The sequence below is a fragment of the Cydia amplana genome, chromosome 8 (assembly GCF_948474715.1).
Source record: "Cydia amplana chromosome 8, ilCydAmpl1.1, whole genome shotgun sequence".
NCBI classification, from domain to species: Eukaryota; Metazoa; Arthropoda; class Insecta; order Lepidoptera; family Tortricidae; genus Cydia; species Cydia amplana.
Window position 1 is genome coordinate 16488247 of NC_086076.1, and position 72089 is coordinate 16560335.

General features: G+C 38.9%; 3 protein-coding genes across 3 annotated transcripts; all 3 read right to left on the reverse strand.

The window, feature by feature from the left end:
- Nucleotides 1-9833: 9833 nt before the first annotated feature.
- LOC134650595 (probable tubulin polyglutamylase TTLL2) lies at nt 9834-22599 on the reverse strand. The gene is made up of 12 exons (XM_063505548.1): nt 22480-22599; nt 20232-20357; nt 18659-18762; nt 16470-16608; nt 15231-15393; nt 14424-14537; nt 13657-13862; nt 12821-12972; nt 12271-12412; nt 11892-11981; nt 10319-10504; nt 9834-10028 (listed from the first exon to the last, which is right to left on the reverse strand). Exons 1-12 carry the CDS (start codon nt 22597-22599, stop codon nt 9834-9836), a joined length of 1737 nt encoding a protein of 578 aa, XP_063361618.1.
- Nucleotides 22600-36217: 13618 nt separating this feature from the next.
- LOC134650342 (cytochrome P450 4c3-like) lies at nt 36218-51482 on the reverse strand. Its single transcript, XM_063505303.1, has 10 exons — nt 51309-51482; nt 44448-44537; nt 43866-43976; nt 42703-42888; nt 41775-41971; nt 41399-41459; nt 41096-41297; nt 40202-40353; nt 39537-39722; nt 36218-36425 (listed from the first exon to the last, which is right to left on the reverse strand). Exons 1-10 carry the CDS (start codon nt 51466-51468, stop codon nt 36232-36234), a joined length of 1539 nt encoding a protein of 512 aa, XP_063361373.1. The 5' UTR covers nt 51469-51482; the 3' UTR covers nt 36218-36231.
- Nucleotides 51483-60717: 9235 nt separating this feature from the next.
- LOC134650204 (cytochrome P450 4c3-like) lies at nt 60718-71857 on the reverse strand. The gene is made up of 10 exons (XM_063505143.1): nt 71599-71857; nt 68753-68842; nt 67475-67585; nt 66833-67018; nt 66169-66365; nt 64461-64521; nt 64151-64352; nt 62953-63104; nt 62515-62700; nt 60718-60925 (listed from the first exon to the last, which is right to left on the reverse strand). The coding sequence occupies exons 1-10, from the start codon at nt 71756-71758 to the stop codon at nt 60732-60734; spliced, it is 1539 nt and encodes a 512-aa protein (XP_063361213.1). The 5' UTR covers nt 71759-71857; the 3' UTR covers nt 60718-60731.
- Between the last annotated feature and the right edge of the window lie 232 nt (nt 71858-72089).

Genomic DNA, 72089 nt, shown 5'->3' on the forward strand with positions numbered 1-72089 from the left:
GAAGTTCAAACACTGGCTTAAAAAAACGTGTGGTCGGCGTCGCGAAAAAACCTCACTGAACGTAAACTGTGTGAAGTTAGCCGCAGATTGTTCGAAGAATGTTGACACCCGTAAAAAATACTTTGTATCTAGTAGTTTTATGTAAGGCTTACATTAGAAACATTTTGTTAATGGCAACTTTTGTCAAAGTAGGCGAAAATAGGGAGCCCAGGCAAAGATACGAAACTCTACGGTAATCTTTTTGTGACACTCTTTTAATGCTGACTACTACTCATTTGCATGTCGATCAAGTAATTCTCGAATCCTTTCTAATTAGCTTATGTGTTAGTGTTTTTCCATGGAGGAGTTCCTGTTTACCTTTCGATTGCATCCATTTTAGCATATTATTGCATTGTCATCGAAATTACGGAAGTAGGTACCTACTCCAAATTTCAACTGAGTCAGACACCGTGAAGCGGTTCTGATCTAAGTTTACAAGATTTGAAGCAAACATATACAAATGTATACAAATATCGCAGTGAATCTAAGTAAAAGTGTGTAATAAAAGGAGTAAACTCATAAACTTGATTTTAGTGAAGGGCTATGATAAAGCTCTGAGGATGCCGCCGGGAGACCACGGACCGTGGGAGTTCACATGTAGGACAGGGTTTACATGACGCTATATAATTATATTGACTTTTGGGTCCTTGTATCAAGAGAGGTTGCCAGATAAAACTTATTGCTGGGAAGACCGTCATATGGCAAGAACTCACGTATTTGTATACGTACGTCGCTCAGACCAGACACAGTCAGAAAGGAATACACCACCCTAATGGAGAAAGTGTTGCGTACGGCGGCTCATATAATTTGCCTGACAATATTCTCAATGGCACAATTAAATGGTAATTATCCTGACCAATTAATATTTCTGGCTTAGTAACAACATTTTTAAGTTCGCTCTGTATTGCATTTAAATACTGATATTTACTACAATCAACTGGCGCTAAGTCTTGCTCAGGTAAACATAAGTCATTAACACTTCGTGCCCTAATAGAATGAACGTTATTGTCTTTATCATAAAGCTCTAACTTCACCACCGTGCTATCACATGTTACGTCACTTTGTTTCCACGGACCGCACACGTGCATAGATTCGCGATACCCGGTAAGTCCTGCGCGCTGTGCTAATTTAGCACTTATTACCGTCACTGAAGAACAATCGTCAAGCATAGCACTACTTTCGATAACATTGCCGTTTTTTGCACGAATACGTACGGGAACAGTTTTAAGTACAACTCTGTTGCTACTCGCGGTGACACAGTTCACTACTTCCGGTATAGGTGCATCAGCTGATCGCGGCGCGGGTTCAGGGACCTCGCCGGCGCTCGCCTCCTGACGATTTTTGTTATCGAAGTGCAGAAGTCTGTGATGCATCCCTCCGCAGTCGTCCTTATCGCACACCGGCCCTGGGCATGTTTCTCTCTCATGGCGTGAATCTAAGCATTTAAAACATATTCCATTGCGTTTAACATACTGCCACCGCACCTTACGTAATGCCCGCTTAAACGGTTTACATTCGGACAGATTATGATTTGGCTGAGCGCGGCAAAAATTACACTTGTCTGTCTGATCGGTTTTCTTGCCACTTTGTCGTTCGGTTTGTAATAAAATAGCTTGCGGTCGAACGTTATCGTGTTGTTTAGACTTCTGTTGCTCGGATCGATGACCTTGCAGGTGTATATTGGCAGTAGTAGCTATCTTCATAGCTTCCGTATTTAGAAAATCGGACATAATGCTTAAGCGTGATTTTGTTCCAGCTTTGATTAACGGGTAACTAAAATCGGACCACTTAGACACGAGCACTGTGGGAAGTTTAGATATCAGTAGTGGCACAATACTTAGTCCCTGGACGTACTCTTCGCGTCCCACCACTTTCACGGCTTCGACGAAGTTTTGTACCTTTATGGAAAAGTTAATAATATCTTTTTGGTACTCTGAAGACATAGGCGGCAGCTTTCTAATATCCTGCACTAGTCTGCTAATTATGTATTCCGGATCACCGTGACGTAGCTCCAGTGTAGCCATTATGCGTTCAGGTGAAGCAGCACTCATGAGCAGAGCTGATGCGGTTTCCTTGGCAGCTCCGCGTAGACACTTTCGCAGCCTCCAGAGGTTTTCTTTTGGACTAAAGTTGCACACGTCTGTCGACTCTTCGTACGCCTTCTTAAAATGCAGCCACTCGAGTGGATCTCCAGAATATTCAGGTAAATCCCGCGGCGTACAAATACGGCTCAGTAAGTTGGCGTTTGGTTTATTGTGGACGGAGGCAACCGTCAGGTTCTTCACGGCAGCGGCCAGTAGCTGGATTGTCCCATCAGAGCCGGCGACGGGTGCCGCCGACTGGTGCAGGTCGCCCGTATCTAGACCATCTACGGGGGCGGGCTGCGACTTCTCCAGCTCTTTTTCGCTGTGTTCCATCCACTGTTCCACATCAGGACGTGTACCATCCTCGCTAGCTTGTGAACTGTATATATTACCATCTTCTAAATCGGCTAGGTCGGCCTCTAGCTCCTTATCTATTAGTTGCATCCTAATTTCAGCCTTTTTTCTTTCAGCCTCTAATTGTAACCTCTTTCTTTGTGCCAGCACAGACGACGACACTGATCGTTTTGATTTAGATTTGCATGAAACGGGTAATGGCGGCGGCGCGGATAACGGTTTCGACACACTGCACAATGGCGGCTGCACTTTGACCGGCGCGACAAATACCTTAGGTTCCGATTTCACACTACTCATTTTAGGCGTTTGAAAATGGCTTGGTCCTGGCTGTTGTTCAGGCTGTTCTTCCAACTTGGATGCGCTATCCTCCATCTGTAGCTGCTCGCGTTCTTTTCGTGCGGTACGACGAGTTTTCACCATAACGGTACGCGGCGGCGTGTGGAACATGCGTATAGATCCGGCTCGAAGGACCACTTGTTGGGTATAGGGTCTCGCCGCGGCGAAATGGTGAACACGGTAGAACTTTTAACAGCTTATATTATCAAAACACACACAAATAGGTACACAAAATAGAAAGCTCGAAATTACAGTTGTGCGTACGTGCGCTCGCGCGGATAGCATGGACCGACTGGTTTGTCATACGGCGCACATACAAAACTAGAATTGCGGCTCGCGGCCACTGTTACAACTACCCTTAAGTTTAGTTTTCTTGATCTACCTAATTATATATTAAACAACATTTAGCAATACAAAATAACAAAATATGAGCACGTCGCTAACAGTAAGACAGTTTGTGTATTTTTCAAAAGTTATAATCGCTTTTACAATAAAATTAACTGTATTAATATTGGAAGTATGTTATTGTAATTATTGTCACTGACTCGAGCAAATGTCAAATATTTAAAATTGCAATAAGAATAAATCAAATAAGTATGCATATAAATAATAAAAGAACCAACACTTTCAACAATGTTACTTCAATGAACATTTGTAATATTTGAGTCGATATTTAATTAATCAATAAGTAAGTAATTAAGTAGTTAGTATTAGTTAGTAAGTTTTTGCCGCTGATAAACCGGACTATGATTATGAGTAAGAATTTGTGCAACTGGCTCAAATCACTAAGCTAAGGTATTAAATCGATATGATATTTTACGTTTTTGATTTTTTTACGCCCCTTTTATTTAACGCGGGCAAGCATACGAAATATTGAACGCTGAAGGCGCGCATTAGTTCTAAACCATTAAGCAGCCAACAGGTTTCCGTCGGGCTGGCTCGCGTAGGGAAATGAGTCTAGTCACAGCCAGGCTGGTATCGAACTATGGTATAACGATGGGATAGGTACTTACTATAATTAAATTTGTACACAACACTTTAATTTAGATTTTTTTAATGTTATTCCTGCTCAGAATCACGGGCTCTATCGATCCTAATAGGAGAAAAGAACTGCCCCAAAATTTCCATACGGTTTCCTATCCTTCTATTCCGTTGCCGTCATACAAAATCTATGAATAATGGTAATGGAAATAAAAATCATGAACATTTTTTTTTCCTATAAGGATCAAAAGAACTCGTGGTTCTGAGTAGAAATAACATAAAAGTTTCCGTCAATCGTTGTCCACAATCGTCGTATATAAAAGACTAATACCTATTTAAAATGTTATTTTAGATATAGGTACCTACAATAGACCAAGCTAACTGTGCATGGCATTTGTAATGATAAAGTGTAGGAATAACATCGTAAATGTTAAAATCTATGATAATAACAATTATGAATATATTTATAATTACCTATACCTATGGATTTCGTTGTATTAAAGTCGGCGCAGAGTTATCTTAGTTCATCAGTGAACGTAACCAATTTTTGATTTTCGCCCACTTTCGTACCTCGCAAGTAATGTCTTTAACATTAGATAGCACTACTTCCACAGAATCACCTAGATTGCTCGATTTCAATCATCTACCTGCTACAATTCTGACATTGTAAATCGAAGACTAATCATTTTATAATACCTCTAAACAGCAGTAGGTAATGCAGACTGAGTGCTCGGTTAATGTTTGGATAGCATCATTAACGTTTCGAGGATTATATGATTCACTGTCGAAATGCGAAGATGAAACTGATTTTACTATATTATTCATAACCGATACTATCATACTAGCTACGTGCAGAACTCCCACAATAACTTTCTTCATCGCTTCAAACATACGAGTAATAAGTATTTTTAATGTTTAATAAATAACATTATTTATGTGAAATAAAAGAACAAGTAAAGTACCGTAGAGTTTCCTATCTTCACCTGGGTTTTGACACTTTTCCTAAAAAATCTCTCAAATTTGAAAGCATTTTAATCCGTTAAGGCGAAAAAAGGTTTTTTAGTGTTCCTAACTATCAGTATTCACAATTGAAACTTTGAATTTCATTGGTTAAGTTGGTAAAAAATGGCCTCAAAGGCAATAGGCGATGTTTGGGTATTTTTCCCAATCTTCGCCTACGGCATGCTTTACCGCTAATAATACACTTTTCTGTGACTAACACATGTTAAGTCGTATCTATTTGGAATGTGCTACTATACTATGAACCTTAATTACACCAGACTAGCCATATTTTAAAAAAACGGTGTAGTAGGCGAAGTTTGGTAACAGTCTGAAGTTGGTTTCATACATTTTCTATAACGAAGCTAGGGCTGCCAAAAATTAACCAACATGCCAAATAAAGGGGAGTAATGGTTTATAAGTAAAAAAATTATAATTTTTAACAAAAATATTTAATATTTAAACCTGGCTCGCTGAGCAACTTCTGTTGCTGACTGTACAAAAATATTTAAATTGGAAACAAGTAATGCCATCCACCACCAATAGGGTATTTTACTACTAGTCAAATCAGTTTCTTTTTTCGAACTGTCAAAACGATTTTGCTACTATGGGGTTTATTATGTAACATTAGCATGTGACGTCACAATCAAGTTACCTATTGTTTATAGTTTTATACCGGTTTTAAAATATAAATTGTGTCTAAAAAATAACTGCTGTCTACGTTTCTCTATTAACCTTATGATGCTTTATTTCATGCATGGTGTAAAATAATTTATTTGAAATACTTACAGTCAAATACCCTATTAATGTGGTAAAACAAATTTGACAACCCTAGGGGTAGGCGAAATTTGGCAACAAGATGGACGCAAAGTACCTTCACCAATGTTTTATCCAATTGTGACTTCTAAACGTAAGCTAGCCATTAAATAATAGTTTCATATGAAAAAGAAATAGTTATAGTATATAATCATGTAAAGAGTTTAACATTACCTGGTCTGTATCACTGTTAAAAACCGAAGTTCAAACACTGGCTTAAAAAAACGTGTGGTCGGCGTCGCGAAAAAACCTCACTGAACGTAAACTGTGTGAAGTTAGCCGCAGATTGTTCGAAGAATGTTGACACCCGTAAAAAATACTTTGTATCTAGTAGTTTTATGTAAGGCTTACATTAGAAACATTTTGTTAATGGCAACTTTTGTCAAAGTAGGCGAAAATAGGGAGCCCAGGCAAAGATACGAAACTCTACGGTAATCTTTTTGTGACACTCTTTTAATGCTGACTACTACTCATTTGCATGTCGATCAAGTAATTCTCGAATCCTTTCTAATTAGCTTATGTGTTAGTGTTTTTCCATGGAGGAGTTCCTGTTTACCTTTCGATTGCATCCATTTTAGCATATTATTGCATTGTCATCGAAATTACGGAAGTAGGTACCTACTCCAAATTTCAACTGAGTCAGACACCGTGAAGCGGTTCTGATCTAAGTTTACAAGATTTGAAGCAAACATATACAAATGTATACAAATATCGCAGTGAATCTAAGTAAAAGTGTGTAATAAAAGGAGTAAACTCATAAACTTGATTTTAGTGAAGGGCTATGATAAAGCTCTGAGGATGCCGCCGGGAGACCACGGACCGTGGGAGTTCACATGTAGGACAGGGTTTACATGACGCTATATAATTATATTGACTTTTGGGTCCTTGTATCAAGAGAGGTTGCCAGATAAAACTTATTGCTGGGAAGACCGTCATATGGCAAGAACTCACGTATTTGTATACGTACGTCGCTCAGACCAGACACAGTCAGAAAGGAAGACCCTCAGTCCTTCTGCTATACCGACCTTCTGTAAGTGGAAACTTCTTATAGGCGGTCTTCCCTTATAGGCGGTCTTCCCTTATAGACGGTATTTTCCCCACATTTACCTTATAGGTACCAAATTAAAATTGTTTTATACGTTAGACTACACAGTTGTTGTTGTAAATAGCTATTTTGTTTATTTCGTACTTACCTGTGCATTCTAGTTAAGTAGCCTGCAGCGTCGGGCATGAATTCCAAATAATACCTATTCACAATCATTCACTAGATACGAGTACAGTACACTCAACACACCACAAAAATACCACAAATTCATTGTTTATATAAAGATTAGGTACCTTTTAGACAGAGGCAGTCTTTAAATCAGTGTAAGATAAATATTTCATAACAAAATACTCAAATAATCATTAGCAAAAAACTATACACAAGCTCACATGAAAAATCTTTTCAAGCACACTGACAAGCTCAAAGAGAATATACCAATAGTCAACAGAAATAGTCTATGGATGTTGTTGTTACACAAAAGAGTAGTCTGTGTGGAACGTGTCAAACGTCCACGAAAACGAAGAAGAGTCGTGGAATCAGTGAACCATTTGTTGCCCGTATGTGGAATGTATTGAGCCCCATACATTCTTTCCACACAGACTATCATCAATGCTGCTATTTTGACCCGGCTAGCGTGTTCTGTTCTTGCACTAAGCACTAATGAAAAGTGCTGTAAAACCAACTACGACTCCCAATTTAACGAATTTTTTAATTATACTGGGTCAACCAAATCTTGTCAGTAAATAGGAACATAAAAACTATACTCATCCTTTTCTTTTGGGTGCTAGTACTAGTGTTAGACAAACATAGTATGATTCTCTCTGTCTATGTTTGAAATCAAACAGACCTTTGACACACTATAAGAGGGTATAAATCCAGGAAATTAGAAGTGAACGAAATTGTATTTTTAAGGTTCTTTGACTATTATTTTTGATCAGATATCTCTTCTGGTTCAATATAAATTGAACAGGGCGTAGACACCATCCATGTAAGCCCTGGCGTGGGTCATAAATCAATAGCTTCCATTGTTCAATCTCATTACAGCACCTAATACGAGGGCGAGTAAATCTCCGGTGTCCCACCAGAGCCGCAGATGAAGCGGCCTTACTGGCCGTCCATCTTACGGCGACATTCACTGTGGACTATTTTACTAAGTAAACTATCGGTAGCAAAAGTTATTGTTAGACATTTTTACGGAATTGTAACCAAACTAGTTAACGATTTTTTGTAAATACCCACGTCCTATTTTGAAGGCAGCAAGTAAATAAACTAACCGTGGACTTAGAGTCGTTGGACCAAGCTTAGTCTGTACGGCATAATGTATGATTATGTAATGACAAAATGTGGGTTTCTAATACCCTTAAACGAGCAATTCTTGTTTATTTATTTATTTATATATATATTTCGGGGATCTCGGAAACGGCTCTAAGAACGATTTCGATGAAATTTACTATATGGGGGTTTTCGGGGCGAAAAATCGATCTAGCTAGGTCTTATCTCTGGGAAAACGCGAATTATTGAGTTTTTATATGTTTTCCGAGCAAAGCTCGGTCTCCCAGATGTTATCACCATAAATGTCAATTTTTTATAAAAATACTAGCGATTCGCCTAGCGACTTCGCACGGGTTAACAAATTATACACAAACCTTCCTCAAGAATCACTCTATCGATAGGTGAAATGAAAACCGCATGAAAATCCGTTCAGTATAGCTTTTCAGTTTATCGCGAACACGAACACACAAACAGGCACAGACGCTGCCGCGGGGACCATAGAAGTAATATGAATTGTATGTCTGTGGCGGGGACTAAGGTGTATTGATGATTGATATGACGATTATGATGAGAACAGCGCAGATTTTCAAAATTTAACTAAAAGTAGAACTTGTTATTGTTAGAAATTTCACTAATGTGTGGCCACATTAGTGAAATTTAATGGTTTAATGGTTACGGTTTAATGGTTTTAAGCCCAGCCCAAGTCACGGAAATGTCCAAGATTTTTAATTTTTTTTACATTATTTAAATTTAAGGATCTTTTTTAAAGGTTTTTTCTGCATATCAGTCTTATGACTTGTTGTATTACGTAATTAGTAAAAAATAACATTGCAGTATTACATACAACCAACAGAAGTAAATGCGCAACCAGGCGTGGCTCACTCCGCGATTTCGTCGGTTTGCTACAAGTACTTAGCTAAAAGTACATCCGTTCCACACCAATTTTGGTGGCTATAGCCATAAGCCGCGCGTGGCGCTATCGCCACCTAGCGGCCATATCTGTCCTGATCGTAACAGACGCGTTTTGTTAGAGAGTGCGAGTCTTCTGTACCTAGTACTATTATTTATTCTGTGGCGCAACCTAACCTCAAAGTAAACAATAGTTCCGTTCCGAGCTAGTTTAGCTTGCAAATAGTCGAGTTACGGCTCTCGCGTCGCGCTCGTTAGCTGCTCGTATTGTTTCCAAGTGTAAATGACACCTTGAACGGTGTAGACTGCATATTTAGCTTGAGTATGGTTTCTGTTATATTCGGCCTCTATTCTAATGATTTGGTATTCACACGAGCTTGAACTCGAAAAAAAAAAACTCAAAAATGCGCGTTTTGTCAGAGATAAGACCTAAAATTTCATCAAATTCGTTAGAGCCGTTTCCAAGATCCCGGAAATAGATATATAAATAAATACCTAAATATATATACAAGAATTGCTCGATTAAAGGTATAAGATAAGATTAGGTGTTCACAAATAGAAATTCGTTATCAAATATGTAAGGGCATGAAAGACGAAATGAAAAAAGTAATACTATAATTTGAGCAAGCATTTATTTGTTACCTAAGTAGGGAAATGCATACAGGCTGGCTCAAAAATACTGTGACAAATAAACCTGAATATTTTCTTACATGCACATCTTTTACAAAATATACATTAAAAAATTAAAATCACAATAATTTAATTTAATCACACACACAGATTATACACAAACGCAAAGGTTTGTTACCAACCAAATGCCGCAGTAAGACTCTTTGTCAACGAATTTTTGGCCCACACTGTATTGCAAATGAGATCCAATACAACCGTGTAGTCAACCGACTTCATTTACCTAACTACTCTCTAAGTTTAAAAACTTAAACTTAATCCTAAGGCGAGCTACGGTATGCCCAGGCCGATTTTTTACAGACTTAGACAGATTAGACAGGCGGTAGCCACACTTCAAAGTTGGGCCCGTAAGCCAACTTCTTGCGCAGTGTGGCCTCGAAATCAGCGTCGCGCGTCGAGTCGCGAGGCGCCCGCGCGTCTCTAGCGTTTTCGCGCGCCACCTCGCGCGCTGCGCGAACGAATTTTGACACGTTGGCCACACTTTCGCGAACTTCTTCGATCTGAATCTAAAATTACAAACAGCAATAGTAAAGTTATTTACTTAGAAAAATATTTGTTTCTAGGAAAAAAATTATGTAGCCTCAAAATTCAAAGAAGAATTTACCCACAATTGCGAGGAAATAGGTTTTAGTACATATACATATAATGGATAATGATTTACACTTCCATGAAATACATCATTAGAATCCCATAGTACATTTATAAACATCTTAGAACTTTTTTAACTCGTTTGTAATTTTTTGTTGTAGTCAATGTGACGTATGGCAAAAGCAAATGAGTTATTGCACGATCTCACCTCATCATCAGGCAGCGTGTGTGGGTATATCCTGACCCACTGGCCCACGCGCGCCGGCGCGCGCTCCCAGCGCACGCCGTTGCCCCACGAGCACGCGTTGATCATGCGCCGCCGGCTCGCCGCCGTCGCGTGCCCGCCGCGCCACGACTCGTCCTCCGTCGACGGTGTGGCCACACTTGGGGTTGACTGGGATATATTTTCAAGTGTTAGGATAATAATGCCGAATTCTTTTGTGAAAATATGTGTACAAAATACAAATAATTTTGTACGTGTACTATCATTTAAGTTAAGTCATTAAGAAAAGTGCAATTAGAAGGTTTTTTTTGGGAACTACGGGACTAAGTTCAGATTTAATTTCCTACGTCTTTTAAAACCCATTGCATCTTGGGATTCACGTTGGGCCAGCAACTCTCTCGAAGACAAACAATCGACATGTCATGTCAGAATTAATCGTACCTAGCTACAGCTTATTTATACAGCAGCAAATTTAGGAAACTTTTACCCCTTTTCACTAGAGCCAGCGTATTCTATAAAAAAGGAAATTACCTACTAAAAAAATATTATTAAACCCTCTAAGGCCCACTTGCACCATCCCACTAACCCGGGGTTAAGCATTGAAACCGTTAACCTAGTGTCAAATTGTACTGGTAACCATGGTAACTCCAGGTTTAACCGGTTAACCCCGGGTTAGTGGAATGGTGCAAGTGGGCCTAAATGATATTACCTACCGATGCGCGACATCTATGTTCTGCCAACAGAACTCTGAACACAATCTCACAAGCCTGATTCTGTTGTAATGTAACCAACCAGTCGGTAAACTAGTGAACGCTAGTTTCGATAGGTGGCGCACAAGTTAAAACTTTGAAAAATGGATGTGCTATTTTCGTGTTTAGATTTTTTTCACTTACTACATACTTACAATTTTGGCTATAACTTCTTCAGAATCGTTAACCACTGAAACGAAACCGGATTAACAAAGGGAATCAAATTTCCATTCAAAAGTTAACACTTCAACGTCGTATTTTGGCTGGGAAGTAATTTTTTAGACATTTTCACAATCTTTAAATTCTTCAAAGTAATAAAATAAATAATGGCTACAAAAATACAGTAAAGTCAACTTGAATCAGACGCTTTTGTGCGTGCGTATGTCAAGATGCCCAAAATTCGATTATTTGAGAGAAAGTGCAGATTACTCAAATGACGTACCTATACGGACCATTTTATTTAAAGTTGTCTCCTACACTTTTTTTTTTATTTTGTGAATTTCTATGTTATTTCTACTCAAAATCACGAGCTCTTTCTATCCTAATAGGTGAAAAAAAGTGTCCCAAGGTTTTTTCCCATTCCGTTACCATTTTTCATAGACTTTGAAATGGAAAGCGGTTTCGGAATGGAAAGATCGATAAATGTATGGAAATCTTGGGACACTTTTTTTCTCCTATTAGGATCAAAAGAGCTCATGATTCTGAGTAGAAATAACATAAAATATCCCAATTTTGAAAAAAAGTGTAGGGGACAACTTTAAATAAAATGGCACATACCATCACCTGACTGGATAACAATATGAAATCACCTGGCAGTCGGATTCCTCAGGACTTCCTGAAGATGTGGAGGTGCTAGATGGGCTTCCGCTGGTTGTGTATTTTCCTTTGTCATTGGATTCCTGATAAACATAGTTAAAATTTGACAAACACTCAGACAAAACCAAAAATTACATTGTTAGGTGTGGTGGCAGTCGCTCGTCTTGTACATGATATTGACTGCGGCAAATTCGGGAATTAATTTGGTTGCCGACATTACAAATTAGAACAGACATATTAAAATTAGCGAATGATGCGACTTCTGTAAAATAACATCAAACATCATACGCCGGATATTACGCTATAGTCTACTCATTAAGCCACAGAGCAATATGTATAATATCACATTTCCAAGATGCTGTTAACAGTTACCGTGTCTTTGTCGAGAGAGGGCGCTTGCAGCGTCACGCAGTGTATTGGCATGGCGCGCCGCCGCCGCAACGGACGTGGGCGACCCGCCGACGGTACTGATGTACGGGGTCGCACTGTACTGTCGCAGCTGTCTGATGATGCACTGGAAATTATTTAAAATGTCCAAGTGTTATACTTTTCGTGAACGGAGAGGTCCCCGTAACACCTCGACTAGCTAGAAAAAGCTATTGCGGCGGCTACAATCGTTATTCTGCTGTCTTTTCTACCCTAGATCTGGATGAATGCATAATGCTAGTTACCCTATTTATAGGGAACAATCAGGTACATCATACGCGGTTCGTTCGATATTTACAGGAGCTACATGAATGCTGCTGAATCTACTTATTACTATGGGAGGCTAGCGGCCCCTGCGGCATCGAGAGGCCGGTGTGCTGCATGTGGAGGCCGAGCAAGTCAAACAGCTCGTGCAGCATTGGCCTCTTTACGGTCAAATCGGCCTCGCAATCCGCCACCACTCCAGCGAGAGATTCGCCTAAAACAAACTGTATACCTGTTGATATGCGCGGCAGGTGGCCCTTGTAGAAGCGAGAGACCGGTGTGCCGCATGGGGAGACCGAGCAGGTCGAACAGCTCGTGCAGCATCGGTCTCTTCACGGTCACGTCGGCCTCGCAATCTGCCGCCAGCGCTGGTGAGAGGTTCACCTGAAACATAAATGAGCAGGTCACACTACCTAATTATTGGCTCTACCTGTACCTGTTTACGTAACCTCTAGAAAATTAACCAGTTTTGCATATAGGTAGCAAAGTTTGTAAGTTCCTATCATTGATAGCGTCGGTAAATGGGCAGTTTTTCCTATTTATGATGTTCATATTCATACTCGAATATCGAACATCGTTCATCGTTCATCGTTCGTTGTTCGAGAGACTCGGAGGAGTGTTAAGGGTTAGGAATGTCTTAAACTGGCGAAGATGATTATTATTAACAACAGATCCATATTCAAAAATCAATATTACTGTGGACTTTGGTAAAAAGTTAAAAATGGCGTCGTGCTATAACAAGCCCTATAACAAGTCCTATAAAGCCATAGAACTCGAAGCATTTCCTCGCAAGAGTTCCATTGTCTGAGCTAATATTCAGGGTGAAATGGATCTTATACCCACCAGGTCAAGAAATAACCTTCAAGAGCTTCAGGGCATCGTCCAATAGAACACCGAATCCATATAGTTCAAAGCAGTTCCTCTCAGGGGCAGTTTCTGTGGCGTTAGCTAAAACAATCAACGTGACCAAGGCCCTGATCCGCCGCCACACTAAGTCCACTACTACACTAGATCCAATGGCTCCAATGGGTCCAATACACTAAGTAGATACACTGGTCCGGAATTTACCTCCAAGAGCCATGGCTTCAAGGCATCATCCAGCAGAACATCGAAGCCATAGAACTCGAAACAGTTCCTCGCAGGTGGAGTTCCTGTTGCCTGCGCTAAGAGTGTCAGGGTAACTAAAGCTCGGATCCGCTGCCATGCGAGCCACTCCGTGGCTTCCCATCGGCCCACTAGCGCTCGACGAACTTGTTTCAATGTCCACTTGCAGCCTGAATTGAACATTAATATATTTCTCAAAATTAAATATCACCATAAGGTGATAACCAAATTTAACAAACGCCGCGAATACGCCCGCGAAATTTTCGCAATTTCTCGCGTGCATTAAGTAAGTACTTATAATGTAGTTTGAAGTTCAGTGCGGAAGTAGGGTACGCACACGGATCCGAAATGTATGGGAATATCCGCAGATCCGGATCCAGGTCCGGATAATTTCATACATTTTGGATCCGGATTGCAAAGCCTATGCGCAAGCAATTCGCAAATGACAGCTGATTCGCCAAATCTGGACCCACCGAAATACTTGAACAACAAAGTAAAATACACTCAAAATTATCAGATTAATGGTAAGAATGTGGTAAGACTCCAGCCTGTGTTACAATTTTTATTTTAGACTAATAAGAACTTTACTTTCATGCAATTTACGTTACAGTGCCGACTACTAAGGTAAACTGCTTGCAAAAGTTTGATCAGATACCGCAATGTAGGTAATGAATTTGGCTGTGTTGATAGTAGGTAAGTAAAAGGATCAAATGCACGTCCTAAATACTCACCGCTCCCTATCCTATCCTTGCACTCGGCATACCGAGGGCCCGTTTTGTTGAGAGAGGAATTCGTCAGGTGTCTGTATGGGTTGTGGATGTCTGACAATGTATATTTATCCGTCCCTGAAAGAAAATAAGTCGGTGTATGACATACAAAAATATTGATAACCCGTGTAACAATAAAAGACATCACGAAATGAACATGACATTAATACTCTCCAAAGGGCATCTACGTGTTGGATCAATATCCCCACGCAAGCCTATCAAAAGACCGGGATTTATGCGCCCGTGAAATCCAAAATGGAGATACAAAGACATCACGAAAAAAAAATCATGTTTTAAACTTGACTTCAAAACTGCTGGATTTTATTGGAGAAACCACTTTTTTATGTAGGTAATAAAATATTTATCATAAAAGATGCAACCGATCTTGACAACTTGAGACTGACACCAAAGATTAAGTGATTGACGTGATTAGTAGTGTCGGCACAATGCAGACGGTGTGGCGGCGTCCTAACTACTGGGGGCCTAGCTAAGATGGTTATCGTTCGCAGAGAAACGAAACTAAACGCTATCTATCGCACTATAAAAGCACAATATAATAAATATGAAAGAGTGAAAGAGGGACAATAGCGATTCGTTTTGTTTACTGCAAACGATTATCAACTTGGCTAGGCCTCCTGATGTGCCGTCGGAAATTTTAAAATAGTCACTTTCGTAAAAACAATTCTTGTTGGGATAAGTTACCAAGCGGGCCCCAGGCTCCCAAGAGCCGTGGCGAAAAGCCGGGAAGACGCGGGTGATGGTCTTTCTTACCGAATCTAGCCAGTCCCTCAGCGTACATATACGCCGTGAGCGGCCTGTACCCGGGCACGCACACGTAGAGCCGCAGGTCGAACTTGTATCCCGCTATAAGAAGCGGCCGCTCGATGTAACGCTGCACGACCGCCGCGCTGCCGCACCGCATCTCGCAGATGCTCTGAAATTTAGATGAGAAAGTAAACTTATAGATCTCGCTTCAACTGCTCTCATAAAAGCGTAGAAAAAGGAGAGGTGGATTACGAATGCAGATAAAGCATTTTTTATATGATGCAGGAGGCAGACGAAGAGCGTGCGACTTGCAATCCGGAGGTCGCGGCTCGTACCAATGAGTTTTTCGCAACTTATGTACGAAATAGCATTTGATATTTACCAGTCGCTTTTCGGTGAAGGAAAACATCGTGAGGGAACCGGACTAATCCCAATAAGGCCTAGTTCTAGCTTGGAGGCTCAGATGGCAGTCACTTTCGTAAAAACAAGTCCCAACAACCCACGCCAATTCCTGGGATTAGTTGCCAAGCGGACCCCAAGCTCCCATGAGCCGTGGCAAAATGGCCAACGCGAGCAAGATGAGGAGGCAGACGAACAGACAAATCACCTGATGGCAAAGAGATACGTAACTCCGTTTAAGATGAATAAAGTTTTAAGGAAAAAACATGCCTCGGAAATCAAGAAAAAGTCATTCGCGGATAGATGGCGCACACACCTTTGGCCTATGCTCAGCTAGATGGCGTTTATGACACCATTTGATATTCAACAATATTAACACATACTGTATCAGTAAAAGACCATGAGTCGAAATGATATAAAAATAATAAAATATCCATAATATAATAATATGTACATTTTTTGATAGTTTCATACATTTTCATGTTGAGTTTAAATCGTGTGTACATTTACTGTGACTACAAAATTTACTAGGACAGGACCCCTCTATTGGCATTTGGCAAGGTGCGAAGTCGGTGGAGGGGGAAGTGGCGCTGATCGTCACAAGCACAGGTAATCTTATGGAATGTCCGACATTAGTACTAACGGCAGCCGCTTGAACTAATTTTACTCCATAAGTTCCTATAATTGGCTTCCTGTATCTACTAAAATTTCTATGTTAATGTCATAGTTGTTGGATCTCCAAAAAAAATAGATTTAACGTAGAAAGTCCGACAAAATGAGGGCAGCACCAGTCGTGCACCTAGCGAATAGTATCTATTCTCTTTGCCTGATGGTAAGAGTACATACCCGGAACAGAAAAATGCCCCGGCCCTGGCTCTGCGCCACAGGCTTGTGGATCCACACGGCGCCGTCCTGCTCGTGCCGGAGCCGGGAACACTCGGCCACCAGCTTGGCGTACTCCAGGGGCAGGTGGAAGCAGGGTGGGCTGGAAATAAAGACTCTGTCAACGCCAAATCCAAAGGTAACAAACGTATAGTTTGTCAAAGGACTGCCTCATTTCAAACATAGACTGAGAGAACCATACTATATTTGTCTTACACTAGTACTAGCACCCAAAAGAAAAGGATGAATATAGTTTTCCAGGTAGTTATTTACTGACAAATTGGTTTGACCAACTATAACCTATTTACTTTCCTTATCATACGAAATTAATGATTTTCTGGTTCTTAAAACTAAACGTAGGTAAGATAATATCAATTTGAATTGAAATCGACTCCGGGCAAGCCTGCCAAAAATCCGGAACACTATTATTCCGTGTACAGGAAAGAAAACAATTCAATAAACCAAACCATAGGGAACTCGAAACAGTAATACCCAACTTTTTATTGCCAGCCGTAATACAGAAAAGCCGGCCGTTGCGAGCCCGAAGTTTTGTGTACAAGTATAAAAATATAAAGTCACACGGCATTACGGGTAATGCCGGCGGGCACGCGAGGCCCCAGTCAAATCGACGGTGACTTGTGCCTTTTCGCTGCCAGAATAACATCCTTCAGTCATGTTCATGAAATATCAGACCGAGATACCGCTGCAAATATCTACACTAGTCGTTTTCAACCTTTTCGACGCCACGTCATCAATGACGCAATAAAGTGTCATAAATTTGTATGTTTTTTCTGGATTTCAATAAATGCTGATGTTTGTTTCTGCTAACACTAAAACGTTACCAAAAAGGGATGTAATTATCAATAGGAAAGTGCATTTATTTCATTATCCACAAAAGTCGAACCCTTAATGAAAGAAGATGAAGAAGAAGGCTGGAGTAGCAATTTTCAGCGGTGCCTCAAACCTCAAACAATATGATGCGATTGCTTTCTAAACCTCGAATCGTTTTCAAACGTGTAACGTAACGTGAATTCTATTCTTTATACAATACAGTACAATTTTCAAATAATATATCTGAAGAAGATTGGGCTATGCTACATTCATCGTCTGGCTACGAATACATGTTTGGATTCTAATCTAAGATCTGACGTTGATAGGTCGATATAACGCATCACGCTTGCGGTCGGTTTATGCTGCAATTGACGTCGTAGTTTGCTATCACGATTATCTCTGGAGAGAGATGCAGCACGAATATTTGGGCTAAATATAAGAATTTTTACTCATACGAAAATGATTCAAATGGGGGTTCAGAAAAAAGTGTACATATCGTTTACTTTTTTTAAGAATAACTTACAATTTTTGGGTTATTTCGACTCAGAATCTCAAGGACTATTGATTCAGAAAAGAAAAAATTGTTATAAGTTTTTCATAAATGTTCGTTGTTATGTTCTTAACAAAGTGGGTAACAAAGATGAACGGATTGTGAAAATAAATCAACAAAACAGATTCATAGTTATGAAATAAATATGGAAGTATATAGTTGTGCTTATTATGTATGAGTATAACCTATCTATACTACTTAGTTATGTTTATGTATATATAATATCATTGGCGTAAAACTGACGTTGTGACATTTTTTCATGTTTGCGTAGAATTAAATTCTATATACAACAAAAACAACAAGCTTTCTACAGTACCTATAAATCCGTCTGCCCTCAGATAAAAAATATTTACAACCACATTCGATTGCGTAGCTTGCGTGTTCAAAAGCCATTGGTTCTGTCTCTTTTAATCGACTCAAATTGTAAAAACGATTGATGTTCAGCCGATGTCGATGTTTCTTCGTTATCGAATTCGTAAACAAATTCCGATGAATGAACGAGCAACGATTTCGATAAATAAGTATTATTAGATTATCGAAGAAATGTTTTTCCTTGTGTTTATTTTACATACAACATGACAGATAGAACTACCCCTTTGGGCTGAAACCCCACGTCCCACAAATGGGCAAATCTCTGGCTATATTACGGCATAACCGGTATTTCGGAAATTAAACTTAATATTGTTACTTCGCGTTGACAACCAGAAGTTTCCCTTAAGTAAACACTGTATACTACCTGTATGTACCTACATACGTATACAATGCTATTTACCTGAAATCATATATAGATCCGTAGATCCGCCTCATGCAGCGCAGGAGCCTAGACAGGCTGTCTTTCCGGCAGATTGACCCGCCTTTAGGTATGTGGTTCATAAACTGTAACAAATATAGATGCTATGTCAATTTCCAAACACCTGGAGGCGTATTTTGGTTGTAATAAATAACAGGTTATGAATTTGATCTGGAATCGTTATGGATAATATATTTTACTATTTTCCTTAAATCTGTACCAATTTCAATTATTTACTAGTAAAAGGCGGTATCGTAATTTAGCGGTCTTCACATCACTACAATAACCGGGAATGCAGCAACACTAGTAACGTCAGCCATCTTGGAGATCGGGTTTGTGCCTAGACAGCGTCGCGTATTGCCTAAAAAGACCTAAACTCTCATATTTTGTGATTCCCTAATAAATATTGGTTTAAATGGTGCTTTGTTGTTTTTAATCTTACACTAGATATAAAATATGAGGGCAGACAGCTGTAGTCATAAGGTCGGAACCGACCGAACTCGCGAATAGACTTCCTTTTACTATAAAACTTTTTATGACTTATCCTTTTTATCAGGCTTTAAAATGTCCATCTGAATGAAAACACAGTTAGTTTACTATTGCCGATGCCGGCCTTTTAAAAGGAAAAATAGGTAGTGGGTTTTGTTAAAGCTGGTTGCATAGATATAGTTATGTTATGTTAAATACGTAATACCTTAGTAAGCTTATACGAGTAATAATATTTATGCTGTTTTGCTTTATAGTAGTGTCACGTGCGGTAAACGTGACGTACACACGCATCCATGAATGGTCCCCACTTCCTTTTCGGCCTCCCTTCTCGTCATAAAAACGGGGTGTCAATAAAATTGTACATTCATCGCTGTAGATAGCTCGACTGGCTACATTTACGTACGAAAGTGAACTTTTAATAAAGCTTCTTATAGAGTAAAATATAGGTATCAATTAATTTTATAAAATCACTTGCATGCATGGACTCTCAAATCACGCATGCTGATTGCTATTTCGCAATCTGGCCACTCTAACCTGCCAAAAATAAGATGATCCTAAATAAAGTAGTCATTGCGCTTATCTAAATTGCCAAACCTAAGTGCCGGATGATGGTGAAAGATGATCCATTGGAGTTTAAAATTTTAGAATTGCGACAGTACACTGAAAATGCAGCAGAGATTAATAGTCTCCAACAAGATGCAGGAATATATGGTGAAAAACTGTGGCTGGTATGGCGAGGTTGCACATTGTTTAACTTTAAATAGCTAATACTATCACTAATCAAGTTTGGAATATTTGCTAAGACATCGAGAGGATCTCGCCCGTACTTCTGTACTCTGTACGGACTTGCGGAGGAAAAGATAGGCTTGTGTCGGTTTTTTTTTCAGATGTGGAAACCCATAATCGTAAGCTGATATGATGAAAAAGATGTAGAAGGTAACCTACAAATCATTCAGGGTTTTGTAATCGGCGACGGGGAAGCGGTGGTCTGCCATTGTTACAATGCCCTTGGCACGCCTGCTGCACCTCTAGCACACGACAAACAAATTTTAAGAGTGAAGGTTACCTGCCAATCGCCCAGGGTCTTATAACTGGCAGCTGGGAAGGCGCTGGTCCTCCACCACAGGTTCCAACGCTCCTCGACGCATCCATTATATCCCTGGTATATGCGCCAGCCACGCTCACTGCACACCTGATCAGAAAAAGAAGCACAGAAATGTTTGTCTATGATTTAAAAACATCTGTATACGCTGCATACATGGTCTGCCGGAGACCAAGCCAAGACCAAGCATAGTGATGCCATAGGGCATTTTCTAACAGTTTACCAAAGTTAGGTACAGCTAGAAATTATGTCTATTTCAAGTCAAGGTCGTTCCGTTATAAATAGCCTGGCTCGACTATAGGCTTGATAAATTTGTCGTCACTGTCTGTGCCAATGCACCTAACGACACGCAACACAATTATTCATACTCGTATATTCTGATCAAGTTCCTCGACAGACCAGTGAAATGAGACCTTGACATTCATAAAAACTGTGCGTAATCAGAGAACGCTCTTGCACTGGAACGCTTGAACAATTAATTATACTCATGGCAAATGGAAAGAACTATCTAAAACACTAATGGATATCCAAAAAATATGCCGTTGAAAATGAGGCCGTATTATCAATAAAACACGTCGTAATTTAGAGTGATTAATTTCATGACATACAACACTAGTGAGTGAGTTTAAATACAGTGGAGGAAGGGAGGATGATTTCTTTAACCTGGCTGAACTTTGTTGTCATGCTGGGGTAACCTAACCACCCCTAATCTATTATAGGTTAGAAAACTCCGATTTAGCCTTCCTACAAAGCTGAGCGATTACAACTCCAAAATATCAACGACGTTATTGTTAATAAATGTATATAACAAAAAGGAACTTTTATGTAATTTTTCTCATTAAGCGAAATGTAAATTTCTTTGAGAAATAAAGTTCTTTAAACCTAACTTCAAAGTATTCAAAGTTTTACAAGAAATGCCGCTAGGTTGTGTTTGCAAGGGCACCCTAATATAATGCACTTTAAATACGTCGTTATGCAAAAGTAGCTGTTGCCAATTTGTTATAATTAAGTTTTGTAAGTTTGCCTGCCAGTTTTATAAGCTTTTCCTTTTTGGCGTCTTTCCAAGCTAGCATGATGAATTTGAAAAATTCCGCATAATTAATAGTGCTGTTGTAAGCGAAGTACCTAAGGATGTTTTGACATTAAGATTAAGGACGTTTTCACATAATCCGATCCAATACGCCTACAAAAATTAAAAAAGTGCCTTTTTACGGTTTTCATACATTTAATTATTGTATGTTGTTCAAAAGAAAGCGTTAATGTAAAAGTAAAAATAGTGATGCCATGGGGCATTTTCTAGCAGCTGTTTTTCTCCAAAGATCATCCGATATCGGATCGGACAATATGATAACACCCTAACTGCTAGTTATAGTCGTGTTTATTGTAGGTAATGTAGGTACCTGATATTATTATTTACCAAGTCCAGCCCCCTACTAAATAACTATGATTTTTAAACCGGGACAATTTGCTTATCGACCGGGACGCCGGGACACCATGCTTCAAATCAAACCGGGACAAGTTCCGGCCTCCCGGCGTATCAGGACGTATGGCAACCCTAATCTAAGAGTAAGCATCCAATCATGAGCGAATTATACCTACAGTATAGCCGGTTATCCTTATTTATATTATAATAACTTAAGGACTTAATAGCATTTCGTTGACCTTACCTTCTTCCTGCATATGTCAATGTTTCATGTAAATAATAACTTCCTTGGCCGGCCCTTTTTTTAAATTCTTTTGTGTATGTACCTCCCTACCTACGCCAATCCGCTTTCCGACACGGATTAAGAATATCAAGGATATTTTTGATTGGGAACAGGTGACACTTCTTCCTCATTATATGAGAACGTATTAATTGTAATTGGGTTGCTACTTATGTGCATTAAAATTAAGCTGATTAAATGTTAATGTTAACGCATACCTTCAAGTTTATTGAAAAGTCGAATACCTATAATGTCTTAAAATATTTAACAATAAGCCTACTCATAAATGAAATCACGAAATACGAATGAAAGGTAAAGAGGAGAGTGCCACTTTACCGAACACGCGCATAAAAGTACCTACCTAATGTTTTTTATATGTAACACCTCTGGAGTTGCAGGCGTCCATAGGTTACGGTGACTGCTTACCGCCAGGCGGGACGTATGCTTGTTTGCCACCGACGTGGTTTAAAAACGATACTTTATGTGAATATATTAACATGACTACCTACCTTAACAAGTAGACTGGGTCCTGATCCATTGTCGTTGAGTCTGTAAATGAACGGTTCGTCTACCTCACACAGCTCCGCCATGGCTCGTTTCTCCTTTAACAAAACGACATTATTTAACATTTAACACAACATAACTTTTAAGAAAAAAAACCGACTTCTATGCTGCCCGGTGAAAGATTATTGTAGATGGTGCGCTATGTAGAAAAGGAAGCATTTCGTTTCTGTAAGGCTCGCAGTTCTAACCTAACCTAACCCACTTTTGTTCGGTTCTGTGAGGATAGCAGTTCAAACCTAACCTAATCCACTTAACGGCGCATGCGGTGCGGTGTACGGGGGTTTGAGCGGGAGGGGTTTGGCCTCATCATACTTTATACCTACATTTTATGGTAGGTAATCATAGTGGTTTATTTAGTTTAGGTATCATAGTGGTTTTCCGGGTCAAGGTCCGGGTCTGTGTACGAGTCCGGGTCCGAGTCCGGGTCTAGTCCAGGTCCGAGTCCGAATCCGAGTCCAGGTCCGGGTCCGGGTCCGAACCGGATCCGGGTACGAGTCCGGATCTGGATCCGAGTCCGGGTCCCAGTCCAAGTCAAAGTCGAAATTCGAAATCACCAAACATGTACTATGCGTCGTTGAAGAGTTCTGTTCTGATCATCATCAGCAGTTCCAGTTCATCAAATGCGACAGTTTTTAATGTTAATGCTTTATTTTATGATGAAAATACAGAAAATTCTGTACGTGAGCCTTTAAGATTTGAGGAGTTCCCTCGATTTCTCATGGATCCCATGTTCAGAACTTGAGCTTGACATAAATATGGCTTAAAAACCTAACTTGCTTAACAAACATAACGAAAAGAAAAAATCGCCAAACGCGAGCTATGCGTCGTTAAAGAGTTTCGTTCTGGTCATCATCAGCAGTTACACTTCCTCAAATGTTACTTTTTAAATGTATATGCTTGATTTGTTGATTAAAACACAACAATCACTATATAGTGTGTAGTGTAGTCGTATGTATGCCTTTAAGATTTGAGGAGTTCCCTCGATTCCTTATGGATCTCATCATCAGAACTCGAGCTTGACAGAAATGTGGCTTAAAAACTAAACTTGCTTAACAAACATAACGAAGAGGACAAATCGCCAAACGTGAACTATGCGTCGTTGAAGAGTTCTGTTCTGATCATCATCAGCAGTTCCACTTCATCAAATGTCACGTTTCTGAATGTATATGCTTGATTTGTTGATAAAAACACAAAAATCACTATATGTATGCCTTTAAGATTTGAGGAGTTCCCTCGATTCCTCATGGATCCCATCATCAGAACTGGGTTTTGACAAAAACGGGACTAATCTGTATGCATATACATACAATCAAAAAAAGAATTTTCAAAATCGGTCCAGTAATGACGGAGATATGGAGTAACAAACATAAAAAAAATAAAAAAAATAAAAATAATCTTTAATAGAAAAAAACCGACTTCTCTAACTACTAGCCTAACCCACTTAACGGTACTTATACTTTATTTGGTAATATGTATACATTTTATGGTAATCATAGTGGTTGATTTAGTTTAGGTATCATAGTGGTTTTCCGGGTCAAGGTCCGGGTCTGGGTCCGAGTCCGAGTACGGGTCCGAGTCCGGAGTCCGGGGCCCAATCCAAGTCAAAATCGAAATTGAAAATCACAAAACGTGTACTATGCGTCGTTGAGGAGTTCTGTTCTGATAATCATCAGCAGTTACACTTCATCAAATGCCACAGTTTTTAATGTAAATGCTTGATTTTCTGATGAAAATATATAAAATTCTATACGGATGCCTTTAAGATTTGAGAAGTTCCCTCGATTCCTCATGGATACCATGTTCAGGACTTGAGATTGACATAAATGTGCCTAAAAACCTAACTTGCTTAAAAAACATAACGAAAAGGACAAATCGCCAAATGCGAGCTATGCGTCGTTGAAGAGTTCCGTTATGATCATCATCAGCAGTTCCACTTCATCAAATGCGACAGTTTTTAATGAAAATGCTCGATTTTCTGATGAAAATACAAAAATCTCTATACGCATGCCTTTATGATTGGAGGAGTTTCCTCGATTCCTCGTGGATCCCATCATCAGAACTCGAGCTTGACAAAATTGTGGCTTAAAAACTTAACTTGCTTAACAAACATAACGAAGATGACAAATCGCCAAACGTGAACTATGCGTCGTTGAAGAGTTCTGTTCTGATCATCATCAGCAGTTCCACTTCATCAAATGTCACTTTTTTTATGTATATGCTTGATTTGTTGATGAAAATACAAAAATCTCTATACGCATGCCTTTAAGATTTGAGGAGTTCCCTCGATTCCTCATGGATCCCATCATCAGCACTCGAGCTTGACAAAAATGTAGCTTAAAAACTTAACTTGCTTAACAAACATAACGAAGAGGACAAATCGTCAGACGTGTGCTATGCATCGTTGAAGAGTTCCGTTCTGATCATCATCAGCAGTTCCACTTCATCAAATGTCACTTTTTTGAATCTATATGCTTGATTTGTTGATAAAAATACAAAAATCACTATATGTGTGCCTTTAAGATTTGAGGAGTTCCCTCGATTCCTCATGGATCCCATCATCAGAACTGGGTTTTGACAAAAACGGGACCAATCTGTATGCATATACATACAATCAAAAAAATAATTTTCAAAATCGGTCCAGTAATGACGGAGATATGGAGTAACAAACATAAAAAAAATAAAAAAAAAACATACAACCGAATTGATAACCTCCTCCTTTTAGATTTGGAAGTCGGTTAAAAAACATACAACCGAATTGATAACCTCCTTCTTTGAGATTTGGAAGTCGGTTAAAAAAAGAACCTACTTCCCAAAACAGTCTAACGATTCATAATTTTATGATCATTAGCAGTTCCACTTCTCCAAATGGTGCATGTCGTGACCACGAGTTAATTACCTAACACCTAAGTAGATACTATATAAATACTTAAATTATTAATGATGTATGCCCATACCCAACAGTAGGTAAATAGGGTTGAGGAAGAATAGGTTTTGATGATTTCCTTCCCCAGATTTTGACGTGATGACAATGGGATCAACACTTTTAAACAAAAAATATTTTCTGGTTTTATTGGGTTTATTATAAATCGGTCCCTTTAAAAAACTAAAGTTCACTGTTCTTCTGACTATTGCACACGTAACAATTTAAATTTACGAAAACTGGCGTAGAGCTGGAAAAAAAACCGTGCGCAATTTTTAGTGTACCGGACAAAACTTTGTTCGTGGTACACTTATGGGATCATTTCGGTGTTGTTTTTTCTAAGCATGAGAATCTTTTTCAAACTACTTATCTGCCATTTTAATTTCGCAAACTATGTACCAAATCCTGTAGGTATACTAAAGTCCACTTCTTAGCTCGTTTGAAATCATAACTTAGTTCAAAACTCAACGATCTTGGTTTGTCCCGCTATACCACTAATTCGCCGCGGCGCTCAAAACTTTCAACATTTCCACAAAACAAACAACCAAAATACAAACCAAACAAACCTTTTAGACATGCCAGGCTGTTCGCGATCCATCCAACTCGTGCAATAAATATGCAGATGAACACGTGTCGGCGTATGATGTGTTTCTTGCATGTCAGCTTATCGCGTCCGTATCGAAAACCATCGTGAAAGTTCAGACACTTCGGGAGCGAGCGTTTCGACTGCCCTACGCGCCCGCCCGCCCTACACTGCCCTATGTATCCTGATGTAACCCCCAAGTGATTCGTTACTTTGTTACCCAGCAATTCGTGACACGCCCGACTTTCTTCAAAAAGCTAACCACGATTGCATTTTATCAAATGACTTTTTATTGCGGTTCACAATTAACAAGAGAGGATCATTTAGGTTTATAAACATGAACAGACAGCACGCTACCGCGTGACCTTTTTGGTAGATCACATAATAACTCTGCAGTTATTGCATTTCTAATCGCTGGCATAAAATTTAATGGTTTTGCGATGTTATTTTTGAAGCTTTTGTACTTGTACGCAGGGCTTGTTAACGTTACCAATTCACATTATAAAGTAACGTTACTTAACGTTAAAATCATAAAAATACCTTATTACCTGTAGTAAATGGTAACGATACTTGATAACTTAACATTATTATAACGTTAGCTAGTTAACGTTAATTTTACCGGTAATTTTACTTTTTATTGCAGGGCTTGTTAACGTTACCCATTTCACATTATAAACTAACGTTACCAAACTAACGTTAACACTATCATTCTTTAAGCTGATATTTGCTTGTAATTTCATACACAATTTTAAGGCCAGTAGACCTTATTGACCATAAATACGGCAGGGCTTCTGTCAAATTGAAATAGAATCAGTCAAAATTCATTAAAGATAATTATGTACGTTAGTAAAACTCAACTTTAATTCTAGTAGTTAGAGTTCATAGTCTTTTGTCATTATTCTTTATGTTTATCAAATGAAAGAGGTGGTATTCTACTTGTTTAAGATCTTCGTCCAATATGCATTGCGTATCACTCTCTCATTAAGCAAAATGTGAGACGCAAATACACAATGGACCGAGATTGGACAGATAAAATACCACCCGGCTGTGTCGGAATATATTTGCCAAAATAAGAAGGTTGCAAAACGTCATAAATTAGTTTGTTAAATATGATGGTATAGCTAATTCGTTACTTGGTCGGTTTATATTAGGTACAGGCGTCTTTGATATAATATACGTCAAGATTATATAGCTTGGATAATGTCTTGATTTTTTTTGTGAAATATGGAGGTGTTGCTGAAATGTAATTTAGTCGGATTTGTGCGAAGTTGAGCGTTATGTCAATGCTAATAAAGATGATGGTTTGACTTACGGAAATGAATAATATAATATCATTTTATTTTATATTTCCAATTCCCGTTTCATTTACACCCAATATTAAATCTTTTTCCGTAATAAAATGCGTATATAATTACTGTCATCATCTGTATTTATTTTATTTCTTTAACCCCTTATTCATAAACGCGCTACAAACTTCAATTAGCTAATAATAGTAATAATCGTTTGTCCTTATCTGTCACTTTAACTTATGTATTTGTAAGTAAGGGATAAACATAATTGAACTAAATCAGGACCGTAAAGTTTATGAATAAAGTGGTTAATCTTTATTGCACAAAAGAAAAACCTTATAGTACAAGAGGCGGACTTAATGCCATAAGGCATTCTCTACCAGTTAACGATGGCTTGTCCTCCGGGCCATTTGATCGATGACCTCCTTTGATTATTTATTTTTAATGGACGCCAAAATCCAGACAGGAACTTCGATTTTGACATTTACCACAGTAATGCAGTCGGTAGCAATGTCGCGCTTCAAAATTGCTGCAGTCGACTGCATTGCTGTAGAAAACGTGAAAAAGGTAATTCAAAGGGTAATAGGGTTATATACACCGCGGGGGTTATTACCCGAAAGATTTAAACCAACGATTTTAGATCCTAATTAGAGTATATAAAGTTATATAACACATAGTCCAAAAACCCTTAATTTAAGAGATATTAATTATTTAAAACAAATCACAAGTTAAAAAATCTCAATTCTAACACACCCTTATGCGTGACGTAGCCACCAACTAATTTTACACGCAGACGCACTAACTGCATGGTTATTAGCCAAATTCGAACTTCTAACGAAATTTTGTTCTGTTCTCAATCACGAGAGTGCAATCTATTTACCTTCACGATAACTGGCTGATAGTTTGACGAAAATGACGAAATTGATGTCAAGATATGCGCAAGATAAAATCTTTAAATTTGATTGACTGTAATAAATAAAATTCGCCATGCCGCATTATCCTCCGGCTCATTTAGCGGATATTCACTTTGTGTACGGATTTGGAAACCCGAAGAACTATGTCAACTATGTGCTTCCGGCACGACGGACCCACTTCAGCCTCGTTCCCAGTTCGTAAATTGGCTAGACGAACAATACCCTGAGAGGTGGATTGGCCGTGGAAGCAACGTCCTAACTTGACCCGCCCGGTCACCCGACTTAACGCCATTGGTTTTTTTTCTATGGGGAACTCTGAAAGATAAGGAAGGAATACTCAACACCAGTGAAGTCTGGAGAAGAATTATTAATAAAAATTCGAACGGCTTCCGAAGAAATAAAGAACACCTTTTGTAAACCTAAATAATGAAATCCGTTTAAAATTAAATCTTTGTGCTGAAAACGGTGGTACACACTTCGAAAACCTAATTCATTCTTCTTCTTCAACCTAGCGTTTTCCCGGTCTAGTGCCAGGGTCCGCTTTCCTGCTCAGCCTTCTCCACTTTGCCCGGTCTTTGGCATCCTCAGGTGTGAAAACCTAATTCATTAAATTAATAAAAAAGCGTAATTGTTTAACATAGTTGTTTATTTTACTTTACTCAGTATAAATCAACACATCGAGAATTTAAAATACGTACTGATAAGCATGATCGATATTTTAACAAAAGGTCATTCATTGATTTTAACAAAGTAATCATCCCTTTCCAGCTGTAGTATGAGTTAAAACAATAAGAGACATGATTTCTTTCGGATATAATCATGGTTAATGGCTTTGGTTATCTCACTCAAAGGAAAAGATTTTATCGCAAAGTTTCAACAATAATAACTGCACTGTACCTACTGTTGTAGTAATTAATAAAGTTTTGATACAATTTGTGGTATTTTGAGGTGCCAATCAATTGAAATAATTTCAACGTAAACATGATCCTAGACATAACTTGACACTTCTTGTCATGGAACACATGTCACTGCATTCGCCGTGCATCGTATGATATCGGAGTGATTCGTGAAATGTCATGCTCGCTCTCTGTTTCTCTACTTGAGATTAATTAAACTCGCTCACTCTCTGAATAAAGGTTTGTTCACAAAGAAGCGGTAAATTAATATGATTTAATTTGTACTGAAATAGTAGTTTAATTAAAATATATAATTGGACCCATGTTGATATAACATTATTTACGCGTACTGTCGTCAAAAATACGTGGTTTAAATCTTTCGGGTTATTAAATCCCGCGGTGTATAAGATGAAATGATGCATTAATAAAACTTTAGTTAACTAACAATATTATATTAAATCATTAACAACTTTGACAGCACGATCTCTTCGCAGGTAGGTGCTCTACAAGGAGTTTATATTACAACATTATTTCCAAGAAATAATCTCTCATTATTAAATTATACAACGGGACTTAATCGCGTATCGTTGTATAATTTAATAATGTGTAAAAATCGTGAAAGTTTAAATCAGTGTAATCTCTCATTGTTACGAAAATGTTGGTAGGGTGGCTTTAGGTTACTTTTCGTTCATATCGTCTTAATACGTCATATCGTGTTAATACACTCAGTATCAATCAACCTGTAAAGATATTGTAGCCTGGCCTTTTCTCGAAAAGTCTTCTAGAAAAATTTACGCTCATGTCGTCTCGGATATGAGTATATTTATTAGTATTGACGACCGGTCTGGCCTAGTGGGTAGTGACCCCGCCTGCTAAGCCGATGGTCCTGGGTTCGAATCCCGGTAAGGGCATTTATTTGTGTGATGAACACTAATATTTGTTCCGGAGTCATGGATGTTTTCTATGTATATAAGTATGTATTTATCTATATAAGTATGTATATCGTCGCCTAGTACCCATAGTACAAGCTTTGCTTAGTTTGGGGCTAGGTTGATCTGTGTAAGATGTCCCCCAATATTTATTTATTTATTTATTTATTTGGTATCAGTGCATTCAGTATTATTATACTGAATACAGGATATTTCCTGAACACAAATATATGAGATGACAAGCGCGAAAGTGGTGAGGGTAGTTACTGTGATGCAAAGTTTTTACCATTTTTCTTTTAAACATACCATGTGGGGTACCAAATGAAAGGGCCTTGTGAGTAGATCACAAATATATAACATACTGTAACACTTTTACTACTTAATCCAACAAATTATTTGAAAACGTTCAAAAATTTCACAATGAGTTGATTTCCAACTGCTCTAAATTGACTAAGATAACTTGATCCCAAGTTTCCTTGCAATTATACGTAATCGAGGGCCAGGCTCATACTAGTTCTCATGTCGCGATGCGCTATCGCTAACAAAAACTAAGCGTTACGAATTGCTGACATTTGCTTCTTTTAGTTTCTCTACTCAAGCATCGGATGACAGGATCGTTGAAAAGGGACAAACATATCCTTTGACGTTACGTTACTCTTCTCGTGAATTGTCAAATTTTAAAATTCGAAATTAGCTTTGGAATTTGTCCGGGTGGCTATTCGAAGTATAACTTGGTGGACGGTACTTACTAACCAAATAAGCTTGAGATCCAGTATCATAGATAGTTGTAAGACTTCAAGGGTCTATTTATATCTGACTGTGCATCCTGTATTCTAAACGTTTTGTGAATAGATATAAAAATTGACACCTATCATTTTTCACATAAACACAGACACTTTATGCATTGAATTATTAAACCTTAACGCAATGCCATAAGTCATAAGGTATATTTTCCTAATATACCTTGATGCTAATTCGAACTTTGTTATAAAAGATGTCATTTTATATCATTCGCGCGTGCATTTCACTCGTACTAGATGAAATATGTATTAGTGCGAGCGAGACGGTTGGGCGAATGATAACAAAATGATATCTTTTTGACATCTTAAACAAAGTTTGACTTGGCCTCTGTGTAAGCCTGGAAATACAGCATACTTCATTGACTTTTTATGCTGGAAATTGATTTAATTATTGCGAGAAAAATAAGTATGTAGTCTTCAATAACTTGTATAGTTATGTACTGCCAAAAAACTAGAAGTGTCCATTAATTGTGTAGAACATTATTTGCTGTTTGTTTCCAAAATCATGCTGCTATTCTGCGAATATAGCAGTTCCTCGGGCAGATAAATTAAACATGATCGAAACAAATACCTACTATTAAATTAACCACAATAGTAAACTTTTCTCTCAGTGTGGGATATTCTCGGTCATGGAAAACTTACAAAATTATTGTTTTTTTCATTAAATCTATAATTAATATTATTGTCGGGAGAAATTCTGACCGTGTAGTCGTGTAAGCTTCATAGCCCATTCTTCAAAAAAAATATAGTTAGAAATTACTGTTTAGGTAGTATAAAATATAAAATAAAATAAATGTTATTTCTCAAAAACGGGAACAGATATCAAGTTGTTAATTCGCAGACGGGTATTCAATATGATATATAATTCACCCGTGTAGAAACATTTTACTGTGCAATTAATGTAACTTTAACTTTATATTGACTCCACTATTAGTAATTCGGTATTGTTAGATTACAAAGTAATCTGGGAATCGGTAATCAGATTACAAAGTAATTTCGAGTAATCGTGGAACCAGGAATCAATTACGAAATGCCCATCTCCATTTAATATGTCTTTGTCTCACGGAAGTTTTGTTATTAAAATTGCCCATCTCTGCTTGAGAGTGAATGAACATTCGCTCGATTGTCAACGATGATGGCACCTATCAGTTAATCAAACGGTAAATAAGCAGCTGTTAACGTTACCTACTAACGTTAACAATGGTGTATCGATACCTTTGACTTAACGTTAGCTCAAATTGACAGCTGCTAACGTTACCATTTTGTTACCGGTAAAGAGTAGTATAACTAACGGTACCTGGTCTAACGTTAGTTACAACTTAACGTTAAATCTGTCACCTTGTGGTAACGATACCAACTTTTTAACGGTATTTAAAGCCCTGCTTGTACGAATCATGAAAGCCGTCAAAACCTTACTTTTAAATAAATATCGAAGGTTATCATTAAATTAAATCGGCAGGTAAACTGAACGTTCATTAAAATACTTTAAAGTTAGATTGAACTCTGAACTTCTGAAGTAGTTAATGTAATTGTTGTAACCTAATTTTGTTACGAGGCTTGCGTGCCACGCGCTTCCTAATAATACAGCGAGTCTCGACTGCGTTACCGTCGAGGGTTTAATACAAAAGGTACCTAGAGGGCAAGTAAAGGGGGTTTCATTTTTGTAGGTAACATTGAATAAAGGTAACATCCGGATGGCAACTGCTGCTGTGGCGGCATTACAGCCATATATTAGGTATATGTTATTACTGTAAAACTATCAATTTCCTTTATAAAATCTAATGTAATCTATCTAATCTATCTGATACCTTTAAACGAGCAATTCTTGTATATTTATTTATTATATATGACACCGTAAGATTGTGAACCCGTTAGTTTACAATCTAACGTAGGTTCGGTTAGGTTAGTTTATAATCTCCCTACCGTCAGTTTATAATTTAACTAGCGAGATTATAAACTAACGAGTGTTTACAATTTAACGGTGACACATATATTGTATTTATTATTATATAATTATATTGTATATTTCGGGGATCTCGGAAACGGCTCTAACGATTTCGATGAAATTTGCTATATGGGGGGTTTGGGGGGCGAAATATCGATCTAGCTAGGTGTTATCTCTGGGAAAACGCGCATTTTTTAGTTTTTATATGTTTTCCGAGCAAAGTTCGGTCTCCCAGATATTTGTTAATAAAATTAGTCACGATTCAAACCAAAGAGTAAAGTAGGATATGTAGGTACATACGCAGCTCTTCGGATTAAAGGTGACGGTTCTTGTGAAGCTTGCCTCTCACAATTCCACGCTCGGTGCACGACGTGCCACATATAATATGTAGTATAGATTACTTATCTTATACGGCTTTCCAGCTTACAAATTTGAAGTAGGGACTTTTTTTACTTTACCTACTTATTTTGAATGCGGTGTCAGCACGACTGCCTTCTATATCACAAGTCTTGCAATATGACTTCTATTATTTGCCAGGGTTGTAATCACATTACTCAGACTATACTAATTTTATTTGCCTCAATAATGCTAAAATTATCCGAACTGAAATCCATTTCCAACTAGCAAAGTCAGCGAAAGGCCGTTTATCGTCATTAAAGTAAAGGTCTAAAGTTTGAAGGTGAAACCAAAATATGCGTCGTTAAAAATGTGACACTAGTTCTACCTACAGAATTAAATTAAATAAGTATTGGGGCCCGTTTCAGGAAAACTAGTACCCTTATTTGTAAAGATCACATTATCAGATATCCTTACATGATAACAACGGGACCAAGTGGGAACTATACCCTTTCAAATAGAAATTGTTATTTCACCACACCTGCTCGTAAAGGCTCTCTTTTTAAGGTATTAAAAAACTGATGAGAAAATTGCATTTTGTCCACAAGACGCACAACTCTACTCAATTAGATGCAAATTTTGAATTGTTTCCTCATGCTGGCTGGTAGAATTTATTTTTAAATATGAGATAATTTTGAAGGATCAATACCTGTTTAATATCATTCATTTACGAAGGATATGTGTAAGCTTGAATACGAAGAGATGGAAAGAGGTCCCATCTCGGTACTTGGAAATACACGACTAACCTAATATCATGCCTCAATAGCCTTAACACACGACCCATAGTCGTATAAAATACGGCTTGTTTGTGTTATGAGTTAGTTAGCAAAGGAACTCTAATTCCAGTACAATAATAGCATTAGGAATGTTTATAATGGATGCGCCGGCCGCACGCTCCAAGTGCAAGGTCGAAACAACCGTGCAACTGCAACTTTTGCCAACTATTTTAACCCTCTGCCATTGTACACGATGCTAATATTTATTACCCGAAGATATCTTGTTTTGGCATGGAGCCTCCTTAATTATTTATATTTTTAAAAGTTTCACTTTAAATGACAAGGTCTTTTATAGGTTCTTTCATACATATAAGTCCGTTACTATGTACCTCTGCTGCAAGTACCCATATAATCGTCCACAATAGTAACTGACGATTTGTAAACCTTATGGCTTTATTACTTCATAAATTATTGTTTTTGATGTTTTAATTTTTAAGTTGACGATCTTTAGTGAAAGCATTTTATTTTATCTTTTGTGTAAAATACTGTAACAACTGTAGTAACAAGGAGTTCACTTCGATTAAATAAAAAAACACAGACAATATTTAATATTTATTTACAACTTTTTATCAACTAAGGGCATATTTTACACATAAACACTTCTTGGCATAAATAAATAATAGGATTAAAAATAATAGGAAAGCTTAGAAGCACAACTCTACTCAATACAGATAACTGCCTCACAATTTTATCTACAGGATGCCCAGTAATTAATGGATAACCTTCTAACCACCGACAGGGCACCTTAGGCTGGTCCAGAAAATGCACTTATAGGTCTAGTAAAAGTTTCGTGGTTTTCGAGATAATCGCACTTTTAGTAACTGTTAGCTATTAAAAAAGACAGAAAAGTTCGATTATCTCGAAAACCACGAAACTTTTACTAGACCTATAAGTGCATTTTCTGGTCCAGCCTAAGGTGCCCTGTTGGTGGTTAGATGGTTATCCATTAATTACTGGGCACCCTTTATATTAGCATCATAATATAAGTTACCCCAACTTCGAAAGTTAGATAATTTCGAAAATGGAAAATATCTACTAAACTAGAATCACTTTCTACTGTAGCAACAGTAAGCAAGATATCTCTGGTAAGGCCTGAGATACACTTGTAAGTTTTACACGTAAGTAGGGACACAGCTATACTACAGAATGAGAGATGAATATAATGATAATCATCTCATTATAACAAATAGCTTTGTCCCTGCTTTGTTAGAATGAGATAACGATATTCATCTTTCATTCTCTAGTATAGCTGTGTCCCTACTTACGTAAGTAAAACTTACAAGTGTAGAAACGGGCTTAGGCCAGGGTTTCAGTAGCGTATGTGTTGCAAAAGTATGAAGTGCTTCTGGTTTCATAGATACTTCCCATATTCAAAATTATACCGCTTTCACAGTTATCCCAATGCACGTAGTGCAAGTATCTAAATACGTAGAATGAGCAAAAACACCCAAAGCTTAACGCAGGCGGTGCATCATCGTCACCAATATTTGTCTTTAATTCATTGTCTATATGAAATTATGAGACAAAGTATTTTTTTTTATCCAGTAACTAGATTTTACCATTCAGATAACATGAGAAAACCACTGTCCTCTAAGTAGGTAGGTACTTAACACACACCACGAAAAGATAACGCTCATCATAATTTTCTACAAAACAAACGTGCAAACTCGTTTTAAAATTGTTTTGTACTAATTGGTAGGTCCTATAAGTGGACGTATTTAGTTTATAATTTAATTTAATTTAAAAAAAATTAAAATAATCATTAAAGAATTGTAATTTTTAAGATTTTTTGGTTTGACAGAAAATTCAAATTTTATAAATTACAGATTTTAGGGGCCTATAGCCTAAATTACCTCCAAGTGTCCATAATCCAAGATTCATTTCTGGGGCCCTAATATTAGAGTTTCACACTATCACTGACTATCACAATGTTCTAACCACAGACTTGAAAGATAGGCAGACGTAACGCTGCTAAGACAAAACTTTGATCACCTCCTGTTTACGCGTGATGCACACATTGACAATTCGAGAGGGATCTGAATGGCTCAAACCCAGCAAGTATGTGTGCGCTCGAAATCGGTTTGCCATGAAGTTACTAATAGTTTTTTCTTAAACGAACCTTTGTCTATCTGTAAACTTCATGATTTTAACCATTTGTTCTGTACCGACACCTTAACTTTGGTGTCAGGAGTCACTTTCAAAAGCTACACAGCAACAAGCCAAGTCTACGTCAGAAATTGTCACTACACTTATTTCTCTTGACAACTTTTAGGTTGTCTTCTCCTCTCCAGTGCCACCTCGTACCCGTCCACGGCCTTCATCATGACGTCAAGCTTAACGCGGATCTGCGGCGTGGCGCACGCCTCCGTGTCGCCAACCACGCGGTTGTACCGGAGTACTGATGACAGCGCAGTTTTGATGGACATCAGGGCGTACTGGTAACCTGGGGGTAAGTAAGGGTTACTTATTATTCGACTGTCGTACAAAGTTGGAAGTGGTCATCTGACTTCGATCAGCAAGATCGCTTTTGTATAGGTAGTACATTAAGCACCAGTGTGAATCATAATAAATTGCTGCCTGACTGGTTTTCGAAGGTTTCAAAGGAGAGCGTGCATTCGGTAACCGGCGCGTCACTGCGACCAACAAGGTTGTCCACAAAAACAATGGTTTTGACATTGCAACGATTGCTAGTTTAATTACATCAGATTTAGTATTGTACACTCATACAGTAAGCATTATTAAATTCACAGCAAGCAAAGCAAATACACCTGTCAGATTGGGAGCACACAGGGCATGAACTTAAATTCATTCAAGCACCGGTTGGTGAAGATATGGGACGATATTCCGGATGTTGTAGTGCGTGTCGTGTGCAATTCGTTCTATAGGGGAATGCGTAAGTTATACAAGTAAAGGGAGAGTGGTTTCAGTTTATGAACTAGTTTTGTAATATATAGAGTACTTACATTTAAAATATTATAAATGAAAACTTTTGATATCAGAATTATAAACTAGGACACTTAATCTGCCCAACCCTGTTCAAACAAACAGACATTGCAAGTTAAACAAAAACTTGTAAAATATATGTGACTAACTAGTAACTTTATACACTTTCACACTAAAAAAAATATAACTTGTTTGGTTAATTGATCTTGCGTGGCGGACATGCAGACAGACGCACGAGTGATCCGGGACCTTATTTTCTTCTTGAGGTAGGGGACCCTAAAAAGTTTCCGACGAATTGAGCACCTCTTTCAAAATCTAGATAGGGTAACGGCACCAGTGGCCAGCCGGGTACCAGTGGTCAGCCTTTTGAGCCGTTTATTGGTCATAAATATCTGGTATATTCGTTTAAACAAATCGCGAGTACTCAAATAGGAGCTTTGATTCCTTATTGGTTAATACGTCACACGACAGGTGCGGTGAGGGAACGGGGGGAAGAAATATACTCGTTCATACAGGTGCTGTTTGTCGACGAGTGCAACAGTGTCATGTCCGCCATATTTTTTACTGCACGTGGTGTTCTCTTAACAGGCAAGAAAAACTATGTTTTAATGTTAAAAGTTATTGTTTTTGTTAATGATTGGTTTATTTATTAGTTTATCTATTAAATTGCATTATATTTGAATAAAAATATCAATATTTCACTTATAAATTGAGGGGGCTGGCCACTGGATAACACTTTTTTCCAAAGAATCCAGTGCCCAGCCCCCCACGGCTGACCTTTGGGTTATTCGTTTATTTTATTATTTTCGAGCCAATGCGACTGTTAGGACCGTTAAATTTACATTTTCAAATTTAGTTAGGCATGCCCTAGTCATTTTAAAGTAAAACCCAGTAGTCAGCCGCATTTGAAATAACGTTTTAATGCGGCTGAGCACTGGGTTTCGCGGATCCAGTACTCAGCCATCGACCTTGCTTGGTACGTCGCCGCCAAAAATGTGTCCACATTTTTAAACCCAATCTCATTGAAATAAGGTTCAAAAGTGTATACATATTTTTGACGTTAACTATACATAACTATCATTTTGCTTTTTCCTGGTCGGTATATGACTTTGTTTATTAATGATAATTAGATCTGCATAGACTCGATTAATTATTTTTTACCGAATACCTACTAGGAACATAATTATATATTACCTGATTTACCTCATTAATTTTTGACGGATTAATTATTAGAAAATAAATATCGCGATTCTTAGTTTGCAAGAATAATGTTAGTTAATTAAGTACCTATGGCCAACAAATTTCGTGTCATAAGAATTGTATGTACCTATAAGATTTTTTATTTATTAAATAAGTAAACAAGTAGGTAAGTAATACATATGTACCTATATGCAAAAAAATTATAAACTAAAATTAAAAACTACAACTAACTATAATAACAATAACTAAAATAGTAATAAAAAATAGATATTTGTATAACATCGTTGATTTTGATATATGCAAAAAATTAAAAACTACAACTAACTTCAATAAGATAACAAAAATTATAAAGAAAAAATAAATATTATAATATCGTTGATTTTGATATAAATATTAGTGATTTTGATCTAATTATTATGAATAGTTTATATAGGCTGAGTACTGGGTACACAGAGGCTGCTTACTGGATTTTGGAGGCTGACTACTGGAGAAAAGTGCCACTTTTTGTTTAAACTTAATTAGAGATATTATAAAGAGGATTGTTATTTTTTTTTATATTTTGTTTTAAAACTATGATAAACAATTGATCTAACCATGTCATTTGTTTAATTATCCGACTAATCCTGTAGAAATGCCGAACGTTCAAACTTAAAAAAGTCGTTATAAGGCTGACTACTGGTGCCTTTACCAGAATGATCTGTAGGGATAATCATACAGGTTAAAGAACTGTATCAATGTCGGTACTACATATGGCGGTCAAAGAATTACGTAAAAAGTGGTCAAGCGACAACGTTGCAGTCGTGATCTTGAAACCGTTATTAATGCTCGATTAGTTTGACCCATGTAAGTTTATGTTTTTTCACGGACACCGTGTGCTTGCATTATTCTTTGTACTAATTTTCATAAACAGCAATAAGAATTATTCTAAATTAATTTTTAACAAGCAGTAACGTCTGCGGACTCTCATATTAAGCTTATAATAAATTTAAAAGTGGAAAAAATACTGCCTTGGGTGAGACTTTGAACATAAAGTAGCCATATAGGTACAGGGGGCTCCAGTGGCCTTATTTAGCACAGGATCACCGCACCCGCGAGATAGACTAAGTACTCGTCTCTTTCTATGTTTATGAGAGACGGACGAGTAGTCTATCTCACGGGCAAGATACAGTCGCGGCGCTACAGATTGAAACCACGTCGCCAGTATGGAACCCAGGCTCCAGTGGCAAAATGCCGGGACAACACTGTAGGATAAATAATGATAAATTATAAGGGCTCATTCAGACGGTGCGAGAACTCGCATGCGAGTTTCATTACATTGCGTTATTTGATCGGTCGGCTGAATTGATGTCACCTCAATGGTCCGCAATGTAACTAAAATCGCATGCGAGTTGGTTGGTTGGTTTAAACTTACCAATGCAGTTCCTCGGTCCGCTGCTAAATGGCATGAAGGCGTTTGGGTGTTTGAGATGAAACCGCTTCGGCAAGAAGCGGTCCGGGTCGAACTTCTCCGCGTCGGGACCCCAGTACTTGGGGTTCCGGTGCGTGCCCCAGATAGAGACGACCACACCTGAGCCGGCGGGCAGCACGCGACCCGAGGCTATATAAAACAAATGGTTGCAAATTCAGAAAGTGTCTAGTACGTGTACGCTATTTTTTCATAAGATCAATATGGAGAAGACTGTTTATTAGGTAAAACCGTCTACAAGCTCTTTCGTCGCTTCTAACTCTTGCGTTTATATACATACTCCACTTACAGAAGGTTGGAAGAGCAGAAGGAGCAAAGCTCTTCCCTTGGAAGTGCCTAATACGAGAGTTCTTGCCCTATGTCGGTCTTCGCCACATTGACCTTTACTTCTGATAATTTGATAACTTTAAATTTAATTGTCACATAAATGGTTTGACGATACGCGTGACGTTTACGGCAACAGTTGACCTTTTGGTGGATTGCCCAAATGACAGTGTTGCTCATAATATTGTTATCCATCAAGCCGTATTATGTGCAGAGAGAGCTTGTCAAAGGAAAAAATATCTAAGTGTAAAATTAACTAAAGGTTATAACAAAATTAAGTAACTCACGCAACGAAATTTCTTCCTCAACCTTCCTGATGATGAATGGCACGGGCGGGAACAGCCGTAGCGTCTCCTTGATGACGCGCTCCAAGTACTTCAGACGAAGCAGATCATCCTTCTCGAAGAGTCGGTCCGAGTCTCCGAACACTTCATCTAGTCTGGAGGCAAACCACTCCATAAATCAGAGAAATATCTTTTAACCTTTTGACCGCAAAATATGTCAACTGATGCACGCGGCTACAGCCCAATATCGACCTTCGTGCATTCCGACAAGGTACACGATGACGCGCCGCACAGAATGGGCATGGTGTTGAAAGGGTTACCTAATGGTTTATGTCGATACGATTATCAGGTAATCCAACGTCACAGTGATCGTAGACACCTACGATCGCTGTGACGCGTGTGACGACACAACCAGTTGCTCAAAACTTGATTACTGCGCGACTAAAATACCCATGTGACGTGAAATGACGCGTCGAGTCCGTCTAAGCTAAAACTGTATTAACGTTATAGTGAAAACTATGGGGTTGTTGTTGTTGTTGTTTGTCCTAGGGCACTCCGGAGTCCGGAGGTCCTTCCGCGCCTTCCTGTCTTGAGCAACCGTCTTGGCCTTGTTCCAGCTCAGTCCTACGGCTCGCAGCTCGTTCTCTACGCTGCGCCTCCAGGTGTGTACAGGGCGTTTGCGGGCTCGCTTTCCGCCCTGAGGCCGCCACTCAAACTATGGCTTAGCACTATAAATGTCTTATTTTCATAGGAATTTTATGTTTATGGGGGTTCTTCCACACTATAACTGTAAAGTCTGTAAGGTTAGCTTGGTCGGACTCCATGCAAGCAAGAAAATAAGTTCAAATCAGATCAGATTGCCACTAAAATACCGATGGCGTAACAAGCTAAACTTACTCTTGGAGAACTTTCTCTTGAATGTGCGGGTACTTGGCCATCATCATGAGCGTGTACCCGACGGCCGTGGCCGACGTGTCGGTGGCCGCGATGGTCAGGGTCAGGATCTCTTCACGCAGCTCCATGTTGCTGTAACCCTTCTCGCCGCCAGAAAAGTGGATGAGCAGATCCAGGAACGTCTTGTTGGAATAATCTGATAGATCTGTGAAAATATAACACTTGTTTAGGTACATTGCATTTTTTCCAAATGCTGGCATTAATCCTCAAAACCACTGTCTAAAAATATAAATACTCGTAACGTACCAAATTCACGTTGTCCCTCAAGACGTGCCGCTTTTAATTCATCTCGCTTCTTCATTATAACCTATAATATGGAAAAAATTGTGTGTCATAAAAAAATACACATAATAATTAGGTTATGAAGTTATGATAGATCTGCTTTTTTAATAGACTACATTTGGGCTGTGCTGGGTCTCAAAACTTATAAGAATCTTCATAGCACCTGAAACTTAGGAATTTCATGATTTGAATATCACTAAAAGGGGGAATTTTACAGGACACTAACGGGGATTATAGAGTGTTCCACAGCAGTGTAGCCAGTGTATATTGGTACAGAAGATATGTTGAAGCAAAAGAGGTGAAGAAGATGGTGGGTCTATTCTCCTTCCCAAAGACTTACGTCATTAGTGAATCCATGCAAGATCTGCAAGCAGTGCTTGTGCTTGCGATATTGCGGGAAGAACTTGTAGAGCCAATCGGGCTGCAGCCACAAGTGGAAGATGCGCTCGCACACCAGCTGCAGGATGTTGTTCAGCTCCACCAGGAACGGGGATTTCTCGTCGTCCTGAGCGTTTATCTTCACGCCGAACGCGGTTTCTGTTGGGACATCAATTCATCATTGAGCAGTAGGTACTTTTCCTAAGGAAAGCATGGCTCAGACCAAAGTAGGCAGGATGAATTTGACCGACAGAAATATACAAGGCACTATAGCGTCATATCAATATGAGACAGATATTTATTGATGTTTTAAGTTCATGGCATGTGTGAAGTGTTTACGCCTAATCAAATCTAATCTAACGCCACGGAACGCTCGCTCGACGCGACGTTGACGCCACAGAACAAGTAGAATGGCGATGCGAGCAGGGTACGTGTCGCCGCCGGTTATGAGCAAATGCTCGCATGCTAATACTCGCCCGCGCTGACCGAAAAACGTAAACATGCCTTTTGCGCCTTAATAACCTTCAGATTAAGAAGCCAAACATCAAATCTGTCTAAAGGAGGCGTATCCATTCACCACGCTCACAAGTTTTTACTACCGTTGCGCGAGTGTTAGTTAATGTGGAGAGGAACGAGCGGCGACACCGGTTCCGATACTAACTGCGCCCGATAGCCATTCTAACCTCTTTAATATGTTCTGTGGTTGACGCCGAGCACGATACATTGGGTAAAACAAACGTATGGCAGTCGACGTCAGTGTCGATAATGCATGGTAGGAGCTTTTCGTGACCTTCAGGTTCTACTTTAAAGTAAATAATTAATATAGTATTTTTTTACACAGTTCGACCTAGTCCCTCAATAACGCTTATTGAAATCTTTTATAGACCTACCGCAAACAGAGTCGAGAGTGTACGAGCTGATGAACGGCCACACGCTGAGCTTGCCCGCACCAGCCCGCTCGGCCAGCTTGCCAGCCAGCTTCATGCTCTGCTCGGCGAACACCGGCACGAAGCCCTCCACGATCTTCGGGCTGAATGCTGGCACGAGGATCTTCCGTCTTGGTCTCCAGATTGAAACTGAAAACATATAGAGTGAGTATTGATATAGTCGGGCCGAGCTAACTCTGATTAGTCTTTAACCTTTTCAACGCCAAGAGCCACTAAAGTGGTCGAGTGCTGTCGTGCCCATGACGCCAACAGCCACTAAAAAGGCTATGACGGACGCTGTCAAAGCAATTTTCCTGCTGACAGATAAGGTTTATTTTCGCTCTTCATATTGCAACCATTTGGCGTATAAGCCACATTTTAGCATGGGACGAAAAGCGTTGAAAAGGTTAAAATAAATGTATGAAAGTGCCACGATAAAGGCCTGTGCACACCGGCTTCCGTGTGCGTGACGTGCACGTGCGCGTGCGCTAAAATGTTGGAGCCGCACACGCACACGTCACGCAAGCGGTGTGTCGTCTCTCTTAAGGATCTGAATACTACAACGCTGCACGCGCACGTGCACGTCACGCACACGCAGCCGGTGTGCACAGGCCTTAAACGTCAAAACCAATGAATGACCGAATTTAAACTGTTGTAAGACATACTAACATTGAAACATCCTAGGCTCTCCGAAACATGTCGCGCGAGTGACTTAAAACAAGTGAGTCTAAACCGTAAAATTATCCAACGTTTGTAGTGACACCTCCACACTTTGTCAGTGCAAAGTTCTGAGTCCCAGAGGTTAAAGGATTTAATTCAAATCTATTTTTGAATTAAAATGGAACTTCAAAACTGCAATAATGACAAGGGGGACTCAGGAGGATAGAGTGAGCTTAAACTGACTTTAGCCGTTGTATAAATAAAATGCCAATTGATGGAAATACGTGAGAATGAAATATATTTTTGAGAACTGGCGAATAATCCCTAAAATCCATTTATCAGTACAAAAGTCCATTAGTACTTATAGTTGACTGTGGCATGTGGCACTAGTTTAAAATACGAATTCCAAACAAATTACTCTTAAGAAAACTTTCTCCTGAACATCATAAATATTGAAAAATGCGTACCTGGAGCGAATATTGCCCCGTAGCCAATAACTTTCCGTAGGAAGCGGTGCAGGTCGTCCTTTTCCAAGCACGTTTTCAACACCACTTCAAGATCCACTGGGTCCAGGGCAACTGTTGGAAAGATAAATTAATAACTTAAAATTATATGTTTAGAGTTTTTATTTGGAGGCTCGAGTCCTTTTTCAATCTCGCTTAAAGGACTTAAAGAAAGACTCGAAACGAGACTTAAAAGACTAACAAGTTTTTAGCGCTCGTAAATTGAGTTGAATTATTCAAATTTAAAGACTAAAAAAAACACTTATCTGTTAACGAGACCCTGAATAAATGCAGGGAACTTCAAATATAGGTAGGCACACTTAGGTACCTATAGTAATAATGTAATAATATCTGGTGCATTGCTCTCGAAAAGCATCATTTTGTAGTGGAAGTGGAACTACTGATGAAGACTATAAAATAAAATGATGGTTTCTTAAACTGCTTTGTTAAGTCGGCTCCTTCTTTATTCAAAGTAATTATTAAGATACTTCTAGCGCGTTGTTCTGAATGTACCAGTCTAAAAACTATCTTAGAAAAAGTACTTACGAAAATAAAGTATATGGCCAAGCCAGCCTCTGATCATCCCATCGTTTTCCATGGCCGTATAACTGAGATCCTTGAGAGACGACATAATATCTGAAAACAGAGTACATACTTATACTGGTTTATTCTAAGGTACTTAACTACTTATTTACCACCACAAATTTTGCAATGCCACATTTGTCATGACTTTTATACATTCATCCACATTTATCCACATTCTTTATTCATTTATCCACCTATATATAGTTATTATAATTTGCGGTGAATAAATATTGATCGGTACGGTTATACTGTAGTTAAATACTATAATTCAGTCTACATTGTACCATTTTCCAATATTTATTAATACAGCGTGTTTTTACCCTTAGCCATACTATACAATGATACCGGATGAATCGGATGATATATCATACATTTATGTTCCGAAAAACTCATTTGTATTAGCCGGGGTTTGGACCTGCGACCTCCAGATTGAAAGTCGCATGCTCTCACTCGTCGTTTTGTAGTGTATTGTATATGTATAGAAATTAGAATAGAATTACTGTGCACCCGTCTGGTTAGAAAGCGCACACGTGGCGAAGGTTGATACCAGGCTAAACGACACGATGCGATGTATCTCGGCCCGAGATTCTCGGGTACCATCAAGAGATTCAAGAGCACTCCTACACACTGGTTGCCGACACTATGCCATATAGCCCCGCCACACCTGCGAAGGAAGTGTGCACTAAAAAGGGAAGCTGCAAAGATCGAGGCCGCTCCCTCATTACCGATTCATACTGAGTTCTGCTACCCGCCACCTCAGCGCCTGAAGTCCCGAAGCCCTTCATGTGTTGCTGCTCAGAAACTCCAGGGCTTCAACATTCTCGAGGCAGGGGAAAACGAATGGGCCACTTCAAATGCAGACTTTCGCCCGGGAATCGTGGACCCTACACATCAGCTTCCAGGGTTCGACCTTCCCCGAAAAATATGGTGCCGCCTTAACAGATTAAGAACGGGCCATGGCCGCTGCAATTATTTCTTAAATAAGTGGGGATGGAAGGATTCGGCCTTGTGTGAATGCGGCGAGGACATCCAAACCATAGAACACATAATCGAACGCTGCCCTCTGCACGCATACACTGGAGCTAGAGAAGACCTGCTGCAACTCACACCCGACGCAGCAGCGTGGCTCAACTGTTTAAATGTTGACCTATAATTGTATTGTTTTGGACATCTTTTATTGTTTCGCGATAATTGTATATATGTAATTGCCTATTTTGTAAAACATGTCATACGACTAAATGTACTTAACTACTTATTTCCTACCACAAATTTTGCAATGCCACATTTGTCATGACTTTTATACATTCATCCACATTTATCCACATTCTTTATTCATTTATCCACCTATATATAGTTATTATAATCTGCGGTGAATAAATATTGATCGGTACGGTTATACTGTAGTTTTAGCGATGGCCAGGATTTAAATAAAAATATTAAAAACAAATCGACTTATTTATTTTAAATTCCACAATTATGATCCTTAATATTAAAAGTAATCTCAGTAATTAACAACAAAATTACACAGAAATCTACAAATGTACAGAATTGACAAAGGCTTCCGTAAATAACCCTTACTCAACGTTGCTGGTGCAGAAAAAGAGGCCGGTCCGAGGTGTGCTCCCGCTTATAAAGGCTTGTGAGAGGGGCGGCGGTGGTGACGTAGCAAGACGTCGCACGCAATTGTCATCTATCTCCTTTTACGGCCTCTCCTGACACGTGGTCGCCCTCGACCACATGGTCGTCTAGGCTCCTACGCTTTAGCGTCACGAACGTCATTGTCGCCGTTATCTATACGTCTGGCGAAGCTCTCTATTGTGTGACTGGCAGATGGTAGCTGGTGGCTCTTGCGTTCTACGGCTTGGCTCTCCTGGCTGTTAGGTTCAGGAGGTGCGGCGCTAGTAGTTGGACCCGGCTGACTGTCATCGGCAGGTGGGCCGACAGTTTCAGTGCTTGAATCAGAGATCGTGCCAAGTGCAGTGGCCTCGTTACCTGGAATTGAAAACAAAATAAATTAAAAGACAGTTCATTAATCAACTTGAAAGACAGAGGCACCTAGTTTGCATGTCTGTCTCATAAACGGATAGAGGCACCCAGTTTGCTTATCCAATAATACTGTCTCTTATGGGTAGAGGCACCTAGTTAGCTTAACCCTTATATTTTAAGGACATAGGCACCTTGTTAGCGTATCCTTAAACAACCATATACGGACAGAGGCACCAAGTTCGCATATCCTTAAACAACCATACACGGACAGAGGCACCAAGTTAGCATATCCTTAAACAACAATACACGGACAGAGGCACCAAGTTAGCGTATCCTTAAACAACAATACACGGACAGAGGCACCAAGTTAGCGTATCCTAAAACAACAATACACGGACAGAGGCACCAAGTTAGCGTATCCTTAAACAACAATACACGGACAGAGGCACCAAGTTAGCGTATCCTAAAACAACAATACACGGACAGAGGCACCAAGTTAGCGTATCCTTAAATATACACGGACAGAGGCACCAAGTTAGCGTGTCTGTCTATGTAGCACTAAATACAGAGGCACCTTGTTTGCATGTACAGCTACATAGAATGCAATTTCATTTACTCACTGTCAAAGAAGGCGGCACATGACTCTGGGGTCCATTCTCCGCGCCAAATGACCAAACGCTCAGCTGCAGTTTGTGTTGTTTTGCCGTAGGAGCCGGGCCGCCAGTCGCAGGTTGTAGCGACCGTGTGGATCACACACTCCCGTCACGCGGTAAGGGCCACGCACCCGGAGTTGAGCTTGCCAGTCATCTGCGAAGTTTTAATTATAAAAACCATATCATCTTTTCGCTTCAGACGATTTTTAGTCGGTGACCTCTGCGAAGCATGTTATGTAGCAACTTCAGTATAGGAGTTATACAATGTATGCTAGACCCTATACTCTTAACATAACCACAAAACAATATCCAAACGTACTTATTAGGAAAACAATTTTTGCATACTTAAATTGACATACTTTAACAATGCTATTGTGAAAATAAATCATATTTGAGTCTTCTTTAGTCATTAGGCAAACAATATTTGAAATGCATAGACTATTACGTAATGAAACGCATTTAAAACCTTTCGACTCAGGCAGTATGATCCAAACCATCGTAGCAGCATATTCGGGCATGTATTGCCAGAAATAACCGACTAGCCCAAGAATTGGTCGGTCAAATATGACAAATATGACTTACGTTTGTAGTACATCGAGAGTCGATCAAGGATTTGTCGCTCGGCCTAACCTGACGTGATTTCATTGGACTTAAAGTTAGGTAGGTAATTGATAACCCGGCCACAGATCATATAAACCCGGCGGAGAGCGCGCTATTGTACTGTGACTGACTCGTGAATAATACCTAGATGGATCACGAACTATCACGCGCACTATCAAATTTTCGTCGATAGACATTTTGTATGGTCTTTAATTAATAGGAATGTTACTTGTCAATTCAATCTGTATCTAGTCTGTAGTAACAGTCGTATCAACGAAACCTCAACCAAACGGTCGTTACAGTTATAAATAATTGCGAAAACAATTCTCATGACCTCACCCGGTAAGCGGACTGATCAGCAGTGGCTTACTGAATTGTACACGTAACACTTCCTTTTTACCGTTAGTATTAGAAAAAGGGAATAACGTAATGTTTACCATTCAAGCAAAGATATGCTATGCTCAGTCGCCAATCAAAGCTATTGTCCCAATTATCACGGGCACACTAGTATTATACTCAGGGGAACAAATAGATAAAACATTCAAAGCGTAATAGGAATGTTGCACCACCAGTGCAAACGATATTGCCGCCAATGCCGCGCAAAACTAAATATTTAAGCACGGATATAAAAGCGAGACCCACTGTTGTTGCTGTCAAACAAAAATATCCGTAGGTATGCCTTTTATACCGCCGTCATCACTCGTCCGAACTACCCGTTAATTCTCGACAAAAATTTAACATGATTTTAACTTCGTGATTCGGATCGCTTCTTAGCAAAGCACACAGTGTCGTCATGACCCGGTTTTTTACAAAACGAGCAAACGTTCGCAGTGGTATTAGACGAGGTGTCAGAAGGCTTTTTCTGGTCTTCAAGCTGTTTAAATCGTTTAGGGCAAAATCGTTGCAGGTGGCCTATTTCAAAACATGAATAACATTTTAATTCACGATTGGGCGTATTAAAATTACTACCGCGTTTTAGATTATTTGATTCAATTTGCCTACTGCGTGATTGGCGTGTGGATGATTGAGCAATATTTGAATTAGGTTTTGTATAAATAGAAAGAAACTCGACAAGATCTCTGGGCAATAGTTGAGCGTTAGTCGCGGCAGCCCGAATCTGAGCATCAGTTATACCTCGTATAACAATAGCAACCGTTAACTCGTCGCTTAAACCTTTTACTATGTTCAATCTTAGTAACGAACGTCTTGCATATTCTGCATACGTGGTATAACTGTCGGAATTTGTAGACATGACGCTAAATAAAATATTAGCAACATCGATTCTTCGCGAGCACAACGGTTTAAATTCGAATTTAAAGTTCGTCCACGAACGATCGTTGGTAACCCACTCGTTAAGCCAACTACGAGCGTCCCCTTTCAAACAGTTAGCTATCCTAGAAAGGCACTCATTATCATCCCAACGATTGATATCACGTGCTCTTTCAACCTCTTCACACCAAGAATCGATGTCATGCAAACTTGGATCAAAATTTGAAATGTAGTAATGGTTAGATCTTACTTTAGTTAATGCGGTAAGGGCCCCAATGAGACGGTCAGTAGCATCAGGTGCTGCGGAAGAACTCCCATTTGGTTCACCGACGGTGCTAGCACTTGCCCCGGGTGTCAACGACGGAGCTTGCGAGCTGGATCCGGGAGCAGCGATGTCCAGGCGGCTGGCAGCGTCCACGTGGCTGGCGTCCGGCTCCACGTGGCTGGTGGCGGCATTGGCCGGGCTCGGGACCACCGGCGCGCTGCCCTCAAGCGCGTGAAGGCGCGCCAATATATCGCCAAGCTGCTCTTGGAGGCCGTCCGTTCCTGGAACTGATTGATTATTCTGCCTACTCCTACCCCTATTACGAGTGGATCTTTCGGCCATTGTTAATTTATAAAACTTTAGACTTAAATCAATGTTCGCTGCTAATCAAAAACTACGATAGGCGATAGGCACTATCCCACTTCTGATTTTAGCGATGGCCAGGATTTAAATAAAAATATTAAAAACAAATCGACTTATTTATTTTAAATTCCACAATTATGATCCTTAATATTAAAAGTAATCTCAGTAATTAACAACAAAATTACACAGAAATCTACAAATGTACAGAATTGACAAAGGCTTCCGTAAATAACCCTTACTCAACGTTGCTGGTGCAGAAAAAGAGGCCGGTCCGAGGTGTGCTCCCGCTTATAAAGGCTTGTGAGAGGGGCGGCGGTGGTGACGTAGCAAGACGTCGCACGCAATTGTCATCTATCTCCTTTTAGTAGTTAAATACTATAATTCAGTCTACATTGTACCGTTTTCCAATATTTATTAATACAGCGTGTTTTTACCCTTAGCCATACTATACAATGATACCGGATGAATCGGATGATATATCATACATTTATGTTCCGAAAAACTCATTTGTATTAGCCGGGGTTTGGACCTGCGACCTCCAGATTGAAAGTCGCATGCTCTCACTCGTCGTTTTGTAGTGTATTGTATATGTATAGAAATATTATATGCAATACATGTACAAACAAACTGTATACCAAATCAAGGGTACTGCGCTCACGGAAAATGCTGCAATGTCGTTCCACAGTAATAACATAATTGAAAAATCATACCGCACAACTTACAGTGTAGGTAAATAAAATATTTATGTATCGTAACATTAACCATAATCACTAATCAGATACACTTTCAGCATTTTATCGATTTGAGTGGTGATGGCCTGATGGCTGAGAATATTATTTGTTTGGCATATTTATAATTAAGACACAATTAACATTTCGAATCGACAGTTAGTACGTTTGTTTGATACAATACTTATTTCGCAAGGGAACTGTCTAAAGGTGTGAAAACTACTTAAGTTTTTTATAATTAACTATGTATTACCTACTCGTGATTGATAAATGTAAATTATGCTCGGCGAGTGTTATAATAACGTATTATTCATAATTTATGTAATTACATATGTAATTATCCTCGCGGTGATGTGGTGCAAAATGTTGTGTTTGTAAAGTAATTTCTTCTTAAGTTAGCGTTTCCATTTGCAATTTTTTTATGGAGATAAAACACCTCTGGCCACGTGCTCCTACTGCCCTTGTCCTACCGGTCGGACCATATAACTTATATGTATAGTCAAAACTTATAAATCCCAAACTGTGGATGTGTTATTAAACTTATTAAGTTAAATATTACCTACTTCATTATTTCAATGTTTTCAAACTTTTACGAGGTTAAGATAATGTGAAACACTGATTTAAACTTTCGAAAACACGTTCAAAATCGAAAATATTTTTTTAAAAATTTAAGCCTTCGCGATTTTTACATATCGTTAAATTATAAAAAGAGACTTAATCGCGCATAATTAATTTTAAAATTTATTTATTCAGTAATTTATTCAGTTACAGGCATTTATTTATGCGGACGGGACGGCATCCGCCACACCGCCGTCCTCGAAACGTCGGAGGTAAAATTTAAAACTTATTTGATGAATTAAAGACCATTATGTGTCAGTTACACGCATTGATTGATTATAAATACTACTTAGGTTTCGTATTGTTTATGTAGTGTTACAAATAAAAAAAATCTACTCACCCTCCGTCGTTCCCGTGAACTTGTGTGTAATCCCAATAAAAGGCAGTTCTTCTTTCCCACCGGTAATGCGGGAGGCGAGCGCGTACATCCTCCGCCTCCGATAGCGGAACACCACCAACCACAACAACGGCACAACCAAAAACAACCACATGACCATCATAGTGTCCAAAATTTTTAAAAGTCCAAAAAATCCGTTCAAAAATCGTTCAAAAATCCTTCGAAAACACGTTTAAAAACAAAATACTTTTTTAAAAACGCCCGAATATTAAAAACTATCTACTAGGTACAGTTATATATTTTCGAAAATAGTGCATAATCGGGGCGCGAGTGCATCGACGTCTGAAAGTAAAATGATTGCGAAGGACCATAACATATGTTTTTATGAGGATTTTCCTCTCGGTGACGTTTACGGTCCGATTCTCTGGCGGCGTTCAGTTAACGGCGCGTACACTAGGAGGCCAATTCAAAATGACACTGACATCAAAATGATGTCATTTTGTTATCATTCGTCCGTGTGTCTCGCTCGCGCCAATACATAACAAGTACGAGCGAAATGCACGCGCGAACGATAACAAAATGATATCATTTAGATATCAAATAATGTACCTAAGTACGTTTGAATTGACCTCTAGGAAGCTACGGTTAAACCATTTGAATGACCCTTAACTACTGCAGCGAACAATGAACGACTACTTAGTTGCCGTTTTAGATGGTCCTTGAATAAAACATGCACTGCTTCGAAATGGGTTTTATTATAATTGTAGAGATGTGGAGGCTTAGCTATTCGTTTTTAAGGATCTAATTCCGACAAGCAGATTTATGGGTTTAACTATGCTATGCTAGCGTGGATGTAGTAAAAGGTACATAGGGGTACAATAGCAAATACCTACCTAAAAATTAATAGTTATTTGTACAACAAGAGATCAAAGTTTGATATTTCTTCGAGTGCTTATTTTGAGTCCCGTGCAAGCGAAAGATTCTATACTAGATTCACGAGCGTAGCGAATCTAATTTAGAATCTTGAGCGTAGTAAGGGACTCAAAAGCGCACGAGATGTAAATAACTTTGATCTCGTGTAGTTCACAAAACTTTTCCCCTCAGCAGTGAGAACATATTAGAGAACCCGAAAAATGTATTCCTTCTTCATCACTTACCTCTATTCACTGATGTTTTCTTAAGATATACCAACAATTAAATTTTCAACTCAGCAGCTCGAACAAGGGTACTTTGCTACTTAAAAACAGTGAGCAAAATGCGATTTTGCTCACTGTTTTTAAGTAGCAAAGTACCCTTGTTCGGCTGCTGAGGTGAAAAAAATCTTGTTAAGAAGTCACAATTAATTTCAAATAATTATCCTTAAGTCGTGTAAATCTCTTAGATCGTGTAGATAGAGTATTAGTTCGCTCTCCTTGGCGTTTTCTTTGTCCAATAACCTGCTCAATGCTATTTTGATTGCTATGTTAATAATCTATGGTGAACGGGATATATGTCTTTAATCTGTATGAAATATTTGTTCCCATAACAACATAATTACTAAATAATTACCCGTACCTACTCGCAATTAAGCGAAATAAGGCAACAAGAGTTCCTAGAACGACTTTTTTGTATTACCACATTCCAACAATCCTCTGACAAGCCAGCTTTTTCAATAAATTAAAAAAGGCAGCAAGTTTTAAAAATGTAGGCGCGAAGGATGGATCTTGCATATACAAACTTTGAATTTTCGCCCTACTTTTTTCTATGACAGGATTTTAAATTTTCTACAGGTAGGTAAACTACTGTTATAATATGTGTATATACGAGTATCTGTGCTCCACGTGTTACATAAAACCATGTTTTGAATTTTGATAAGAATTTAATTTATTCTTTATCTTATTTGTGTTTCTGTCTGTTAGGCCGTGCTCAGTGTAGGGTTCCGTAGTGGCCGCGTCCACCGAAACTCTAAAAAAAGCGGCCAAGTGCGAGTTGGACTGGCCCATAAAGGGTTCCGTATTTAGGGGATTTATGAAGTATAAAAAAAAACTACTTACTAGATCTCGTTCAAACCAATTTTCGGTGGAAGTTTGCATGGTAAACATCATATATTTTTTTTAGTTTTATCATTCTCTTATTTTAGAAGTTACAGGGGGGGGACACACATTTTACCACTTTGGAAGTGTCTCTTGCGCAAACTATTCAATTTAGAAAAAAATGATATTAGAAACCTCAATATCATTTTTGAAGACCTATAGCCCACACGTATGGGTTTGATGAAAAAAAAAATTACCCCCCCCCAAAGTACCCCCAAAATTTATTGTTTTTTTTTTTCTATTTTTGTGTGAAAATCTTAATGCGGTTCACAGAATACATCTACTTACCAAGTTTCAACAGTATAGTTCTTATAGTTTCGGAAAAAAGTGGCTGTGACATACACGGACAGACAGACAGACATGACGAAACCATAAGGGTTCCGTTTTTTGCCATTTGGCTACGGAACCCTAAAAAGGTAAAGCACCATAGTGCTTCGCTTTTCCGTTGTTTTTATTTTATTTATACGCAGGACATATCCTGCGTATAAATAAAATAAAAACAACGGAAAAGCGAAGTTATTGCATCCGTGTAAGCTTATTTATAGTGAGTATGCGAGTAGGTATTACGACTGAGTCCAGTCAAGGGTGCATACAACTTACTTATAAAAGATGTCCCATAATAGTTCTTGTTCTTAATTCGCCGACAGAAGAGCTACCTAAGTATGTGACATATTTTTGAGTTAGAGGTGTGCACCCATATTTTTACACTTAATTGTACCTACCATATCATACCACTACAATAGCAGTGCCGTACGAGTAATAGGTATAACCTTGTCTACCTCTGAGTTGTCTGCCTACTCAAGTATTAAGTACTCATGTTATTTCTTATTTTATGGTTACCTAATTCTAATTTTGCTCGCGCCACCGCCACCTGAGATTATCTGCCGTATTCGAACCTCAAGATATTCACAAGAGACGACACGTACTAGATCCATTCTAGATACGTTATAGTTTAGATTTCAACTAGTTCTCTTTTGCAGCGCAATTCGGGCAACCAATGTCACTTTTACGATAGATTGTGTTAGATATCTATTAGATGTGAATTAGATCTCTTAAGTAATATCTTGTGGAAATCGTTCAAGACTAGCTCCAGAATCGCGGAAATGACAAATTTGACATATCGTTATCGTATCTTGGCGATGTCTAGAAGATATCTAATAGATGTCTATTACAAAATCCGAATCGGGCCGTACGTCTCTGCCATTTTCCTTTATTACCCCACAAGCGATGGATTCCTAGTTTGCTAGTTGAAAGATATATATACCTACTATTATAAATAACGCCCCATGTCCATCGTAGGGCCTAAATATTCTACGCGGGACAACGTTAGGATGACGATGACTTTGGTCTGACTTTGGTAGATAGACAACAGACACTGAGGGCCTACCGCGAACCACGTTCGACGTGTTGCCTCCCTGTCACACTTACGTACGAATTTACAAGTGCGACAGAGAGGCAACACGTCGAACGTGGTTCGCGGTAGGCCTTCAGACAACAACATGGCTGACGTTGTTAAGAACTAATCAGTCATAAAATTATACAGGAACTCTCCTGAGGTCAGTCCATTTAACGCTTACTGTATAAGTACCTAATCTTATTGCTATTAGTTTAATTAGTTACGTATGAATAGAGCTCTGATCTTATCACGGTACAATCAAATACAATACAATATACAGGGTGGATTTTCTTTTTGGGTCAGTGAGGGCAGCTACCAGATCCCGTGCTGCTAAGCTAGGAAAAAGTTTTCTTTAATTTGTGGCTTTTTAGTACATTACCGTAAGTTGACCCCAAAGAAACTATTGATACTGGATAGGAATGGAATCGATTGGCATACAAAAATAGCATGTGAAAAATAAAAGGGTTCATTTTCATACAAATTGTATGGGAAAAGTTTTCCTCGATTTGTGGCTTTTCTAGCCAGATTTTTTTTTGGTTCCATACAAGCTTTTGATCCTCAATAGGAATGGGATCGATTGGCATCAAAAAAAAGTTTGTCAAAAATGACCTTTTTCTCACACCCTGTATGTTTTTTCCAAAATCATTAAATGGCAATCTCCATCAATTTTAAATCGAGGGAAGGTCTTCTAAGACCAATTTAGCGTAGCTGTACGGGATCTGATAGCTGCCCTCGCTGACCCAAAAAGAAAATCCACCCTGTATTATATTTATTTCTTTAGTTCATGACAAAAGTAGTATACGCAAAACTTAAGTATCTTAAACAATATATTAAATTGGAAAAAAATGGTGGGCTCACCACTAAAGACCCGATCCCTTCCAGGTAATATTTGTTAGTGAAATTTAAGTCATGAAAAACAAACACAAAGTTGTAGGTAGATGACGTCACATTAACGAATTTTTATTTTCGTTTTCCTTATACATTTTGGATTGTATATAACGAAACTAAATACAGTAAGGTAAGTAAGGCATGTTCTCGTTTCCACGAAATACTCAACCTTACAAAATCAAGAAATACGCAAGACCAATTCTAGAAACAAGCAAGGTCAGCATACGTACCTATGTATGTTTCACTGAGTGCTGGTGGGGCTCCCATGTCACTGCAGTGCATCAGCGATGTTTGCGCATGCGCGCACAGAGGGGTTCGGCGCCGTGGTCCGTCGACGGGTGGCGCTGGCGTCGCTCATGCGCAGGAGGACACAGGGGAGGTCCAACACCATCCTGAAGGTCATTGGTGAAAACTTCGAATACTCAAGTAGGTACCACTGGGGTTGTGCACAAATCACACGAGGTGTTTTTCTGCTACTTTTTTTGACAATATTTTACGTAATTTTAATTCAGAAAAAAAATATACTTATACAAAGTTTGGGGCTTCTCGGTATCGGATAATAGACGTCAGAGCAATAAACAAATCTATAAATCCTTCGAAACCATTTTCAAACGAAATGTGCGCAGGCCTATGATGGATAGGCCGCCTATCCATAGAAAATCTAGCAAAATTTTAGGTATATACAAAGTTTGTGGCTTCTCGGTATCGGTTATAGACGTCAGAGCAATTAACGAATAAAGCTTTTGAAACCATTTTGAAACTACGTACCAAATTGTAGAATAATCTGAAACCAAAAAGTCCTAAAACCGCCGCAGACAACCGCATGAAAAGTATTTGCATATTAATGGTCCATTATTTTAATCTAGAGTGTAACTGTTGTTAACGGACAGAGTTTGTTATCTAACTGCAGCGGCATTTTTACTGATTGCAGCGCGGCTAACTTTTCGCCAGGGTAAAAAAACAGCCTTAACAACAGCAAATAATTCGATTCCGGTAAACTGGGGTACTTTGATCCATAGGATAACATTGATCATCGGTTTTTTTTTTCATGACCAAATAATCGTTATTCTGAGACCATACTTTTATATCCGCAACGCAGGCTTCATCAGGTAAACACAAATTTACAATCAGCTACAGGCATCGTCATAAAAAACTACAGCGATAAAATCTGCAACAGGCTTCGTCAACTCACTTACTCTAAAAATACACATTAATAAGAAACAAACAAAAAAAAACCTAGGTACCAAATAAAATACACCCTCCAAGTCACCGCCAGCAGGCAGTGTACCCAGCAAGCTGGCCGCATTTCCCCGTTGAATAGCGATGCTAATTCTCTGGGCAAAATACTGGCCAGCCCTTTGGTCACCCGTGGCATCGACCAAACGCGACGCCAAATCCTTATATAAGCGCCGGGCGCTGGGCCCCCACGACCCTAACGTTTCGACCAGGGATGTTGCGAACATCCGCATCCGCATCCGCAACCGCGGAACATCCGCATTATTTTCAACATCCGCATCCGCATCCGCATCCGCATAAAATCGATGCGGAGCTTATGCGGATGCGGATGTTGAACAAGTCGGTACAGGAACGTCTTAGCGGCGGCGTAAGTGCTAGGTAATTTCGTCATTACCTATAACGAAATCGTCTAGATCCAGAAAAGTCGGCGAAGTTACTGTTTATTAAATATAACACACCTATATTCTTGCTCAAATACTAAACGTTTGGTTTTTTTAATAAAAACCGGCCAGGTGCGAGTCGGACTCGCGCACGGAGGGTTCCGCACCATCAACAAAAAATAGAGAAAAAAAAAAGAAAAAAAAAACAAGCAAAAAAACGGTCACCCATCCAAGTATTGACCCCACCCGACGTTGCTTAACTTTGGTCAAAAATCACGTTTGTTGTATGGGAGCCCCACTTAAATCTTTATTTTATTCTGTTTTTAGTATTTGTTGTTATAGCGGCAACAGACATACATCATCTGTGAAAATTTCAACTGTCTAGCTATCACGGTTCGTGAGATACAGCCTGGTGACAGACGGACGGACGGACGGACGGACGGACGGACGGACGGACGGACGGACGGACGGATGGACGGACAGCGGAGTCTTAGTAATAGGGTCCCGTTTTTACCCTTTGGGTACGGAACCCTAAAAAAATACTAAAAATGTAATATTTGACGTTTTCTAAGTACCTAATCTTGACATCCGCATCCGCATCCGCATCCGCGGATGTGAGCCTTTAAAAATCCGCATCCGCATCCGCATCCGCGGATGTCAAAAAATCTGCATCCGCAACATCCCTGGTTTCGACCCCAAAAGGCTCAAATATGTAGCCACTGCCGAGCGTGCTGTACTTGCGCCGTTTGCTATCCTCGGCCGTCGTGGCCGCATGACCAGCACCAGAGCTAGTGCCCGGTAAGTGGGACACGGCAAAAGTGTCTACACACGTTGCATACTTATTGCTTCGGTTTTTAAACTACATATACGTAAGTTATTCATTTCGCTTTCATCATGCTGGTATAGGTATATATATATCTCTACAGTTTGCGTTCAAAAGTGTCTGCCATAGTCTAATTGTTCTACCTATAGAGACATATCTCTTTCTGTTAAGCTATTAGAGAATGGTAGATACTTTTGATAAGTATATACGCATAGTTTGATACGTTACTTTTGATGCTGACTGTACTGGCTCCTCATAAGCAACCGCGTATTTGCACGATGGGAAATGAAACAAAGTGGTGGTATTCGCGACTATCCACTGGATAGCCATTTATTCTCTTGAACTTTCACATTTACAGATATATTCTACATTATGAACATCATAGGCATTATATTGTCATTAATAACAAAGAAAATTAAACTAGAGCTTGAGCTAAATGTCCATGAACTCTTGTAGAGTATATGGACATTCAATTATTAGGTACGATTTTAGTTTATTTACGAAGGTTGGGTAGTTCGTCATTTTCTTTATATTCTGAGGTATTTGATTATATATTTTAATTGGGCCTTTTAAATTAATAGGGGCCTTTGTTAAACATTTCCAGATTGGCGGGGATTGCTTGGACTAGTTTGTTACGATGGCGTAGATTATGTATGGATTGGCGGGTTGAGATTTTCGGGATTGTCGAATAAATTTTTATGTTTTCGCACAAACTTGCAGGTCTCCAGTATGTATAGCGGTGTGAGGGTGAGTATATTTAATTTTGAGAAGTATGGTCTGCAACTTACGTCGTTTCTTATGTTACAAATAACTCTTATTCATCTCTTTTGCAGGAGAAATAAATTATTGATATTTACACTACTGCCCCACAAAATTATTCCATACTGGAGCCAAGACTGACCAAAAGCATGATATGCGCAGGTAGCGGTCTTTATGTTTGTATTTATAAGTATTTTTCCAAGGGCATAGGCAAATCTCGACAATTTAGTAGAATTTTTTTCAATGTGGGCTTTCCAGTTTACATTTTCATCAATATTAAATCTGAGGAGGGAGCAAGTGTTTGTAAGTTGTAATTTGTCATTTCGGTAGGTATAATTAATTACTAAGGCTATCCTCTGATGTGGTCTGAATTGAATGAAATTAGTTTTTTGCAGGTTTATGTTAAGATTGTGATCTTGAAGCCAAGGTAAAATGGTGTTAAATATAGTGTCTAAGCTGGTGGACGTAGTTTATCGAAAAGAATCATTAAACAATTGTCATTTATGAGATGAGAATGACTTTTTGGTTTTACAGAAAGTTTTATTAACAGATTACCTCCAAGTGTAGGGGAAACTGTTGTACCTTGGACATGGTTTTACCTCGGACAGATGGCAATATTTCCACATTGCCACGGTTATTGATTTCATTTATATTATTTAAAACGTTATTATTAAGTATAAAAAACAAGCTATCAACGAAACTTGAGAGCGGCTGCGGCTGGTAACTCAAGAAAAAAAAATGGTGTTATGAAAAGTCAGTATTTCAAACTTTACATCAAGGATGATTATTTCATGTTTTGCTAATAGATAGTAAAACTTAATATAGTAAGTAATTAGCACTTTTTAAGTTAATTAGGTACTCGATGGTAGGATAATTTCAGCCTAATCTCAATTGGAAGTGTTAATTACCAAGCTTACTTGTCCAAAAAGTTGCTTTGTTGTACCTCGGACAACGAAAATAGGTTGTACCTTGGCCCGTACTTGCTACTTACTTACTTAAAAATTTTTTTTTAAGGTTTCATATTTGCCGTATTTATAATTATTAGTTATATGCGTTATAAGTTACCAAGTAATCAATTTTAGAAACAATGCATAAAATCTTTTAGGCAAAAATTAAAAAATTACCATTGCTAAGTATATGTTTCGAAGGTAAAATGTACTAGAAAAATCAATGGCGTAAATATGCTAAAAATATCTGTGATTTCATATATAAATATTTTTTCTATGATTAAATTATATATATAAATAAATTAATTAAAAATTATCATGTCCGAGGTACAACGGGAATGACCAGGGTACATCAGGGGTGTTGTTCCTTGGACACTTTTCCCTTTTTTTTCGTCAACGTATCCCATCAAATAAATAAACTGATCTTTAAATTTTATATCGTAATAGATAGTTTATTAATGTATCTTATGAGATTCGGATAAACAATAATTTTACAGCAATTAGTTTTTTTTTTCTAAAATTCATAAAAACTGTCCGAGGTAAAACAGCTTCCCCTACATAATCCAAGATTCACTTCTGGTGCCATAATAATAATATTATAGTTTCACACTTTTCCGCTTACACAACTTTATCACTGACTATCACAATGTTCTAACCACAGACTTGAAAGATAGGCAGAGGTAGCGCTGCTAAGACAAAACTGTGATCACCTCCTGTTTACGCGTGACGCACACATTCACAACTCGAAAGGGATCTGAGTGGCTCAAACCCAGCAAGTATGTGTGCGCTCGAAATCTTTGTCTATCTGTAAACTTCATGATTTTAACCATTTGTTCTGTACCGACACCTTAACTTTGGTGTCAGGAGTCACTTTCAAAAGCTACACAGCAACAAGCCAAGTCTACGTCAGAAATTGTCACTACACTTATTTCTCTTGACAACTTTTAGGTTGTCTTCTCCTCTCCAGTGCCACCTCGTACCCGTCCACGGCCTTCATCATGACGTCAAGCTTAACGCGGATCTGCGGCGTGGCGCACGCCTCCGTGTCGCCAACCACGCGGTTGTACCGGAGTACTGATGACAGCGCAGTTTTGATGGACATCAGGGCGTACTGGTAACCTGGGGGTAAGTAAGGGTTACTTATTATTCGACTAGTTCGACTATCGTACAAAGTTGGAAGTGGTCATCTGACTTCGATCAGCAAGATCGCTTTTATATAGGTAGTACATTAAGCACCAGTGTGAATCATAATAAATTGCTGCCTGACTGGTTTTCGCAAAGGAGTGCATTCAGTAACCGGCGTGTCACTGAATCGCGGGTGGCCCTGCGAGTGATCTGCGACCAACAAGATTGTCAACAAAAACAATGTAGTGTAATGCCATTGTAGTGTATAAAGTTTTGTTTTAAATTGCAAAAATATTGGGTTTTAATTGTGGTATATGAAAATAGTATTTTTAATTGATTTTAAATATTTAATGAATAAGGGCGGGATAAGGCTCGCAGCAAAACACTGAACTATCTGTACAAGAGCCTCTTGTTGCTTTAACCTGGTTATGAGAGTTGGGCAAGGGTGCTATAAAGAATAAGGCCAAATATGTATAATGCAATTTAATCTATAAATCCGGTGATGGACCCTATACATGGCACACTGCAAGATGTAGGCGCAGGGAAACAGACAAGGTACATTTAAAATAAAAACATGAAACTTTTGAAATCAGAATATATGTTTTAATGTTATGGCTATTTAAAACTAGGACACTTAATCTGCCCAACCCTGTACAAACAGACATTGCAAGTTAAACAAAAGCTTGTAAAAAAATCTGTAACTAGTAACTTTATACACTTTCACACAAAAAAAATGTAACTCGATTGGTTAATTATCTTGTGTGGCTATGACAGACGGAAATGCAGACAGACGAACGAGTGATCCTGTAAGGGTACCTTATTTTCCTTTTGAGGTAGGGAACCCTAAAAAAGTTTCTACGAATTGAGCACCTCTTTCGAAATCTAGATACAGGTTAAAGAACTGTGTCAATGTCGGTACTACATATGGCGGTCAAAGAATTACGTAAAAAGTGATCGGGCGACAACGTTGCAGTCGTGATCTTGAAACCGTTATTAATGCTCGATTAGTTTGACCCCTGTAATGTTAATGTTTTTTCACGGACACCCCGTGTGCTTGCATAATTCTTTGTACTACTTTTAATAAACAGCAATAAGAATTATTCTAAATAAATTTTAACAAGTAGAAACGTCTGCGAACGCTGCTATTAAGCTTAGAATAAATTTGAAAGAGGAAAAATTACTGTCTTGGGTGTCTTAAACTTTTTTGCACATAAATTAGCCATATACCTACAGGGGACTCTGGTGTGTGCTCCAGTATGCTTAAGGTTCCGTCACACAGGCGCGTTTCCGGGCGGGGCGTGAGCGTTTTATATATAAAAGCGGCGCGCCCCGCTCATGCCCCGCCCGGAAATCGCGCCTGTGTGACGAAGCCTTTACTTAACAGGATCACCGCACCCGTGAGATAGACTACTCGTCCTTTTCTAACTGTGTTAATTAGAGAAAGTAGTCTATCTCGCGGGCAACATACAGTCGGGGCGCTCTAGATTGAAACCAAGTCGCCAGTAGTAGTATGGAACCCAGGCTCCAGTGTCAAAATGCCGGGACAACACTGTAGGATAACTGATGATAAGAATTAAACTCACCAATGCAATTCCTCGGCCCGCTGCTAAATGGCATGAAGGCGTTTGGGTGTTTGAGATGAAACCGCTCCGGCAAGAAGCGGTCCGGGTCAAACTTCTCCGCGTCGGGGCCCCAGTACTTGGGGTTCCGGTGCGTGCCCCAGATAGAGACCACAACGCCTGAGCCGGCGGGCAGCACGCGACCCGAGGCTACATGACACAAATGCAAATTCAGAAAGTGTCCAGTAAGCGTAGGTTGTTAAGGTTGCTCTCTACATAAATTTCTTGACGATACGCGTGGCGTTTACGGCAACAGTTGACCTTTTGGTGTGACAGTAGGTATTTCTTTCTCATAAAATCCATCAAGCCGTTTTATTTACAGAGAGAGCCTGTCAAAGCACAGAATATCTAAGTGTAAAATTTAAAACTAAATTAAGACTATAACAAAATTAAGTAACTCACGCAACGAAATTTCTTCCTCAACCTTCCTGATGATGAAGGGCACGGGCGGGAACAGCCGTAGCGTCTCCTTGATGACGCGCTCCAAGTACTTCAGACGAAGCAGATCATCCTTCTCGAAGAGTCGGTCCGAGTCTCCGAACACTTCGTCGAGCCTGAAGGCAAACCACTCCATAAATCAAAGAAAAATCTTTTAACCTTTTGACCGCAAAATATATCAACTGATGCGCGCGGCTACAGCCCAATATCGACCTTCGTGCATTCCGACAAGGTTCACGATGACGCGCCGCACATAATGGGCATGGTGTTGAAAGGGTTACCTAATGGTTTAATGTCGATACGATTATCAGGTAATCCAACGTCACAGTGACCGTAGACACCTACGATCGCTGTGACGCGTGTGACGAGACAACCAGTTAAAAGATAAAAGATAAAAAATAAGTTTATTGCACGTAGAACAGGCAGTACAATATATAAATTGTTGTGACATCGGGTGGGTGCATAGCATGGGTTAAATAGTACCGAGTTTCCAGGGGTCCCCGCACTAGGCTAGGCCTGTACCGCGGGAGATCAAGTATGCATTTGTATGTCATGAGTGACAGTTGGAATAATAGAGGAAAAAGTAATTATTATGGACTAAAAGTACATTGTTTGTTAGTGAAGTAAATAACATTACATTACAGTTTTACAAAAACTACTTTCCCAGTGGACACAAGTTTAGATAGACTATTCAGCTTCAGACTTCACAGCTTGTTGCTCAAAACTTGATTACTGCGCGATTAAAATACCCATGTGACGTGAAATAACACGTAGAGTCCGTCTAAGCTAAAACTGTATTAACGTTATAGTGAAAACTATTTATAACCCCGGAGGTGCCTAGGGCCTCCATAAGAACCTTCCGCGCCTTCCTGTCTTGAGCAACCGTCTTGGCCTCGTTCCAGCTCAGTCCTACGGCTCGCAGCTCGTTCTCTACGCTGCGCCTCCAGGTGTGTACAGGGCGTTTCCGGGCTCGCTTTCCGCCCTGAGACCGCCACTCACTATAAATGTCTTATTTTCATAGGAATTTTATGTTTATGGGGGCTCTTCCACACTATAACTGTAAAGCGGGTTGGCTTGGTCGGACTCTATGCAAGCAAGAAAATAAGTTCAAATCAGATCAGATTGCTACTAAAATACCGATGGCGTAACGTGCTAATCTTACTCTTGGAGAACTTTCTCTTGAATGTGCGGGTACTTGGCCATCATCATGAGCGTGTACCCGACGGCCGTGGCCGACGTGTCGGTGGCCGCGATGGTCAGGGTCAGGATCTCTTCACGCAGCTCCATGTTGCTGTAACCCTTCTCGCCGCCAGAAAAGTGGATGAGCAGATCCAGGAACGTCTTGTTGGAATAATCTGATAGATCTGTGAAAATATAACAATTGTTTAGGTACATTGCATTTTTTCCAAAGGTACATGCTGGCATTCATCCTCAAAACCACTGTCTAAAAATATATATAGTACGTTACGTACCGAATTCACGTTGTGTCTCGAGACGTGCCGCTTTTAATTCATCTCGCTTCTTCATTATAACCTGCAATATGGAAAAAATTGTGTGTGAAATGAATATAATGAAAAAAAAACTTATAATAATTAGGTTATGAAGTTATTAACCGACTTCCAAATCTCAAAGAAGGAGGTTATCAATTCGGTTGTATGTTTTTTTTTATGTTTGTTACTCCATATCTCCGTCATTACTGGACCGATTTTGAAAATTCTTTTTTTGATTGTATGTATATGCATACAGATTGGTTCCGTTTTTGTCAAAACCCAGTTCTGATCATGGGATCCATGAGGAATCGAGGGAACTCCTCAAATCTTAAAGACATGTATATAGTGATATTTGTGTTTTTATCAACAAATCAAGCATATACATTCAAAAACGTGACATTTGATGAAGTGGAACTGCTGATGATGATCAGAATGGAACTCTTCAACGACGCATAGTTCACGTTTGGCGATTTGTCCTCTTCGTTATGTTTGTTAAGTAAGTTAAGTTTTTAAGCCACATTTTTGTCAAGCTCGAGTTCTGATGATGGGATCCATGAGGAATCGAGGGAACTCTTCAAATCTTAAAGGCGTGCGTATAGATTTTTGTATTTTCATCAGAAAATCAAGCATTTTTATTAAAAACTGTCGCATTTGATGAAGTGGAACTGCTGATGATGATCAGAACAGAACTCTTCAACGACCCATAGTACACGTTTGGCGATTTGTCCTCTTCGTTATGTTTGTTAAGCAAGTTTAGTTTTTAAGCCACATTTCTGTCAAGCTCGAGTTCTGAACATGGGATCCATGAGGAATCGAGGGAACTCCTCAAATCTTAAAGGCACACGTATAGAATTTTCTGTATTTTCATCATAAAATAAAGCATTAACATTAAAAACTGTCGCATTTGATGAACTGGAACTGCTGATGATGATCAGAACAGAACTCTTCAACGACGCATAGTACACGTTTGGTGATTTCGAATTTCGAAGTCAAAACTTGGACTGGGACCCGGACTCGGATCCAGATCCGAACTCGTACCCGGATCGGGTTCGGACCCGGACCTGGACTCGGACTCGGACTCGGACCTGGACTAGACCCGGACTCTGACCCGGACTCGGACACAGACCCGGACCTTGACCCGGAAAACCACTATGATTACCTACCATAAAATGTACTTAGGTATAAAGTATGATGAGGCCAAACCCCTCCCGCTCAAACCCCCGTACACCGCACCGCATATGCGCTGTTAAGTGGGTTAGGTTAGGTTTGAACTGCTATCCTCACAGAACCGAACAAAAGTGGGTTAGGTTAGGTTAGAACTGCGAGCCTTACAGAAACGAAATGCTACTAGAAAAGTGGGTGGTTTTACCTCCTTTTCTACATAGCGCACCATCTACAATAATCTTTCACCGGGCCGCATAGAAGTCGGTTTTTTTTTCTTAAAAATTATGATAGATCTGTTTTTTTAAAAGACTACATTTGGGCTGCTGGCTTTGAAATGACTACCTATACTTATAAGAGTCTTCATACCACTGAAACTTCATGATTTGAATATCACTAAAAGGAGGAATTTTATACGACACCAACGGGGATTATAGAGTGTTCCGCAGCAGTGTATTGGTACAGAAGATATGTTGAAGCAAAAGAGGTTAAGAACATGGTGGGTCTATTCTCCTTCCCAAAGACTCACGTCATTAGTGAATCCATGCAAGATCTGCAAGCAGTGCTTGTGCTTGCGGTACTGCGGGAAGAACTTGTAGAGCCAATCAGGCTGCAGCCACAAGTGGAAGATGCGCTCGCACACCAGCTGCAGGATGTTGTTCAGCTCCACCAGGAACGGGGATTTCTCGTCGCCCTGAGCGTTTATCTTCACGCCGAAAGCGGTTTCTGTTGGGACATCAATTCATCATTGAGCAGTAGGTACCTACTTTTCCTACGGAAAGCATATATAGTTCAGACCAAAGTAGGCAAGATGAATTTGACCGACAAAAATGTACCTACAAGGCACTATTGCGTCATATCAATATGTGACAGATATTTATTAATGTTTTAGGTTCATGGAATGTGTGACGTGTTTACGCCTAATCAAAACAAAGTCTACGCCACGGAATCGGTGACTGAATTCTAGTTCGTTGCACGGAACGCACGCTCGGCGCGACGCTGACGCCGAGCATGATACATTGGGTAAAACAAATGTATGACGGTCGGCGTCAGCGTCGATAATGCACGGTCGGGGGGTGCTTTTCGTGACCTTCACGTTCGACTTTAAGGTAAATAATTATTATAGGATTTTTTTTACACAGTTCGACCTAGTCCCTAAATAACGCTTGTGTTGAAATCATTTATAGACATACCGCAAACAGAGTCAAGAGTGTACGAGCTGATGAACGGCCACACGCTGAGCTTGCCCGCACCAGCCCGCTCGGCCAGCTTGCCAGCCAGCTTCATGCTCTGCTCGGCGAACACCGGCACGAAGCCCTCCACGATCTTCGGGCTGAATGCTGGCACGAGGATCTTCCGTCTTGGTCTCCAGATTGAAACTGAAAACATTATAGAGTGAGTATTGACGTAAATGTATGAAAGTGCCCCGATAAACGTCGAAATCCAATGAACTTTGACGTTTGTAGTGACACCGTCACACTTTGTCAGTGCAAAGTTTCTATAGAGTTAGCTTAAACGGACTTTAGCTGTTGTAAGAATTTGGGGCCCTTTTGGAAAGTAATGAAAGCTAATTAATAATAAAGCTAACATTTTTCTACTATGATCTTCTATTTATTATGGGTAATCAAATATACTGTTACTGTCTGTCCTTGGGGGCCCCTGAGGATGGGGGCCCTGGGGACGGGCCCCGTGTGCATAAAGACGGTACTGATTTTAACAGTACAAAAGTCCATTAGTACACTTACAGTTGATTGTGGCATGTAGCACTAGTTTGAAATACGTATTCCAAAAAACTTTCTCTTGAACATTATTAATATTGAAAAATGCGTAGGTACCTGGAGCGAATATTGCCCCGTAGCCAATAATTTTCCGTAGGAAGCGGTGCAGGTCGTCCTTTTCCAAGCACGTTTTCAACACGACTTCAAGGTCCACTGGGTCCAGGGCGACTGTTGGAAAGATGCATTAATTGCTTAATTATATTATTTGGAGGCTTGAGCCCTTTTGAGTCGCGCTTAAAAAGGACTCAAAGAAGGACTCGACTCGAAACGTAAAAGACTCAGTCGTTTTTTAAGCGCTTAGACTCGTAAATTGAGTTGAATTATTCAAATTTAAAATAAAAATATATAGGCTGTTTCATTTTTCCGAATTTTCGATTTTCATCTGACTTTGCTCGAATTCTGGTTCTTCCTGATTAAAAAATATTATATACCAAAAAAAATTAAAATCGGTGAATATTTAGAGGTTGCACAACATCAACAAAGTTTTCTCAAATAACCAACGACTCTACATCGGAGGGTAGAAAATGGTTTAAGCGGCTACCATCAAAGCGGTGAGTAGTGTGATACTGAACCTTCTACATATAAATCAGTTTTAAAATTAGTAGTTAACATGGATTTTGGTTACTCGATAAATGTTCTAATTAAGACTTTTCAGTTTTTCCACTTTTTTCCAAAGGAAAAGTGGTTTTATCGTGTTTTAAACGCAAAATTCAGTTTTTTCGTTAGATTTTAGTATCAGTTCATTATATTTTGTTATTAAAAAAATAGTTAATTTTCACGCAATGTATGAGGTTCTCCCTCCACATTTTCAATTTGTGCAACCTTTAAACGTTAATCGATTATTATGAAAATTGAAATAGATAGTTTTTAGAGTGGGGAGACCCGATTGGTGAGCAAAGTCAGGAAAAATATCACAACTTTTTTTTCTCCATACAAAAGTGAAACACCCTAAAAAATAATAATAAAAAATACAAATAAATCAAATAAAATAAAGACTACAAAAAAGTTTGAGTTCCTGCCAACACGTATCTGATGACGAAATATTGAATAAATGCAGGGAACTTCAAATATAAGTACGCTGACTTAGGTATAGTAATTTTGGTATTTGTTTACGATATAATAGTATCTGGTGCATTGCTCTCGAAAAGCATCATTTTGTAGTGGAAGCGGAACTACTGATGAAGACTATAAAATAAAATGATGGTTTCTTAAACTGCTTTGTTATGTCGGCTCTTTCTTTATTCAGAGTAATTATTAAGATACTTCTAGCGCGTTGTTCTGAATGTATAGTCTAGAAGTAGTAGTCTAGCAAATATCTTAGAAAAAAGTACTTACGAAAATAAAGTATGTGGCCAAGCCAGGCTCTGATCATCCCATCGTTTTCCATGGCCGTGTAACTGAGATCCTTGAGAGACGACATTATATCTGAAAACAGAGTAGGTATGGTTTATTCTCAGGTACCTATGACAATGCAATCGGGTGACAAAAATTACTAATAGGCTAGTTTTTTTCCAAAAACTTATTCCCTATTCCAATATCTTATACTGATAGGGTATGCCCATTATAGGGGGCCCATTACTGGATCCATGTCCATTACCGGGGTTCCATTACTGGAGCTTTGGTGTCCATGACTGGAGAAAAAAAACATACTTTTAATTTATTAATTATGAGGAAACTAACTGCAGTATCTTTGATACAACACGCCTGAAACATGAAAGAAGGCTAGGATATTCATCTTTTAACAAGCTAAGCGGTAGAACTTTTACATGTATCAGGGAAATATCACAAATACTCCAAATTTCCTCTTAAATGTCCCAAGACTGGTGCCGTTACTATATTTACTTACCATAAATTTTGCAATGACACATTTGTCATGACTTTTATACATTCATCCACATTTACGAGTATCCACATTCTTTATTCATTTATCCACCATGCCTATAGGTATAATTTGCTGTCAATAAATATTGATCGGTACGAATATACTTATACTGTAGTTACTATATATATAATGCAGTCTACATTGTACCGTTTTCCAATATTTATTAATACAGCGTGTTTTTACCCTTATATTTAATCCAGTAAATTTGTCGAATTTTGTAACGTGGCTCCTCTGCGTCAAATCCGGTAGTTCTGATTTTTTGCAGACTTATTTATGATGTTGGCCAAATTAATAGGTATTCCAAGTTTGTGACCTCGAATGCTCTTTAGGGTTATATTATAATCGCCCAAATCTAAAAGAAAACCGAAACTTTCGTGGTTTTTTCGATTTTTGACAAATATGCGTTCGGCGCTCAAGGTCACAAACTTGGATTATTAATTGGGCCAACATCATAAATAAGACTGCAAAAATCAGAACTAACGTATTTGACGCAAACGCTAAGTGTATACTGTATTATTAGCCACACTACACAATGATACCGGATGATATATCATACTTATGTTCTGAAAAACTCTCACTCGTAGTTTTTGTATCTGAGTGTATATATATGTATATAATTATTAAATGCAATACATATACAAACAAACGGTATACCAGATCAAGGGTACTGCGCTGGCACGGAAAATGCTGCATTGTCGTTCCACAGTCATAACATAATTGAAAAAAGCGGCCAAGTGCGAGTCGGACTCGCCCATGAAGGGTTCCGTATTTAGGCGATTTATGACGTATTAAAAAAAAACTACTTACTAGATCTCGTTCAAACCAATTTTCGGTGGAAGTTTACATGGTAATGTACATCATATATTTTTTTTAGTTTTATCATTCTCTTATTTTAGAAGTTACAGGGGGGGGACACACATTTTACCACTTTGGAAGTGTCTCTCGCGCAAACTATTCAGTTTAGAAAAAAATGATATTAGAAACCTCAATATCATTTTTGAAGACCTATCTATAGATACCCCACACGTATGGGTTTGATGAAAAAAAATTTTTTGAGTTTCAGTTCGAAGTATGGGGAACCCCAAAATTTATTGTTTTTTATTTCTATTTTTGTCTGAAAATCTTAATGCGGTTCACAGAATAGATCTACTTACCAAGTTTCAACAGTATAGTTCTTATAGTTTCGGAGAAAAGTGGCTGTGACATACGGACGGACAGACAGACGGACAGACGGACAGACAGACAGACAGACAGACATGACGAATCCATAAGGGTTCCGTTTTTTGCCATTTGGCTACGGAACCCTAAAAATCATACAACGCAACTTACAGTGTAGGTAAATAAAATATTCATCGTAACATTAAACATAAATAGTCAGATAAACTTTGAGCATTTTATCGATTACCTATTTCAAACATATTCGTCATCGTCGCGTTGACCCACCTAAGTACTAAGTATCGAACAGGTACATTTGCGGCCATTTGAGTGGTGATGGCTGAGAATTTTATTTATTTGGCATATTTATAATTATTTCGAATCGACAGTGAGTATGTTTGTTTGGTACCCTACTTATTTCGTAAAGGAATTGTCTGAAGGTGTGAAAACTACTTAAGTTTTAATAATTAACATGTATTAGCTATTCGTGATTGATAAATGGAAATTATGCTCGGCGAGTGTTATAATAACGTATTATTCATAATTTATGTAATTATCCTCGCGGTGGTGTGGTGAAAAATGTTGTGTTTACAGTAAAGTGATTTCTTCTTCTTAAGTTATCGTTTCAATTTGCAATTCTTTTAGAAAAAATACTACTATTATATGTATAGTCAAAACAAAACTTATAAATCCCAGACTATGGATATGTGTTAATAAGTTTTTAAATACTTAATAGTTTCAAAGTTTTCAAACTATATACACTGATTTAAACTTATGCGATTTTAAATTATGAAACAGGACTTAATCGCGTATACTTATTTAATTAATTTTAGAAGTCGGAGGTAAATTTTATAACTTAATTATACGTGATTAAAAGTTCCCGTTTTATAATTTAATAATAGGATAACGTGACTATTAATTCGTATCCGTCAGTACTACGAAGAAAAAGGCGGAATATTTGAAACATGTAGGCGCGGAGCGTTGTTTTGAATACTTAATAAGTATTAGAAATTTCTCGTAACATATATTTAAACACCTAATTGCTGAATTGAAGACCATCATCCGGTACTAACATTGATTATTTAATATGTAATACAATTGTGTCGTATTATTTTAGTGTTACAAATAAAAAAAATGTACTCACCCTCCGTCGTTCCCGTGAACTTGTGTGTAATCCCAATAAAAGGCAGCTCTACCTTCCCGCCGGTAATGCGCGAGGCGAGCGCGTACATCCTCCGCCTCCGATAGCGGAACACCACCAACCACAACAACGGCACAACCAAAAACAACCACATGACCATCATAGTGTCCAAAAACCTTGAAAAGTCAAAATAATCCTTTCGAAATTCGTCCTAAAAACTCTTTAAAAATCCTTCGCAAACCCGTTCAAAATCAAAAATCCTTTTTAAAAACGCCCGAAAATTTAAACTATCTACTACGTATATTTTCGAAAATAGTCGATAATCGGGGCGCGAGTGCATCGACATCTAAAAGTAAAATGATTGCGAATGACCATAACATATGTTTTTATGAGGATTTTCCTCTCGGTGACGTTTACGGTCAATGATCTTTTATCAAGACCCCAACGTTGTCATTTCTCAGTCCGTGGCGATTTTGGTGGTGGGCAAGTTTTGT

Coding starts and splice junctions, on each gene's coding strand:
- LOC134650595 (XM_063505548.1), bottom strand. CDS start 22,599: ATGTTAAATAATGTCGTTTTGTTAAAGGAGAAACGAGCCATGGCGGAG. Junction 18,763..20,231: donor AGACCCTGGGCGATTGGCAG/GTAACCTTCACT, acceptor TATTTGTTACAG/TTTATGAACCACATACCTAA. Junction 16,609..18,658: donor GGATCTATATATGATTTCAG/GTAAATAGCATT, acceptor CTTTATTTCCAG/CCCACCCTGCTTCCACCTGC.
- LOC134650204 (XM_063505143.1), bottom strand. CDS start 71,758: ATGATGGTCATGTGGTTGTTTTTGGTTGTGCCGTTGTTGTGGTTGGTG. Junction 68,843..71,598: donor GTTCACGGGAACGACGGAGG/GTGAGTACATTT, acceptor CTCTGTTTTCAG/ATATAATGTCGTCTCTCAAG. Junction 62,701..62,952: donor TGAGGAAGAAATTTCGTTGC/GTGAGTTACTTA, acceptor TGTGTCATGTAG/CCTCGGGTCGCGTGCTGCCC.
- LOC134650342 (XM_063505303.1), bottom strand. CDS start 51,468: ATGATGGTCATGTGGTTGTTTTTGGTTGTGCCGTTGTTGTGGTTGGTG. Junction 44,538..51,308: donor GTTCACGGGAACGACGGAGG/GTGAGTAGATTT, acceptor CTCTGTTTTCAG/ATATTATGTCGTCTCTCAAG. Junction 40,354..41,095: donor CAAGAGAAAGTTCTCCAAGA/GTAAGTTTAGCT, acceptor GTTTGCCTCCAG/ACTAGATGAAGTGTTCGGAG.